At 36.4% G+C, this 72,089-nt stretch overlaps 2 protein-coding genes, 1 long non-coding RNA gene and 1 pseudogene across 3 annotated transcripts; 2 read left to right on the top strand and 2 right to left on the bottom strand.

The window, feature by feature from the left end:
• Nucleotides 1–10,371: 10,371 nt before the first annotated feature.
• Nucleotides 10,372–11,756, top strand: LOC108999412 (annotated as a pseudogene).
• An 11,657-nt stretch (nucleotides 11,757–23,413) lies between these two features.
• Nucleotides 23,414–25,355, top strand: LOC108999421 (leucine-rich repeat extensin-like protein 4). The gene has a single exon (XM_018976316.2). It carries the CDS (start codon nucleotides 23,923–23,925, stop codon nucleotides 25,192–25,194), a length of 1,272 nt encoding a protein of 423 aa, XP_018831861.1. The 5' UTR covers nucleotides 23,414–23,922; the 3' UTR covers nucleotides 25,195–25,355.
• Nucleotides 25,356–27,011: 1,656 nt separating this feature from the next.
• On the bottom strand, nucleotides 27,012–50,565 carry LOC108999432 (transmembrane E3 ubiquitin-protein ligase FLY1-like). Its single transcript, XM_018976324.2, has 16 exons — nucleotides 50,258–50,565; nucleotides 49,699–50,025; nucleotides 48,676–48,748; nucleotides 44,582–44,709; nucleotides 44,072–44,187; nucleotides 35,338–35,398; nucleotides 33,714–33,780; nucleotides 33,530–33,607; nucleotides 33,219–33,376; nucleotides 33,075–33,134; nucleotides 32,874–32,967; nucleotides 30,174–30,341; nucleotides 28,895–29,223; nucleotides 28,166–28,282; nucleotides 27,905–28,073; nucleotides 27,012–27,293 (listed from the first exon to the last, which is right to left on the bottom strand). The coding sequence occupies exons 2-15, from the start codon at nucleotides 49,855–49,857 to the stop codon at nucleotides 27,972–27,974; spliced, it is 1,710 nt and encodes a 569-aa protein (XP_018831869.1). The 5' UTR covers nucleotides 49,858–50,025; nucleotides 50,258–50,565; the 3' UTR covers nucleotides 27,012–27,293; nucleotides 27,905–27,971.
• Nucleotides 50,566–56,711: 6,146 nt separating this feature from the next.
• On the bottom strand, nucleotides 56,712–70,974 carry LOC118344495. Its single transcript, XR_004798304.1, has 4 exons — nucleotides 70,963–70,974; nucleotides 70,477–70,481; nucleotides 58,829–58,834; nucleotides 56,712–56,784 (listed from the first exon to the last, which is right to left on the bottom strand). It is a non-coding gene; the product is annotated as an uncharacterized LOC118344495 (long non-coding RNA).
• Nucleotides 70,975–72,089: the final 1,115 nt, after the last annotated feature.

Genomic DNA, 72,089 nt, shown 5'->3' with positions numbered 1-72,089 from the left:
TTTGCGATAATTCTCTACCGACTGAATCCATATTTCACAATTCTTAAAACAGATTTAGGCATAAAAAATGTTGTCCACCTACCAAGCTCTTATGTTTATTGTGTCGTAGGTTGATTGAGTCCGTTGGCAATGGTGCGAAACAAGTCCTTAATATGTACTTCCCACAACAAGTGAAGCTTAGTCTGAATTTTATATATATATATATATATATATTATATTATATTGGCACAAGAGATGAGAGTACAAAGTCTCGACTAACCTCGAATAATTTAAGAAAAAATTCCATCAATCCAATGGATTTTAAAATTTGTATGTATCTAAGAAGATTTGAATCTTAAACATTGAGAAAACATACTATCAAAACCAATTCCCATTCACTTGAGGCAATCCCTAAAGGTTAAGTTAAGGCGAACTTTAATAGGTAATATTTGTGCTAAGAGGAATTTTGACAAATGCACATTTGCAGAAGCTTTGGAATGCATCTTGCATCAATGGGGAGATCATCCAATTAATGATAGTAGTTGGGTGGAAGAATGCCTGTATTACAATTGAATGGTATTGAAATCAGCATGGGTTACAGTTGTTAGAGCCAGACTAGTAGTATGTAGCTTGCTCCATGGCATTGATGGTTCAGCACTAGGAGTTGAGAAAGAATCTTGCACAATATCAACATTACACATTCTGTCCTTCTATTCAAATTTAATTATCTAATTAATTCAAATAATTACATAGGATATCAATTTGTTTTTATTGGAATTCTATAATTTAATTCATGAGAAATAGAAAACATAAAATGCGAGATTAAGACCTCATTTGTTAGAATATATTTTTTTAATATTATTTTTATTTTAAAATTTAAAAAAATTAAATTATTTATTTTATTTTATATAAGAATTTAAAAAAATTATAATAATTAGATGAGATGAGATAAAATGAGTTGAGAAAACAAACGAGGCTCCCGATTGATTTCACATGATCTCATCTCAAAATTCAAATACCATTTAAACACACTTTTCAATTTAAAATTTTAAAATTTTTAATTTCTTCATCTAATCATTTGAACTTTTTCAAACTTTTAAACAAAACACAAAAAATAATTCAATTTTTTTAAATCATAACATAAAAATTATATTAAAAATTTATATTTTAACAATATTTTTATTTAATTTTTTCTCTATTCTTTTTCAAAACTTTTAAAAATATTTTAACTCAAACTATTTTTAACTCATCTTATCTTAACTCAAATATTTTAATACTATTCACAAATTATCTTAACTTATTATCAAAACCAGGAATTAGTTTTCATTATCGTGACAACTTTTTAATATATTTATCTCATACACCGTGCTATTCTTTTTTATTTCACAAAAAAAAAAAAACTATTTTTATTAAATAATTTATAAAAATAAGTTCACTTCACAGTTCACACGTACTAGAGTTTGAGAGCAGTTGAAGTGCAGCTTGTAAGACCGAGGAGCTGACATTAACCAGAGCTTTCTCACATCTTTTTAGTTTCAGGTGGTGCTCCTCCCATTGAGGGAGGTGACCGAAACAGCCACCGAATAGGTAATTTTATTTTATTTTTTCAAATATTTCTTTAAATTTATTAAAAATTTAAAAAATAAAAAATAGAAATTCATTTTAAAATCTTTACTTAACAATTAATTAAAAAAAATAAAAATAAAAAAACTCAATCGGTGGCCACCATCGACCACCTTCTGTGGGAAAAGCATTTCCCTTTAGTTTTTGGTTTCACTTCCATGCAGAGTTTTCACTCGGATTCTGTGGCATAAGTGTGCTTTCAATCATTCATGAAGGCCAAAACCATCATTCCATGACAAGCCCTCAGGGGGGGTAGTGTGTCCGTTAGAGACCTCTGTCAAGTGTCAACCTTTCTCTTTGCACCGGCTGCCTCTTCAGGTTAGGGTTTCTTCAATATTTCTTCGCTTCCATTTCATTTACTTCTTTTATTTTCTAAATTCTGTTTGGTTGCTGAGGAAATTGATCAAGTAAAGGTGTTAGATGGAGGGGCGCCCACGTGGGGCTGACCCCCTCCAGCAGCTGCTTGTGTTACTGGTTTTTAATATCTGAATTGAAGGCTGGCCTTAAAGGTCAGCCGTGCATAGGAGGACTATATATAGTCCTCTTCAATTGTATTTTTGGCACTATTTGAAATACAAAAAAGGCTCTCTTTCTTATTGTTCTCTATTGATAAAATATTCAGGTTGTGGATTTGATAAGTGTTATTCTAGTTTCATACTATGTAGTACACTTTTGCCACTAAGAGGAAACGCTTGAAATTTATCAATTTGGAGAAACTTGTGGAGGAATTTATAAGCTGAGCTTGAGGTACTTTTCCGTTATGCATTCTAACAATGGTATCAGAGCTATTTTTTGAATTGCTTCCAGTTTATAATTTTTTCTTGCATATGTTTGAGATTTGTATGGTGTCTTTTTTATCATCTTTTTTTTATCTGTTCAAAAAAAAAAAAAAGGAAAAAGAAAAATGGCTGCGCACTAGGTGGTGCTACACGCACCACGGAGGTGCTGCGCGCACCTGGTGCAGCGCGCACCAGTGAGGTGCGTGGTGCAGTGCGCACCACCGAGGTGTAGCGCGCACCAGTGGGGTGGTGCGGCAGCACCCAGCTGCTGGGATTGATCTTTTTCGGTGCCTGCGGTGCTGCGTGGGAGGCTCCAGCGGCGTCTCCGCTGCTGCTGTGGAACGGCTACTGTTCACGTGAACAGTAGCCGAATGGAGGAAGAAGATGACCCCAATAAGAACTGTAAATGCACTGATGGAACAAGAAAAATGGACTATAATGGTCTTTATATGAACCATCTTTGTAGACTGGCCCAACAGGTTACTGTGGTTGGAGTAGCTGTCCTTGTAGACTAGCCCAAAAGGTTATTGCGATTTTAATAGGTTATGTCTTTACATGTGACTAGGACTAGATGACTACTTAAGATAGTGGGAGTATGCTTGAGATTTATGATTAATTCTCCCATATTTTTTTTGAATTTGCGCGGAAATTAGGTTAGAAATTTAATAATTGAATATTGTGGCGCAAGAGATGATTATGAAACCTAGCGATTTTTCGATCTTGCGACATGTCTAAATTATTTTTTTTCCTAACTTGGATGGACGCGGCAAATTTTTTAGGTGTGTGTGTAATATCCCTTCTTTGCGTATTGTAGTGAAATGACATTCAAGAGTATAGTTGTCGATTTAAACAAATGGGAGAAATTGGATGGGGAGAACTACGACATTTGGCATCGCAAGATCTAATATGTCTTAGATGAGCAAGAGATCTTGGAGGCCTTATCTCACTCCCTTACTAAGCCCGGGGAAGGGACCTCAGAACAACACAAGATAGATCAATTAGCCTATACTCAATGGACTAAGAAAAGTTGGTGCGCGCGTATAATAATGTTAAGCAGCATGCACAATGATCTAATGTGTAAGTTCGAGATCTATGACACTGCCCAAAGCATGTGGGAGGCTTTGAAGTTGAAGTTTGGTGGAACTTCAGCCACTAGGTTGCGTGGGTTAACCATGAGATTTGACTCCTATAAGATGCGCTCTGACCACACGATAAAGCAGCATCTTAGGCTATGTTAACCATGATCCGCGAACCTAAGTCGGCAGGAAACAACCTGACTGATGAACAACAAGTCCAGGCAGTGATAAGATCACTGCCGAATTCTTGGGAGAATATGAGCCAAAACCTGACGCATAACGAGACTATCAAAGACTTTGATGATGTCTCGCGTCACTTGGAATTAGAGGCTGAGCGCCTAGAGGCTGCCAAGCCCAATCACACGGCCTATGTGGCTGATTTTGGTTCGCTTAAGGCATCAAGGCCTAAGTGCAAGAAGTCCAAGAATGGGGTAGCTGCTGAACAAATTAAGAAGGTATCAGGAACTTCTTAGCGCAGTAAGAGGGGCAAGTGCAGGAAGAACAAGTCAAAATTAAAGTGCTTCAACTGTGGAAAGAATGGCCACTTCGCTCGTGACTGCACTGAGCCGAAGAAGGTACACTCTGACTTTTCTCGCATTATTTTTGTAACTAGCCATGTGATGGTTGCTCACTCCTATCCTGTGTGGACTGTTGATTCAAGAGCGACCGAACACATAGCGCGAGACAGAGTAATGCTTTTCTTCAAGACGGTTTTATGATTTTGAATTTGGAATATTCAAATATAAATGAGTCTATTGTTTTTCTTTCTACATCTGATAATTTGGATTCATATAAATGGCATGCTAGGCTTGGCCATATAGGGCAAGATAGAATGGCTAGGTTAGCTAGAGAAAGCCTAATAGGCAATCTCGCTAAGGTCATCTTGCCTACATATGAACATTATCTAATGGGAAAAGCTAAGAGAAAATTGTTTGGAAAAGCCACAAGGGTATCTTTTCTACTGCAATTAGTCCACTCAGACATTTGTGGTCCAATGAGTGTGAGGGCAAGACACGGAGGTGTCTACTTCATCACATTTATAGATGATTTTTCATGTTACGGTCATATCTACTTAATCTCTCATAAGTCTGAAGCATTAGAATGCTTTAGGCGATATCTAAAAATGGTTGAGAGTCAGTTAGACAAGAGTTTAAAAGCTCTAAGAACTGACTGAGGACAAGAATATCTCTTTGAGTAATTTAAAACGCTCTGTGATGAAAAATGAATCAAAAGACAGTTGACGATGCCGAGTACGCCACAACAAAATGGCGTGGCGGAAAGGAGAAATCAAACACTGCTTGAGATGGTTAGGTCAATGATGACGCAAGCAAACCTACCAATTTCTTTTTGGGGGGATGCACTTTTGACTGCTGCCTACATTCTTAACTGAGTGCCTTCCATATCAGTAACTTCCACCCCATATGAACTATGGACCTGCGAGAAACTCAATTTAAGTAACTTGCGGCCATGAGGTTCAACGGGTTTTGTCACGATCTTTCTCATAAGTATAGGAAGTTAGGCCCTAGAGGGAAGAAGTGTATCTTTATAAGGTACTCAGAATACTCTAAAAGGTATGTATTAATAGGTGAACAATCTGATGGAAGTGTGACTGAGATTGAGTCACGAGATGTGGATTTCATTGAAGATGAGTTTCCAAGTAGAGGTGAGATTGATAGGAGTTTAGAATTTCATGAGATTGTGGAACAAGAGGAAAGTGTTCTAAAGAATTTAGTTGAGAATAAGGAAGAAATTCTTCAAACTCCTACAAATTATTTGAATCCGAGTGGGAGCACATCACTTGTCAATCAATCACAACAACCTCAGCTGCGTAGAAGCACACATGAAAATATTCTCCGTCGTCATTTTGAAATTGAAGGGGAAGCTTTTATAGTAGCTCTGCATGATGATGACGAGCCTAGGACAATTTATGAGGCTCTCTCATCTTCTACTAAAAATGAGTGGATGAAAGCTCTTAATGATGAGATTGAGTCTATGAAGACTAACCAGGTCTGGGATCTGGTTGATCTACCAATAGGGCATAAGACTATTGGGAACAAATGGGTTCTTAAGGTCAAATACAAGTCGGATGGATCAATAGATAAGTACAAAGCTCGCTTAGTGGCGAAAGGATATACCCAACATGAAGGTATAGACTATGAGGAGACTTTTTCACCAGTGGTGAGGTTTGCCTCAATTCGCCTGATTCTAGCTATAGTAGCAAACATGGATTTGGAACTCTACCAGATGGACTTTAAGACAGCATTTCTCAATGGAGAACTAGATGAAGAGATCTATATGGATCAACCAACGAGTTTTGTGGTCAAAGGTCAAGAGCGCAAAGTGTGCAAGCTCAAACAATCTATATATGGCCTAAAGCAATCATCTAGACAATGGTACCTCAGATTCCATCGAGCCATTCTCTCGAATGGGTTTACGATGATCACAGAGGATCATTGTGTTTATGTCAAAAGATCTAAGAAGATTTTCATTATGTTGTCATTATACGTTGACGACATACTACTAGCTGTAAATAATAAAGGGTTGATAGTCGCCACAAAAGAGTGGTTATCCTTCAATTTTGAGATGAAGGATATGGGTGAGGCAAAATACATTCTGGGAGTTAAAATCTACAGAGATCTCTCAAAGAGACTTTTGTATTTGTCTCAACAGACTTACATAAAGAAAGTCCTCGAACGCTTCCTAATGAATGGATGTAAACCCATTAACACCCCTGTTGCAAGAAGCGAGAACTTGTCTAAAGTGATGTGTCCTAAGACTCAAAAAGAAAAAGAAAAGATTGTTCGTGTTCCTTATGCTAATGCTGTGGATAGTCTGATGTACGCAATGATGTGTACTCGGCCTAACATATGCTATGCAGTTGGCTTAGTGAGTAGATTCCAATCTTATCCCGGACTAGCTCACTGAAAAGCGGTCAAAAGGATTATGCGATATCTCAAGGGAACTGCGGACTATGTGCTATGCTATCAGGGTTCAGATTTGCAGCTAAGAGGTTACAGTGATGCTGATTGGGGCAGCGACCTAGATGAGGGCAAATCAACCACTGTGTATGTTTTTCTGCTCAACCAAGGCGCCATTACATGGAGCAGTAAGAAACAACCCTGTATAGCTTTATCCACTATGAAGGCAGAATACATAACTTGTTCTGTAGCAGTTCAAGAAGTTGTTTGGTTATGGAGGTTCCTCAAGCATTTAGACATTGGCACGGATACATTAGATCCGGTGACGATATTTTGCGATAGCATGACAGCTCTCGCATATGCTAAGGACTCAAAGTATCATGGAAAAACCAAACACATAGATATCAGATATCACTACATCAGAGACATGATAGCGCAAAAGGAAGTGGTTTTGAAACATCTTTCTACGAGTCGCATGGTTGTTGATCCCTTAACGAAGCCTATAGCAAGAGATGTCTTCGAGACTCATGTTAGGAATCTAGGACTGCGTAGACTATAAATGTAATTTGTGTTTCAAATGACATAAAGATATAACATTTTCTTTGGGATATTAATACAATATGATTCAGTTCTTGTCTTTATCGTATTGTTTTTAATACACACATACAAGATATGTCAACAGGCTTAGATCGGCTCACTCACACGAGCAATCGCCTCTAGCGCTTAAGTAGAGAGTAGAGATGAGACATTGTGTCCTTAGGTACTTGTCCAAAGGGATAAGTTGGTTGACACAAAGTTATGTCGCCTTAGTGGGAGCTAAGATGAGGTCTATTGATAGGACTATGCATGGGTTACCCCACCATCTATGTAGCCTGTAGTAAGCCAGCTGCAAGTTCCTCTTTGACGCCTTGGAGACGTGCAAATAGAGGAATTCGGGTTAGACGCTTAAAGAGCGGCTAGACTAAGATATGTACGGTGTTGATATAGACATATACTCTTTAAGAAAGAGAAATCCACCGTAGCATGTGTTTCATACTATATGTGCTTATACGACCATATGAGTGAGTAAAATGTTTCCCTATTTCTCATTTTTTAAAAATCTCCTTTACTTTTGACTATGTCACGAGATGGAGGTTGTAATATTTGCTACTTTGGCATGCTATCTATGGCCATGATTGATACGGTCTAAAGAGGCATTGTTGGGAAAGCAGTTCGACCAAAATTGAGTGATATGAGTGTAAAGGGAAGACTATTCGATATCGTATCTTCGATAGTGTTTGCTGACGTCATACAAATGACGCTACATCTTGGTAGCGGCTAAAGGTTGTGAACACATTGAAATATTTGGAGGTAGTCAAGCATTGTTTTGAGTTTTTTAAACTCAAGAGGGTTCGAAAATGCTTGATCTTGATGCGATCGAATAAGTCTAGGACATGACCAGACACTTTAGGGATGTTACTATACTGGTCTTCTCTGGGAGAGATTTAGTGTATGTACTCCCTCCTTTCTACAGATGTGCTTGGTGGTCGCACGGCCTATTTATTTGTATAAACAAGATTGAGAACATTAGAGAGATGCTGACCTGGGGTCATGCCCACTGTGTGCGAGTGGGAGATGTTAGATGGAGGGGCGCTCACATGGGGCTAACCCCCTCCAGCAGCTGCTTGTAACGCATGGCTTTAAGCCATGCGTTACTGGTTTTTAATATCTGAATTGAAGGCTGGCCTTTAAGGCCAGCCGTGCAGAGGAGGACTATATAAATTATGTTTTTGGCACCATCTGAAATACAAAAAAGGCTCTCTCTCTTTTTGTTCTCTCTTGATAAAATATTTAGGCTGTGGATTTGATAAGTGTTACTCTAATTTCATATTACGTAGTACACTTTTGCCACTAAGAGAAAACGCTTGGAATTTATCAATTTGGAGAAACTTGTGGAGCAATTTTATAAGCTAAGCTTGAGGTACTTTTCTGCTGTGCATTCTAACAAAAGGAAATCAAACTTCCACTCTGTGTAGTTATCAATTTTTATTGATTTATATAGTTTTTTCGGAGGTGGCATGGTAGTACAGTTCTCTCCAGTATGAGATAGGTTGTAGCTATAGTCAGAATAGAACTAGGCTAATTGCCTAATTATGAGTCATGACCAGAGGTAGTGAACAAGACATCAAATGGATGTAAATTTTCTACCGAATGGTTGCCGCCTCTAGCTGTAGCACTCGTTATCTAGCTCAGTGAAGACTTCCCAGGTATCCTCCAGCCAGATCATAGAAACTAGAAAGATGCAGAACAAAAGTTTTCACTCGGACCAACCCGCCCTAATCCATGTCGATAATCAACCAATGCTAGCACCTAACATCCCACCACAACTTAGGCCAACATCTATTCCATCCGGTCTGGGCAATGAAGAGGAAGACACTTTTATAGGCAGAAGGCCACGGAGAGATACCTTTTGTGATCCGTGGATGTCAGGAAATCAGATACTAGTGCATATGTTTTCTTGTTCATTGGCATCCCTTATTGGAAGTCTCATTAAAAGTCTTTTTATATATGTATTCTTTTCATGCTCATAGGGTTTACAGAAAGCCGCTAAACAAGAATCAATCTGTAGATTAAAAATCTCATTCTGTTTTTCATATTTGCTCTCTCTATCTTCCCCCATGAACTAGTTGTTCAGTTGTCTTCCGGGGCTTATAATGTTCTATTTGTTTGGCCCTAGTTGTGGGAACCAAGAATTCGTTGGAGTTGTTGGCAGTGCACAGCATAAGTCTCTAGTCCACTGTATAGCCTGCCATCTGCAAAGCTGGGCTTTTTGGTTCACTGCCCTATGTGGTCCACCTTCTTACCAGTCTGCCTTCTTTACCTTAATGGAATATACCAGCATACCTCCTCTCTTGACAACCTGTTGGTTGTTCACTCTCAGCTTTTGGGAGTGGAGTACCTTTTTATTTTTGGTGGCTGGTTTGGAACCAGATCACAGAGCTTTTCTTTTCAAATGACCACTGCCTCTTCCGGTTGTGAGAGATTTGCATGAACTTGCTGAATCTTTTCTATTTTTATTTTGAATACTTCAAATACTTATTTCTTGTGCTGAGTTTGTTAGTAGCATTGCTATCATACTCATAAAAAAAATAAAAATAAAAATAATCTTCAATTTTTTCCTATTATATAATGATTTTTTACTGATGGATATCTTCGTATAGATGCTAACAATCATAATCTTCAATTTTTTTGAGGTCAAGGATGTGTCTATTTTCTATCAATGCTTTATTTGCTCTGATGCTGTGAATTGCACAATAATTTTGTCATAAATTTTGAAGTTGTTTAAAAAATAATCTCAGAAGAAATATAATAGGAATAATAACGTATTGCAGGAAACAATAAAATGGGGAAATTTTGGTCTTTTACTGTTCTAGGGCAAAGTTCTTTTTGTTTTATTCTGTTCTTTTGCTGCATGAGTATTGCTTTCACTTGTGGTTGAAAGTGGCGAATCCTATGTTTTTATTTTATCCATTTGTCTGTGTACGGTTATGCTTAACTAAAGGCCCATTAGTCATTAAAAACAGTGTTAACTAATGTAGCCCAACTAAAGGACGCTAAGGTCCCTAAATCCATAGTTGTTCAATCCATGACCCCCTTTTTACCGATAAACAAAAGAGTTTTGCTACACAACCTCCACCACACTCCACACTCCACACTTTTTTAAATTTTTTAAATTTTTAATATTTTTTTTAATTTTTTTTTTGAGTTTATTCTTTTTAAATTTTTTTAAATTTTTTATTCATTATTTATATAATAAATATTTAATAAAAGAAAAAAATAATAAAAATTAAAAATAATGTGGAGTGTGGAGGTTGTATGAATAGTAGGAGGTTGAGTAGATTTTTTGTAAACAAAAACTGTGTTAACCATGATAAATTAAAAGAGCTGCTTATTTTTACATTTTTCAGTGATGATAATATTTAATTGCTTTGCAGGTCACTGTCTTGAGTCAGTAACATGGCGGAGGGATCTGGGTATCCAACAATATATCAGAAGATACATGGGCAGTCTTACCTCATTTCCAGGCTTTCCCCCAACATGCACTGCGGGAATTATGGTGTGAGTGATGTACATATATATGGGGCTTTGCAGAGTTCTCTGCATCTGGCATGCCAAGGCACTGGCCTGGCACATTTCCCGTCCTTGTCTCCTGTATCTGTACAAGCTCCTAAAGAGCAGGGTGCAAAAGGTTTTCTTATAGATTTTCTCATGGGAGGAGTTTCTGCTACTGTTTCCAAGACAGCAGCTGCTCCAATAGAACGTGTTAAACTACTAATTCAAAATCAGGACGAGATGATCAAGACCGGTCGATTACGTGAACCATACAAGGGAATTGCTGACTGCTTTGCGTGAACTATTAAGGAAGAAGGTATCCTTTCTCTTCGGAGAGGAAATACAGCTAATGTTATTAGATACTTCCCTACTCAGGTCAATTTCCTTTCTCTCTTGATCTTTTGGTCTGTTAGGCTTCTTTGCTTTTGTTTGCTATCTGATTGCTGGAAACATTTTGTTGTATAATTTTTATGATAGTGTAGATTATAGGTGTCACTATTTCTCTTTTGTTTTGCTTTCATTCTCTTTGCCTGTAATGTTTATATCCTTCAAAGGGTGGTGAGAGGCAGTTTAGCGGTTTGATCGATGTTTACAATAAATCCCTTGAATCAGATGGTATTTGTGGGCTTTACCGTGGATTCAACATCTCATGCATTGGAATTATAGTTTATCGCGGGCTCTATTTTGGACTATATGATTCTCTGAAGCCTGTGGTGCTTGTTGGTGATTTGCAGGTATGTGAAATTCTTGAAGTTGTACCCTTGTTCTTCGGTTTGTTTGGTTCATGATACCCTCTCTTATTATCTTCTCTTTCTATTACTGGGAAAGGGAGGCGCACACATCTGTTTTTTGTGTTTTTGTCCGGTCTTGTAAATTATTTTTATTCCTTGAATGGAATGTTGAGCACTGTTTCCAATGCCTTAAAATAACATTCTTTAGTATTTGTACTCATGTTTTATGTGTACTGCTATGCTTGGTATTTACAGGACAGTTTCCTTGCTAGTTTCTTGCTGGGATGGGGAATCACCATAGCTGCTGGATTGGCTTCTTACCCCATTGACACAGTACGAAGAAGGATGATGATGACCTCTAGAGAAGTTGTCAAATATAGGAGCTCTTTGGATGCATTTAGGCAAATCGTCAAGAATGAAGGTCCTAAATCACTCTTCAAGGGTGCTGGTGCAAACATTTTGCGCGCTGTTGCAGGTGCTGGTGTTCTTGCTGGTTATGACAAGTTGCAGGTCATTGTATTTGGCAAGAAATATGGGTCTGGTGGTGGTGGTGGTTAGTGGGGGACATTTTGTGGTGATGAAGGTAATGATGATGATGATAATTATGCTTGTTTCTCTTCCAGAGTTGAATAATTTTGGAAGTTAAACATTTTATATTACTCATCAAAAAAAATTTGGAAGATACGAAGACATTACTTGAAATTTTGAATGTTTGGTTTCTGTGCATGAGCTCTTAGGTGTAGTTTTCTGTTACTCTTTTGGTGAGAATAATGGAAACCGTCATGGCCATAAGGCCCATGACCACGTTATACAGGATCTTTTAGGCATTTTACCTGGATGTTTTGTATATATTGTAACAATCGTTCTTGCTGGGGCTCACTGTACAGTAGACACTATCACTGTCAGGGCTGCTAAAATTGTAAATCCGTCTGTTTGCTCGAGTCCATATTTTCCAGCAGTTCTCTGTTATACTGTGTTACTAAGCAATTCTCTGCTGAAAACAATATTGGGTCCAATGTCTTCTTCACCTTGTAGTTATTTGTGTTTTTGGCAGTCAACAGGTTTTGTTTGTATATTTGTACTGTACTGTTCTGTTCTGTTCATCAAAGCGCTTAACTGGGCTCCTCTTGGTCTATGATATATCGTTTGCTCTTTATCATATGCAGTCCATCCAATATTCCTATGTCCTTGATTTTGCTTCATATTACTGGTCTTGCTCATCATGGCAAGTCGACTCTGAAAATTCCACACTATGCGCAGGAGAAGTCCTTGAATTCATTACTGGAAAAGAAAAAGAACAGAGTCCTGATATTTATGTGGTAAATACAATTGACGTGGAAGTGGAACTGGAAGGGTCTTTTGGAAAGTGAAATCGAAGAGTCGTAACTGGTTCGGTTTAGTTTTGTACATTTTTTAGAACTTAATCGGTATATACTGATTTTGAAAATTTAAGAATCGAAACCGGACCAATTCACTACCGAAATCGAAACTTTCGGTTTTTTTGGTTTTACGGATTATTTATATTAGTAATAATATGATGTTTATATATACTAAACTATTAGTCTATTTATATTATAGTATAAGTACATTATTTTATAATAATTAATACATATTAATATAATATTGAATTTAACTATAGTTTATATAAGGTTTAGACTTTTTGTATGAGTCTATGTCAAATGTGTAAAAATATATTTACAAAAGAATATATATATATATATATATTATAATTTATTATGCCAAAATCGTATTTATCATTGATATATATATATCAAACGTAAGTTTATATTAATATCTTAATATTAATGTTTATGTTTAATATTAAAATTTTATGTTATATTAATTTTATAGTATAAGATTAAAATTTATATGTTATATAAAATTTTATAAGATTAATTTTATGTTATATTAATTTTATGTTATAGAATTAATAGACTTGAATAATAAGATTATAATTTTATGTTATATTAATTAACAATTTAACATATAATATGATATAAAAAATTATAAATATATACCGATCTAGTTTGGTTTAAACCGGTTTTCAAAATATGAAAATGGGCACCACACTAGTTTTGATTTTTAAGAATTGGTATTGCACCAGACTGCTTATGGACCGGATCAAACCCGGTATGACCAGTTTGTCAAATTTTTTTTTTTTTGTGTGTTTTTTTACACCCTAGTCTTGTGGGAATTGGAATGGAAGGGTGTCAAGCGACGGATATGTGAATACTCACAATGGGTTAAGTGGAAAGGTTGGTAACTTGGTGTTGTAAATATTAAGAGAGAAACAGAATTAAAGATTTGGTAAAAAAAGTAAAAAGAATTAAGAAAATTAAAAAAATATTGAGTTGGCTCAATGAGAGCAAAAGAAATGATTCAGAAATAATATAGGTAATAGATAGAATTCACGAGTGTACTTTACGGGTGCCATCTATACTTTCGCATGCATTGGCAAAGTGATTTTGGAGGGTTGCTCTGAGTGTTCTGGGCTGGTGCATATGCTTGTAATCCGTCCCATGCATGACGTCAAGCAGCCCTATATGATATAGAAATTTCATAGCGTTTTTCAACAGTATTGTTGTTGAAGCCTCCTAATTATGTTTTAATGGTGATGATATCATTGATATGGACATCATGATAGGTAGATCATTTTCTCTTTGCATTGATACTTCGCATTTTAATCCATTTTTCTTCAGCCTTGTCATGACCTGCTTAATTATTAGCAAGAGCAGTTCTTATTAACTTAAGAAATCTGAAATTTAGTTTCATGTAATGTTCATCAGGTGAAGCGATAGTTTGACTATAAAGATCCAAATGGAGCAGTGAAAGAGATCTGGCATCAAGTATTGCAGAAGTTCTTACTGATTAAACTGATGATGTTCAATCATGACAATGGCTTGTAATTTTGTGTTTTGTAATGTAATGTATAAATACTAAATAATGTAATATGTAGTGAATTGCATTGTGTGTTGCATGCATTTTACATGATAAATATTGAATTTCTTGTAGAAGCATTTAGTTAAAAAGATAATTAGTTGGTTTATATATAAAAAATATGTTTTTCAAAAGTTTTTCTTGAAAAAATTGTGATAGAATATATTAAAAAAAAATGCTTTTCAGTATTATCTTTTTCTTGAAAAAAATCTAATAATATTATAGTCTTTGTAATAATAATAATAATAACGGGTGTCCTGGAACCCAGATTTTCGGGTTGTAAAAACCTGGGTTTTATCCCAGCTCTGGACCGGGTTATAACTCGGGTACCCAGGTTCCAGCCCGGGTATACCTAGGTACCCAGTCCGAAACATGGATGAACAGTCTAGGCTATATCACCAGTGCCTTACGACCTAATGGTGGTAACCAATGTGTTTTCTGGCCCTATGGTGTTTGTTTACCAGGAAAAAAAAAAATCTACCTACAAACCAAGCCTTGGCCCTTGGGTCGCAGCCTCAGTTACATGGCTAAAAAGGAACACTATAAGACCAAATGAAGGGCTCTCTGGGCATATGGTTCCTTGTTTTGTAATCAATCTTCAACATATTTACTTTCTCTACATGCATGGATTGGAAAATGGAAACAATGGCTACCATTCTAAATAACATCTGGTGCCCTCAATCTCGTTAAAAAAACTTGATTCAAATGTCTAAAAGTATGTCACTTACCTACCATTTGGCTTTTCTACTAAGTTACCTTCTATTTCCCGGATTTGTTTTCTTTCCTATACCCTTATGTTTTATTTGCTCTCTCTGCATAATTGGTCATGCTCCAAGCAAGATTCTCAACTAGTTTTGAAGGTCGTGTTGATGTGTAAAAAATCGCACAACAAGCCAAAATGGGAGAAAGAGTCATTCTCGGCCCGCTACGACAATTCGGGCCTCAATCAATGTGGTTTGGAACCCCCCAACAGTGGTCCGGTGCTGCCGTATAGTGTCGGTGCTTACATCCATGTGATGTATAGAAAACAAATGTAGGGAAAGTAAGAGATTGAGACAAAGAGACTTATGTAATGTCTACGTCCATGAACGTTTGGGGAGGAGAAATCCATTATAATATGCTTATTTACAATATCTTGTAGCCTCTCATTTCCCACTATACAATAGAGATCTTGAATATATTTGCTGGAGAAGACCCCTCACTAAAGCTCCCCTCCGAGAGGTTGAAGAAAAAGTCCCCGTCCCCAAGTCGCCTGACCACTTGCTTTTTATTTGACCCTCTTCTCACGAACACCTTGGTAGTGGTGAGGGACATCCGCTTTGCGTGTCTGACCTCTTTTCCATTTCTCACTTTCTCCTAACACTGCCCCCTTGCCTCTTGACATTGCCCTCATTGCCTCTTGGCACACTCTTCTTCCTTACATTTTTACTTTTCCTTTTGTCTCCTAGTGGTGGCATAGTGGGCTGGGCCTGGATATTTTGTCCCTTACAGGTCGTATCTTCCAACAGGCCAAGTTTTCAAAAAACAGTGACAATGATGATTGAAAAAAGGTTAACCAAACTTAAGGGTTTGTTTGAAAAGCGAGATTATCTCATATCATCTCAAAACTTTTCATATATAATTCCAAATATCACTCAAACACAAATATTTTTCAATTTCAAATTTTAGTTTTTTTATCTAATCATTACCTAATCATTATAACTTTAACAAACTTTCAAACAAAACACAAAAAAATACTACTTTTTCAAATTTCAAAATAAAAAATAATATTATAAAATAATATTATAACAATATTATAACTTTATAATATTTTTATTCAATTTTTTCTTTCTTCTTTCCCAAAACCCAATAAAACATCTTAACTAAAACTATTTCACTACTATTTGTACCACCTCGAAATAAAATTAGACTAAAAGAACTTGTTTAATTTAGACAATTGGTTATACCATGAGAACTCAAGAAAAGTCTGGATTAAAACTAATTAGGATATTAGTTTGAAATCAAAGTTGATTTCTGATTCGTAAAGAGAACGTGTACCTACTTGGATTTTTTTTAGATACTTAGAATCATAATTAGAAAAACAGAATTTCACCATTAAATTCATTAGAATTTTTTGGTGCAATAAAATGTTTTGTGATTTTTGGATACTAAGTGGGCCTAGGGGTGCTACTCGCACCATACGATGCGGGGTAGCCCCTCCCTGTCCCCCGCCTACTTTAATAATGGACTACATTCCACTAGGCCCAAAAATTATTTTTAGGTCCAAAAGTGATCAAAAACACATTTGGGGACTCAAATTGTAAATTTAAATTTGTAAATATGACTATAATTTAAAAATTATTTAGTTTTTAAATTTGCTAGTACATATCTTGTGTAAGTTGTAGTATAATACAAGAGTCTCACATTGCTTAAGTGTGAGACTTGTATTATTAAGACAATCTATAAAAGGGTCATCCTACTACACTACAACTTACATAAAGTATTAAGTAAAACTTCTACTTAATACATATTACTATATTTATATATATAAATAATAAATATTTATATATTTATATTAAAAAAAAAAGAGGTGCGGGGCAAGGTTGGGCCCTACCCACCCCTTTTCCCTGCTAGGGGGCTAGATGTGGGGTGGAGCGAATGGGGGCGGGGAAGCGGGATGTGAGGCCCTGCTGCCCACCCCTAAGTGGGTCAATGGGAGAGTGCCACGTATCACCTAGTGTGCTACATCATTAACCAGCTGTCACAGCCACATAGGACATCTATGTTAACAGAAAAATACTTGAAAATCTCACTTTACACATGGCACCATCATCACTCTCCATTTAGTCTTCAATTACACATGTCAAGCATAGTACACTTGTGTAAGAAGATTGTGTGCAAGATAAGGCAAGGTCATGCCCCTTTCTTACAAACCTCCACTTGAGAATCAATCCGCGCATCAACTTGCATTCGGTTTGCTTTATTTATTTATTTTTTTTCTTAGGCACAAGTTCAACTCCACAAGCAACCAGCTGCCAAGGCCATGCTTGGCATGCCCTGCACAGCCCCTACCCTACACAACCAGCCTGCACCAAGGGACTGTTCCCCTGTTATGGTCATTCTCCCACATCCACAATACTAGACAATTTCAGCACACAATCTCAACACTTGGATATGTTTGGCAAGTAGGATGAGACACAAAATTTTCATTCTCATCTCATTTCATCTTATCTTACAAGGCAATATCCTGTCCACATTTCTGCCCTTATACCGAAACACACTCACTCTCCTTCTAGTCCTCTTTTCCAAGTCCACACTTTAGCAAAAATCCATTTCCACACAAAGAGGAACCCATCTTTTGAGCAATAGCTGAGAAAGAGTGAGTGTTAAATAAGGTAGTGAATATCCTCATCTTGCAGTCAGCTTTAACCTCTTGGTAAGTCCACCTCTTTGCTATTTTCCTCTTCTATAATTTCAGTACCTCAGTGTTAGATATGTTAGTGTAAATTTTCTCGAAGTATTATAGTGTTGAAGATGATTATTGGTTGATCTATGAAGAGCTTAGTTCATAAGGGTCTCAGCTAGCATGGTAATTAGTTGTTAAGGATTTGAAGTTTTGATATGAAGTTGTCGAGTAAATATAAGATTTGCATATGAAGTTGTCAGCTAGCATGGTAATTGTGGTGCTGAGATTTATGATCATTACTTAAGTTATGTCATAATAGAAGTTACATGAATCAAAAGGTTAGTAAAAAGCATATCGGTTATCACCTTTGATGTAAGTGTTGCTAACTTGAGTTTGTGGGTTGCAAATAATGAGATTATGTTAGAAAAAGTAAGAATAGCAAACATAGATTGCAGATGATATACAGTGAGGTGATTGTTAATCTGTCTCTTAGACAAATATTACCTCCCACTTGAATAGAATTCTCCAAAAGAGAATCTGGACACTCTAAACCATAGAACGAATAGATACAATAGCAACAGTTGTAATGTTTTAATTTGAATTTAAATGAAACAATTACTATCTGAAAATGTGTAGAAATAACTATAATTGACAGTTAACAATATCTGTCAAAAAAGAATAAAGTTAATTGTCAAAAAAGAAGAAAGAACACATCATTTCGTTTAAGTGCTAAATGTGTCTATGCATCGTGCGTGTGATGCGTGCACGCACGTGTGCGCGTGTGTGTGGTTAATGCTTCGCATTGGGTGACACTATTATTGTGTGTCTACCCTTGTGTTCCATTTTATATATGGTGAAACTCATTGACTTATAAACCACTAAAAGTTTCCTTGTCTTTTCAATGTGGGATATTTGAAATAATCTATAAGATTATATGATTAGTATGGTGAATTTAGTCTCTATTTAGACTTATAAAATGACTATGTGTTCCGTTGGGTAATAAACCTAGATCTAAGATAATAGAAGTTGACATGTAACATAGGGCAAGGTGCACATGTCGGTTAAAATTTTGGGACTTGTATGGCATGAACTTTTGTACATCTCTCGATTTTATGTGCTTTTATGGTTTTAGGACTTTCAAGAATGTAAAGTGACAAGAACATGCTTATAATCTTTGATCACCAAGAATATCTAAGCACTAGAGTGCACACTAGACATCAAGAACACAAGAAAAGGGCTCGGTTTGATGTAATTTGAGGTACAAGCATGTATTGGATGTTGTATTTGTTCCAATTTGAAACTTTTATGGCATGAGCTGCAGTGTGTGAAAATGATTTCAAATGCTGCTGTAGAATGGAAATAAGGATTAATTCTAAGATAAGTGATTATAAGTACAAAGATAGGCTTGGAATTGCTGCACTAAGTGACATGCTTATATGCATGAAATTTTGAATTAGTGATTTCTTGATTTTTTGTGTAATAAACCACATTCTAAGGTCATGAATGGATTTAGAACAGAAAATATATGTGGTTTATGGAGTTTCGGTCATTTTTTGGTTCAAAATGAAATTTTCAAAAGTTTAGGGGTCAAATTACAATTTTTGAAAATTGAAGGGGCTGTTTGGCAAATTTTTGTTTTTGGACTTAAAAGTGGATGATGAATTTTTATGGTGTATTAAATGGTCCCTAACCTTAATGTGTCTTTATTACAGCAGTGAAGATTTTCTATGTTAGGAGAAGTTTATAAGTTAATTTATAACTTACTCACAGTTTATGTTAGTATGTTTAATGATAAGTGTCATGCTAGTGATCATTGTTATTATTATGAATTTTCATTAATATCTGAAATTTTTATGTTATGTTATATTGCCATTTGTCTTTTTTTTTTTTTAAATAGATGAAGGTCCCCTATCCATGAGAGACCCCGTCCCAAATTTATTCAAAAATATTTCACTTATGGCGAAGGAATACTGTGGTAACAATTTCAAGGCCACCAAAGATAAAAAAATCAGGTGCCAAAACTCGCAAGCAAAACAATAAACCATTAGAAATCACTTTCTAATATAGGGCATGCCAAGTTTATCTAATCGAATTAATCCCCGAATACGCCCTTGAATGGAAGACGCGTCACAAAAATCTGACATCAAACCTTGAGCTCTCTGCTTTGCCAAAAAATATGCCACCATATTAGCTTCTATATATATATATATATATATATATATATGACGAAATCGAACATTGAGCTCAGATACCATGCTTTTCACTTCCTCCCAGAAATCCCAAAGGAACCAATACTTGCATATCTCAGATGCTAACCAACCAATAATAACTACAGAATCCGATTCTACCAACACATCCTGTAAATTTAATTGCCAACATAACCGAAGTCCATCATACAAAACTCTACATTCAGCAATGGTATTAGTGGCATAACCATATGCATGTGCAAACCCCCCAATGACGTCACTATTAGCATCTCGAAGAATATCCCCTCCCCAGCCTCACCCGGATTACCGCAAGATCCTCCATCTACATTCAGCTTTATTCTTCCTCTTTCTGGTGGACTCCACGCAATTAGCTTAAGAGGCTTGGAAGAGGAATAATCGGACAAGCTAGCCGCTCCATGACCTCCCTATCCTCACCACCCATATGCTGGAATTGTTTTACTTTGCAAGCAATATCCCTAATCCATACTTTAACTGATCTAATAATATTTTCAGGCATAAATTTAGTACATTCCATTCTTGTCTCACATCTTACCCTCCATATTGCCTAAGAAATGACTATAGGAAGAGACCCCCGAAGCCATCCAACCTGAGAACCCATAGAAGCTCTATGCCACCAACTCCACATCATCCCTTCCCAACTCTTGATCTGCGTTAGTCGAACTCGGCATGCATCTGCAAAAAATCTCCAAACCATTTTAGCCCCTTCCCCTTCACATAATAAATGATTGAATGTTTCTACCTTGGGCTGAGCACAACATTCACATTTAGAAACTAAAGGAATTCCTAAATTCCGAATAACATCATCAACCAGAATAGCTCTCCTCTTAGCTCTCCAGACCAAAAAAGACATTTTCTTTGGTATCCAATCAGTCCAAAGCCATTTCTTCCATGTACATATTTCACCCCAATGCCAAATTAATTGCCATGCGGATTTAATGGGGAATTTCCCATTGACCGAACACTTCCAAACACATATGTCTCGGCCCTGTCGAAGTTGAATTCCAGCAGCAGAAATTTTAGTGAGAGTCTCTTCATTAACTAGATCACGCAGCCGACTCAATATGGGTCTCATTTCATCAACAACCTCCTGCACTTTCAAATTAACACTCCCAGTAACAAGAACATACTCAATTAATGGGCCATCTCCTAACCAATTATCCAACCAAAAATTCACATTACCTTCCCGAATTAACCACTTCGAGTTGTTCAGTACTCTCGGCATTAGGGCCATAACCCCCTCCAGAATCTCGATCCTTTGTTCCCCTGCATAGCTGAATAAAAATGGTCATTACCAACATATTTCGAAGCAAAAAAATATAACCACATCGTACCTCCTTTAATTAATGTCCAAGCAAACTTCATAAGCAAGGATTCTTGAATCTCATGAAATGCCCGAATCCTGAGTCCCCCCTCCTCCACCGATAAACATATTTGCTTCCAAGAAATCCATTTTCTTTTCTTATTTTCTACCGAGTACCCCCACAGAAAATTCGAAAAAATCTTCTTAAGCCCCGAGATCACTCCTTTTGGAATGTTCAAAAACGATAACGTATGAATCGGCATACTATTTAGAACATGTTTGATTAACACAATTTTCCCCCCAAAAGATAAAAGTTTACTCTTCCATCCCGCCACTTTCTTCTGGACTCTAGCCAAAAATGAATCAAATATGTTATTTCTCATGCAACCCATATATAATGGCACCCCAAGTAAGTGCACGGCCAGCTGCCCTCCACGAACCCAGAAATTTCTCTCAAACCCATCTTTCTCTCAGCCGAAATAGAAGAGGAAAAGAATATTGACGACTTACTCGAATTAATCAATTGGCACGACATTGATTCATATCTCTTCAGAACCGCCATCAGATTACACATAGATGACCTCCCTCCATTAGCAAAAACCAGTACATCATCCGCATATAACAAATGGGAAATCAATGATCCTCCACTAGAATGAAAAGGTTTAATCCGGCCCATGCTAAATTCTTTGTTGATCATCCCGCAAGAGAATCTTTTCAGTTAAAATAAATAAGTAGGGTGAATATTGTCATTTGTCATGAAACATGAATATATGTCATGAAACATGAGTCAAGTATGTAAATTATTTTTGTCACGAGCCCAATGCTAGGATGAGGGATTATCCTAGTGGAACTCTCCTGTCTACTCTGAAGTGTGTAATAATGGAGTGGAATTCTTTGGGTCGACGAAGAACAGTCAATGCGTTTCGAATGAGACCAAAAGGTTTCCAGAGCAAAGTCCTAGCACCTAATGCTGCTGGGTGCGAAATAAGATGCTTACGGTGAAGGCATTACGATCTATCAAAACAATTTAGAGTTTTTGACGGCGATTCGATTTGCCAAAAGCTAAAAGGTACCTATGGTGAAGGCTTTATGGTTTGCCTGAGTATCCCTTCTTTGAGATGTATTCACAGTTGGTCAAAGGACCTGTGATGTGATGCGATAACCAGCAGGAGCACACGGTTTCTAGGAAACCATGAGGCGTCCACCCTCTGTAAGACAAGAATGATGATGTTTTATGAAAGCAAGCATGTCATGAAAATATGAAATTCTGATGATGATTATATTTTATGAAAGCAAAGCAAGCATGTCATGAAGTATAATGTTTTGATGACAATGATGTTTATTTAAAAAAGCATGTTCATGTCACTCACGCATTCACGTCATGTTTATTGTTGTACATGGTTTGCAAACTGTTGGTACAATAGTAATCTAACTTACTGAGATTTGTAAAAATCTCACCGTGGTAGTCTCAATTACCATTCCCACCAAAAAAGGTAGACTCTGTGATAGGAAGTTATGAAGAGGAACAATCTCACCTGGATGAGGTCAGTTAGCAGGGAGTTAGACCGGGAAGAAATTATGGAGATCATATTCCAATTCCTGAATGTGATTGTGTTGTTTGTAGCTGAGATGCGAGAGCGGCTTAATCTCTAAGTTTGAGACTATATTAACGTGGGTAATTAAAGAGTTCATACTCCAATCTGACATTTTTGTCCAAGGCTGTGCCTTTTGTTGGATGATGAACAAATATGTATGTTGATATTATGAAGAATATTTTGAGATTCTAGTTTATTCTAGTAAATGATATAAGTTGAAAGAATTTTTTCATTGTGATTATTGCATATTGCTATATGCATGCTAGGTGCATTACATATTATCTATCATGTACGGAGGTATGTAACCTTATGCTGTATGTCTCTACGCTTCTGTCTTTGTTAATTTCAAGCGAAGGTTGGAGGCGTCACACTATTTGCAAACCATTCCACAACTATTATCAAAATTCTTATCTCGTCTCACTTTCCAAACGAGAGGAGACCATATAAGAAAATAAAATGTTTTGTTAATTATATAAAATAAAAAAAATGCTCCTTTTGATGTTTTTGGAAATGTGAGGATGTGGGTTCTAATATTCACATCTCAAGAATATGAGGGTGTGGGTTCCAAAAGTCCATAAAAATTACTTTAGAATGCAGGACCCTGACAGGTGACACAGAGAAATACTTCCACCAATTTATCATTTCATATAAAAAACTAATTTTAGGCGGTGGTGGCTGTGACTTCCAATATGAACTGTAGAAGCAAATCTCATGTAATTTGAGGATCACCATTAATAGACCTTTAGCAAACACACTTGCCTATCAGTCAATCCCTTCAACCTCAAGAGACGCCTTCCTTTCTCTCGGGGTACGAAAGCGGTCTTTCTCCAGCTCCACTTCTAACAACTAAGAAAACTACATGGAAGGAGGTAAGTCCTTATCATGCGCATCGTCCTCCTCTTCAAGCCTCCGGGCCAACCTCCACATAAGCTTTTGTCTGCAAGAAATCTCTTGAGAATCATCTTTCCATGGATACTGTTACCTCATTTTTCGTTCTTATTAATCACAAAGGTTTCGTTTCCTTCAAGGGCCAACGTAAACTACAAGGGTGGCTGGCTCATAGGAAAGAAGAGATTTTTTCAGGGCCTTCGATAGCAGTTAACTGTCGCTGTAAAGGGTCGTTGTAACAATTTGTCTGGGTGTCTTCATAGTTGAAAGAATTAAGTGTTTCAATTTGAAATGGACAACTGGTACATGATTATGAAGAAGAATTGAGCATTTCAATTGAAAGGGAAAGAGCTCCTACTTAAACAGACAAGCTCATTACCATATACCCACAATGCCAATGGCTTCATCTCTGGTTTCTTCCTTACCCACTCGTGCCTTACTTCTCTTGCTCCTGCACATATCTTTCTCATTCAACAAGCTGGCAGCAAAACATGGCAACTTTGCCGCTCATAACCACCACCACCACGAACACCGCAGCCACTCCTCATCAAATCAGAGACTCCACCAAGCCTATATTGCCCTCCAGGCATGGAAACGTGTAATCTACTCTGACCCAAACAACTTCACCACCAACTGGGTTGGCCCTTCTGTATGCAGCTACACAGGTGTGTTCTGTGCACCAGCTCTTGATGATCCCAAAATCCGGGTTGTTGCTGGCATTGACTTCAACTCTGCAGACATAGCCGGTTTCCTCCCTAATGAAATAGGCCTTCTCTCTGACCTTGCACTTATCCATCTGAACAGCAACCGCTTCTGTGGCATCATTCCTGAAACTTTGGCCAACTTAACGCTTCTCTATGAGCTTGATATTAGTAACAACAGATTTGTAGGGCCTTTTCCTATGGTTGTGCTCTCTCTTCCCACACTAAAATACCTCGACATCCGCTACAACGACTTTGAAGGATCATTGCCTGCTCAACTTTTCAGCAAAAAACTTGACGCGATACTTGTTAATAACAACCGCTTCAGTAACACCATTCCACAAAATTTAGGTTTTAGCACGGCCTCTGTTGTGGTATTTGCTAACAACAATTTCGGCGGCTGCATTCCATCAAATATATACAAGTTTGCAGATACTTTGGAGGAGCTACTATTGATCAACAACAATTTGACAGGGTGCTTACCACAAGATCTGGGATTTCTCTACAAATTGAGGGTGCTGGATGTGAGCTTCAACAATATAACTGGTCCTATACCTTACAGCATGGCAGGTTTATCCCACTTGGAGCAACTAAATCTTGGCCATAACATGTTGACTGGGATTGTATCAGACGGAGTGTGTCTTTTGCCAAGCTTGACAAATTTCACATTTTCTTACAACTATTTCTGTGAGGAGACGGGAGTGTGCCAGAATTCGACATCAAGACCGGGCTTCAAGTTTGATGATCGTCGTAATTGTTTGCCGGAAAAACCGTTTCAGAGGAGCAAAAAGGAATGCAATGCTGTGCTTGAGCGCCCTGTCGACTGCTCTTGCTGTGTAAGTGGTGGCGGTGCTGCTGCTGCTGGACCTACTTTTGCTCCTGCTAGAGCTGCTTTTGCTCCTGCTGCAATGCCAGCTGCAGTGCCTGTGTCTCCCCCCTCTATCGCTCCAAGTTACTCATAAGCAGCCATAAAAAGTTAGCTACTTTCAGAAGCAAAATAAAACCCAGATTTGAGTTTGTAAATGACATTGTAATTACTGTGTGAAGCTTGTAATAACATCTTCCATAATTAGAAAAGTCATGTACATGTAAATTTCAATGAATTTGTAAGTGTCAAGATTCGAACGGCTACTTAAAAAAAAAAAAAAAGATAATGGAACCCCTTAATTTTATTAATTGCTTTGTCTTTCACTTGTGGCAGAAGAACACTGTGATTACAATAGATTTCTCAGTAATGTTTGGAAAAAAAGTGGCTTGTCATGCCATCTTCTCTCTTATTTATTGGCAAGTCTTTTAGGTGTAATCAATATAGCCTATTTCCATCGGCATGATCCAAAAATACTCATATTAGTACGCTCTTATTCCCCTGAGACCGCCCCTGCTCTAGACTCTATATATTCCACACAAAAAGTAGATCGTCTCGGGGATTTTGGAGCAGTGTTTCCAATGTTTTCTTTCAATCATCAACTCGAGGAAATTTGAAGCAAAAGAGTAATATCCACCTCTGCTTCTATTAAAGAAAAGACAAAATAAAAAACTCTCTCTCTCTCTTCTCTCTAAGGTGAAGAAAAACATGGCAGGAGGGAAGTTGACTCTATTTAAGCATGTGCTCTCCAACCTAACTATTCATCAGCTCTCTGCTATAAATGTCCCTGCCCAGACTACCAAAATGCTTAATTAGAGTCAACTTCCCTCCTGAGGATAGCAAGCTGGACTTCCATGCTGCCATTTTTTTCTTCAACTTAGAGAGAAAAGAGAGTTTTTTTATTGTTCCTGCCCAGACTACCAAAATGCTTACAAGTCTATTTGCTGATTTCTTATGGGGAAGTAGTGAAGGGAGAAGGAAGAAAAAATGGGTGACATGGTCCAAGGCTTGCAAACCTACAGCAGAAGGGGGACTAGGTGTGAGAGACATAGAAATAGGTGAAGAAAGGCATTACACGTAGTTTGCGTAGAAGTTTGTCTATGATAACTCTCTTTGGACAAGGTTTTTCCGTGGGAAATATTTGTTGAGTGGGCATGATGGTTTCGAAAGGCCAAGTTGACATCTCAAATTACCTTGCTCATTGGGCCTCCTTCCGTCAGTCATTAGTTGATTTATTTGGATCAGAAGATGTAGTGCACGCATGGATTCAAGTAAAGTGGTTTGCATGAAAATTAAGTGTTTCTTGGTTGATGGCTGAACCAAACCTGAAATTCCTAAAACCTTCTAACACCTTGATCTTAAACAAACTGAGTATTGTACACAGCCCAGTCACGAGACCAAGGTGTCTAGTGCTGAGATGGTGCCCCCCAAGAGAGGGCCATGTGAAGCTGAATATCGACCGGAGCAACTTGGGCAATCCAAGAGAAAGTGGAGCGGGAGGGATCCTTAGAAACTTAGAAGAGTCAGATGATCTAGGGCTGGTGGCAGCATGGAAATGAGGTGAGCTGGATGGTCAAGAAATCATCTACAGGTAAGTGAATGAAGCCGCGGACTACCTGGCTAAAGATAGGGGCTCAAAGATTTAGCATAGAGATACTACAAAAACAAGACCTGCCCCAAGAGGTGAGAGGAGCATTTAGGCTAGACAAGACGGTACTGTCTTGTTTACGTTGTAAATGAATTTTGCCGACATAGTCTAGTATGGGTATACGCACCTTGTCCTTTTCAAGGTGGTTTTTCTTTCGGTGTAACCACGACTTTCCTCCGCTAAAAATCAGTTTTTACTATATACTTTCTTTTTCTCCAAAAAATAAAAAATAAAAAGACATTCACTTTGATTGACATCATCAAATGTTATGCCGCTCGGTTTCTATCATTAAAAAAAAGGGGTGCTCTCTCGCAACCCACTCATCGGAGAAACAAAATAAACAGTGGGAGCCACATATTGGATTGAAGAGGATTTACACCTGCTATAAAATTTCTTACTAAAAATATTCTAAGTACATAAAAAACAATACAAGAATCATAAGCTACAGACTGTTACAGCATCAGTGACAGTTTGGGATTGATTGTGTGTTGTATCTAACCCTTCTTCTGAAGGCGATCTCAAGGTGAAAAAGCAATTGTATTCCCAACCTGAAAAGGAGAAACATGTGACTACAACCAATAGATTGAACAAACACAATTAACAAGTTCATATCAACAAAATAATTCTGGAATGATGGGCCTATATCATGAAAATACAGGAAAAGAACGTGTATATAACTTCCAAGAAATGGGAATTAGTGGACAAAGAAGAAGAATTTAACAGGAAGCAAGTTTAAAATAAGAAAAACACTACTATGCCCACTCTATTTGACACCTCTATTTGACCGCTTGTCTTTTTTTATTTTTTTATTATTATTTTTTTTTACTTAATAATTAAGGAAGTGATTTTAAATGTATTGATGTATTTTTTTTTATTTTTTAAATGTATTTAAATATATTAAAAAAATATGAAAAGAAAAAAGAAAAAAAAAAAAAAACTACTACCGCCCAGCGGTCAAAATGGGGCGGCAGAGTAGCCGCACCCTTAAAATAATTAAGATGTGTCTATGGGGGAAAAAGGCTTTGAGTGCACAGAACTATATCCCAAAAAAAAACTCACTGTTACCAAAAGCATGTGGGAAATAAAATTAGAATGTGAAAGATAAAATCCTTAGAAATTCAAACATTCCAATTTTTTGCATGAAATCATGTCATATTACCAGAATTAGAGAGTTGGGCAATGTCAGTTGGTCCTATATGATATAGACATGAAGTGGAAAGATGCTCTTATGCTGGCGGTAGTGCACGCCGGCAAGTCGGGCATTCCATCTTTATATCCATCCACCTTTGTAAACAACCGGAATGGAAAAAATGATCACATGGTGTCACCTACAGAAGAAATCAATATTGATTTGAGTCAATATACAGAAAAATAACCTAACTGTACCAACTAATTGCAAGAAAGAAACCCATCAGAATACCATGCAATCATTAGATCGCTGTGTAGGATCGATGGCAGTCATGCAAATCACACAGTCTGTAGAACGACTTGTGTCCTGATCAAACCTTCTATAGTAGCTATATTTCTCAGGCAGAATCTACAAAGCCATCATATGCCAAAAGTGAGATTTCCAAATATGCAGTCATGCCAAGTGTTGCTCTAAATAACATGGCAAGTTTAAAGATACATCTGCTGAGAAATCTAGTTGCAATTTGCACACGGAAAAAACAAAAACATAAACAAAATCGCTACATAAATATCAAAGGTTTCAAAAACCGAGATCTTTCTCCATATGAGCTGAAGCCCATTAAACTGAGTGCCAACCAATTCATCATTCTTGTTGAGTTGAACTAATAACCAGGCAAGGAAAGCCCAAGAACATGGGAAGTCCATACAGTTTTTAAACTTCAAATGAAAGAGGGAGAATTACCCATGCACATATCCCAATAATAAGATTCTGATGGAAACCAAGTAACAGCTTATAGTTAGTACTCAGGACTAGAGGTACTATAAACACAACTCGTTGCTTAGCTAAGTTCTACAAGAGTCTTCTACCTTGAGAATCGTATCTTTGTAATAAAGTAAATGGACGATGTGTGGTTTAGAGGATATGGGTGTGCAGTATCTCTGTGCCATCAATTACCAAAAGAGCAAAGAAAACAATGAAAGATTTTGAGAGAAGAAAGACAGGAAGAGAGTGCCATCCAACCTGACGAGGAATGAACCAACGAGACCCAAAGTAGTGCTGAAGAAGAAGAATGGATGCTTGGAGTCCAATAAATAAAGCCAAACAAATGCACCAACTCTTGTCAGGCTCGATGCGCATGAAGTTGTTAGGGCATCCAAATATATATAGGGGGATTGCTAGCCGAGTAACAGTCATGCCTAAGATGTAATGAGGATGCAAAGGTTTTCTTGAATCACGAACAACATTGGTGATTATTTGAGGTACCCAAAACGAATACAAAAGGAGAAGAATAGATCTCAGAAAATTATGAAACTCATACATGACCAGAATGCCTCCCAAAAGGATCCCATCTGCAGATAAATATGACAGTAGATCAAATTAGCCTCACAATTGGATACAAACAATTCTATAAACCAAGTAAAATAATGAAAATACATGGTTCCAAATGGAAATAAGCAATCATGTACCAAACAATAGAGCACACTGGAAATGATGATGATATGGAGACTTCTAAGATTTAATGATCCAGCAATGGAACTAAATACTAAAATAGAAATAAATTATATCCTAGCATTACATAAGCAGCATGGGGAACTCGACAGGTTATGTAAAATGAAGGCCTAAAGGTTTATTTAGCCCACAAGTACTGATACTAACATTATCCTATTGTAATTTCAGTCATAGCTGATGCCACCCACTTCATTTTGCTAAGGGTACTAGGGAACCTAGGATTTAAAAAAAGAATTGAACTTGCTTGCCTGCCAAAGAAAAAAGGCTTCTGATGTGTTAGGAACAAGTTTTCAAACTAACAATTTATGATGGTGGTAAATCATCATGGGCCACTGCGACAGTTAACTACTCGACTCAGTCTGTCACCTGTTTCAAGCATTGTTCAATGTCTGGCAATAAGCTGGCCTACAAGTGAATTCGATTCAAAGATTACAGAATATTTATTAGAGAAACTTCTTCCATCGTTATCGACAAGCAAACTGGTCCATGGAAAGAGCTCTGTTTCTGAAATTTGAAGGTTGAAACTCGAGGCTTAAGTGACACGAGTAGAGGATGTTTAAGTTTCATTACAATATTTTGCAATATATCCTCAGACATAAGTATAAATAAATATATGCTAAAAATACTAACATATACATAAAAAGAAGTGAGATACTCATGAGTATACATAGGGTGTTTCTGCATGTCTGGGTGTGTAAACATCTCCAATAGATCTTAAAAAAGGGAAATTTTATTGACAATGAGTGGAACTGAAAAGAGAGAAACTAAGTTTGCATCGCACAATACTTACAAAAACGACTATATAGAACTGAAAGCTCACGCCTCATAGTCTCCCAACCTTCTCCATTATTCATAGGCCTACTTGCCTTCCATATAGCAAGAAGATATCTCATCTCAAAAATTGAGAAGACAACAAACTTGAAAAAGGCGGCAGTTGCAAAAGCATTAAATAAGGATTCTGTACACAAGTAAAGCAAATACATCAGGTCAATGATGATAAAATCAAGTGATGAACAAGCTTGAAACACAAAAAGTCATCACACAGGATGCAGGAATAAACTATAGAAGCAGCATCACAATTTAGGTATATGCGAGGTAAACCAAACAAATTACACACTCCCATATGCAAGTTATAACAACACAAGCACAGGTTTGTGCATTCTACATGGAAATGCAGATATTTGACCCAGATTTTTAACTGAGATTTTAGCATCATAATGTCAGACAAATTGAATTGCCCACACCCAGATATGGAAAAATTATTTTCCTTCAAATTCAATTTGATCTCCAGTCTGATCGGACCGATCAGATTGAATGACTTCCAAGCAGCTGATTCACAGAGATAATTGAATTATATCTATAAATATGGTAAAAATTAAAGCATTTTTGTACAAAGCCTTTTTTCAAAAAATTTTCATAGAGATGATCTAGTAAAGAAAATTCATTGACCAGACACTAACAGCTCTTTTCTTATGCCGCAAGCATATTGTTGAGCAGAGTACTAAAAGATGCTATATGCATTGGTGTACAAATGCTAGTGTGCCATGACCAGCATTTGTGAAACACATGCAATATTTAAGCGTATGAGACACGTCAATGCCACATCTTTCAAGTTCTTAGAAAACAATATGCTCATTTTTAAAGAATATCATTCTAGTTTAGCATTGGATAGTGTTGGATACTATCAGAATTACAGACACAAATCTCCTACGTTTTGAATTAGAGTACCAATGGGTCTAAAGGTGCCAGCTAGCTCAGTTGGCAAAGTCTCCATGTATTGTACCAAATAACTAGGATTGAATGTTACTGGGATGGGACTGTTAATATAGGGAGGGTCTACTCCACTGTGTAGGCCGGACATTGGACCCAAAATAACTGTTTATAAGTATTGGGCACAAAAAAATAAATAAAACAAACAAATAAATACTAAGGGGATGCTTGGGAAATAAGATGAGATGAAAATTTTGTAAATAATAGTAAGATGATTTGCGAATAATAATGAGATAATTTGAGTTAATGTTTTATGTAGTTTTGGGAAAGGAAAGAGAAAAAATTGAATAAAAAATATTATAAAGTTGAAATTTTGTTAGAATATAATTTTTTAATATTATTTTTATTTTGGGATTTAAAAAAGTTGAATTATTTTTTGTTTGAAAGTTTGGGAAAGTTGTAATTATTAGTTTGAAAGCCTTTTTGTTTGAATGGTATTTAGAAAGGAAATGAGATGGAGGATGATATGGGATGAAATTGATTTCCAAACATCCCCTAAAAGAGCACCTGAGTGGTCATGGTGTCCGTTAGGGTCATTGTTGAGATATTTTTTGTTTTCAAAGTCTTTAGCTCAACTTGTGTACAACAAAACTGATAAAAAAAATTGTCAAAAGGCCTTTATATTATCCAGCTAAATGGAATCCCTTAGGAATTTGTCACTGAAATTGGGTCAATTAATAAAATGGGATATGTTAGTTTTCCAACCACAATTGTATAATCGTAAAAGAAATTGTTATCATTTGCATCTGCAGTTTGTCAAAAGTGAAATTGTACAACAAGCATAGTAGTGAGCCGTAAAAGTCAACATTCAGCCCTATTTTGTTTCCTCAAAATACATCATATACCAAACTCGACATTGCTGCAGTATTTTTAGCTCATGCTAATTGTGCATTGCCAAATATAGCCACTGGGATCAAGGTAGAGCCATTCTTCATTACTAACTTTTTTTATTCCAGAACAAAATATATTTTGGCTCCCCCCCCACCTTCTTTCATTCTATTTTGGTGTTCTAGCTGCTTTGGTTAAACTACCCTTACGTTTTTACAATCTGGGATTTGAGAAGAGCAAAAATCTATTCTCAATGAAGACAAATGCATGTGCTCAGGCTCTAATGCCTGCCATCCCTAAATCTGAGTTCCTCTACCCTCTTTCTTTTATTTTTACCCTTAAGAGTAAGTGTAGTCTTTTTATTCACTAAAATTTATGCCTTTTGGTTTGGTCTTGCGTTCCCTTCAAATTCTGGATGAAGAAACAGAGGTTTATTTTCTATATTTGGAAAACAAAAATTTGTTTCCTTTTGGGTAATTTCCTTTATCTACTGTATTCCGAATAGTGAACAAGCTTTATTTTATGGGTTGTTTCAGGTTTTTTATTCATCTTTTAATTTGGGTTCTACTCTATCTAATTTGTTTAACTTTATTTTTAATTTTATTTTAAATAAATTAACACCCAATTTATGTAAATTTTATTTTTAATGTTGTTGGGAATATCTGTGATCTTCATTTACCCAAAAATAGAGAACTGAGAAAATAAATAATAATGAAAGAATAAAAAAAGAATAATTTAATGAAGTAAAAAAAAAAAGATTTAGAAGTTTGATCTTCGATCCTTATGGAAGATGACTACCTAAACTGGAAAAAGTGAATTTAGCTAGCCAAATTTACCAAAGAATGGCTCACAACTAATGCTCTAAGCTGGCACTAGTTATTATCATGCTTACCAACTAGTATTCCAGCTGTCAGATGTAGAAGGCAAAGATAAGCATCCATGATAGCTTGTTGGCCAATCATTAAAATTGAAACTTTGGCAGCACCCTAACAGAGACAGATCAACCATGATTACTTTTGAGAATTCACAAAGCTGAAGGAACATTGACTAACAGTCTATACATTAAAAAGCTATGTTTTAAAAGATTACTTACAGATTGAGTGTTTCCATGCTCCATTTGCCGAATTAAGAGAAGAACTTGAAGGAAAGAGACCTGATGAAAACTGTTAAGGAGTACAACCATAACAGGCTAATAATATTATGATGAAGCTGGAAGGGTTGTGAAAATAAAGGATACAAAGGTGACCATCAAAGTATAATTCACTGCCTTGTTATAGTAGACCTCAATGTTGACAGAACTAGCATTTATTAGTAAGGGTGAGAAGCAATCCCCATCATCATCCACTGCAGGACTTTCCATTAATCCTTCTACATGATAATGATCACGATCACCATCTGCAAGAATGTATGGTATAAATTAGTAAATCCAATCGGAGTTTTTTTCTTTCCTAAAGAATGTTCTCCAAAAATTTCTAGGCATAAATCAGGTCACAAAAGAAGAGGAAGTACAAAAGAAAAACAATTCATATGTCAAGTGACTTCAAGTACCATTTTGGGTAGATGAAACACGTGAGACTTGGGCCGCAATTTCGATATTACAATGCTTATCCATTTCATAAATTGGAGCTGCAGTAAGTGAAAAGGAAATTACTACAATACAAAGGCAACATGGACCTAAGGTACAGCATAGGAACAACATGGGCAGAAGTTCAAAGTGAAAGAAGACGAGTACAATGTTTTCTTCTCCATATCTTGTCTCGTGGAGACTCTTGGAACACCTGGGATGAGAAAACTCCAAGCTACACAAAGAAGTTGAAGAAGTATTCTAAACTCATCAACAAATATATTCCAAAAGATGAAAAATACTAGTTTTCTGAGCAATGTCACCATCCATAATGCATCTATTTATCAATGAAAAGGCTGCTGATTTCTTTGAGAACATGAAATGAGACCAAGTAAAGATATAGCATAAAAAACCTTGGCCCACTAAGTTTCTCTACATGAAGCCCAATCCTGAAGTCATAAATAACCTTGGCCCATTATGCTGATATCCATATTGCATAGAAATAACGAATGGCAGCTATTTTCTGGAATCTGTATTTTCTAGTCCTGAGTCCATCCCATACCAATGAAAAAGGCAGGGCAAATAACTTAATAAACCAGATAAAAATGTTGATAAATATTTCATGTGAATAAATGAAATATTATATAACATAAAACTCTTTCTATAGGCAGTATACAATAACACATCTGGAATTGAACTTGTGGAGCATGACCTAACCTTCACACCATAGTTAAGATTAAACTTAAAACGTAAAAACTGATCAAGCTTATACCACCCTTTTTTTTTTTACCAAAATAAGTACATTTCTAAATTCACAAACTTTGGGTGGAGTAACACCTGTATACATCAATCCAACAAACAAGGCAAACAAAAACTGTACAAAAGAATTATTTACACCTCACATATGCAAAACACACTCTGTCCAAGGTCAGAAGCCCTTTAACTACCACTGGTAAACTTCTCTTATCGTGATATGCTTTAGAAATTCTCCTTGCACCATCTTTAGCAAATAAATCAGCAACAGCATTGACTTCCCTATAAACATGCTCAGTTGTGATATCAAACAACCCAAACAAATTTGCTATCAGCTGCCAGGTGGGAAGGAGATCCCAATATTACAAGTACCAGTTAGCCGGGCCATAATCACTTTTGTGTCAGTTTCAACATCCAACTGAACAACATTCAGACTTCTACAAAGATTCAATCCTTCTTACAGTGCCCAAAACTCAGCTGCATCATTAACATCATGGCCATAAGACTGAAAAACCTGCCACAAACTACCATCCCAGCTACAAATATTCGCCCCACCCACTATTACCTGGATTTCCAAGCTACCATTGACATTCAGCTTATACCTTCCAAATGATGGTTTAAGCCACCTGAGAACCACAGTTCCCAACCTTATATTTCACAGAAGGTAGCCTAAACTGGTGTATCAATTCTGTATCAGCATTTTTCCTTCCTAAAACTTGACAAATTTCACAAGGCCCCTGTTAGCATGAGTCTAATCTTCCAAATAATCTGAGATGCAGAAATCTTCTGATGTTCAGATTATTTGGAAGATAATACTGTCCAATCAAACTCTTCTCAAAAATAAAATTAGATGAATTTAAAACCTTGTGATTAACTGACTCTACTACCACCCTCTAATAAAAATTTTAGGCCATGCCAGTTACAGTGGGATATGATTCACCACCACCAAGTGCATAATAAATACAATAAAAAAGTCAACTTTAAATCTAGAATCATTATTCACTTCAAAACCATACCAGAGTTTGGTGAGAAGCCTTACCAAATGATATGGATTGGATAAAAGATAATCATCTTCCTGACTCAGCTCTCCCTCTTTTCCACTGCAATATTGTAGCATATGAAAGTAAGAAACAATTCAAATTTAAATTAAGAAACAATTCAAATTTATGAATAACATTGAAAATAGAAACTAAACACAATCCACCAAGGGAAAAATAAATTATGAATAACATGCAAATTGATGCTGTTAACAAAGGAGTTAAATATTTTAAATAAAGTTAATCCTACAAACTGCTTATAATTTCATTATGTTCCAAAATCTTCCCAAAAAAGAATATAAACAAATACATTTTTTTTTATCAAAAAGGATATAATCCAGGTATACTGGGAGCATGCAAGATATGCACCCAAGAAAAAAAGATACTAGTGACTAGAATTAGAAAAACAAGATTGGACAATGGATGCAATTTCTTAATTTTTCAGTCAGCTATATTCTATGAGTTTTGGTAATGTTGCTGCGGATAAGATGATTTGGATTCAGTCCGGGAATGGAAAATTCTCTGTTCGATTTTTGTACTAGGCTATGATGGGTCAGAATTTCAACCCTTTCCCTGGGAAGGGTATCTGAAGGAGTTAGGAGCTTCTCAAGGTTGCTTTCTTTGTTTGGACAGCTTCTCTTACCTAAACCACACCTCATCAAATGAGAAAAGAAACCCCAATTGACATGATCATATGCCCGATCGAATTCCGGAGTCAAGGCATCCATCCACCGGGAATACCAAATCCAATATTTGCCTCCCCCTGACAAGTGTTCCGAGACTTGGGAACATATCTTCTCCAACCATCTTCAACCTATTTGCCAAAACTTTAGCGAGGATTTTTAAAACCCCACTAACAAGACTAATAGGCCGAAATTCCTTAACATTAATAGGCTTCTAATAAATTTACCCTACCATAGAAATCATGAAACACCTTCATAACATCTTCTTTCACCACCTCCCAACACATTTAAAATAATGCCACAGAGAGACCGTCATAGTCAGAGGATAGAGAGACCGTCAAGGTCAAAGGCTTTATCAGCATTTAAGTATTTCACTTCTTCATAAACCTCACAACCCTCAAATCTTTTCTCCATCCAAGTCTTGCCATTCTCATCAAGAGAATCGGATGAAAGTTCATCTAACCTCTTCCACTTATACTGTTCAGCGTATAAAATCTTGTAAAAATGCACAATGAGATCACTAATCTGAGATTGGTCAAAAGAAATTACACCATTTACAATACAGAATCGACAGAATTATTCTTCCAGTTAGAATTTGCCACACGGTGAAAGAACTGTCTACACTTGTCACCCTCTCTTAACCACAGCACCCTTGACTTTTGTCTCCAACTCGCCTCCTCCAAAAGGTTGATCCTTTCCAACTCCTTACCAGCAATAATCTTTGTATGTTTTTCCACTCTGCTTACCACTCGTCCTTCTTCTAAATTATCATTCCTCCATTTAGAAGGATTTTTTCCAAACAATTACAATAAAAATTCAAACGACTGATATGATGGGTAAGTCTCTATATATATTCTGAATCTGAATAACATCAATTTTCTATTCCTTCTGACTTCCATTCCCTTTCTTATCACTTTTTATGCACACATAATTTTGCATGAAATAATTTTACTTACAAGACCTGCCCTGGGAACACCGCTAAGGTGGCAGGTGCGTCAAGTTTTGCCACATCAACAAAAAAGTTAAAAAAAATGAAATTGAAATACAAAAATAAAAATAAAAATAAAAGTTTGTTTCCCCTTGTCTATGGCCCCCCAAATTCGGTACACCTCCTCCGCCCCACCACGGATCTCTCCCGTTGAACACCACATCATCACCATCCAGCCAATCAACACAGCCATCTCCACCATAGGTCTCTCTCTCTCTCTCTCTAGATGAATTTGGGCTGTTTGGTTATGGAGCAAGATGGAAAATGAAACAAGAAGTTTGCATTTTGTATCTTATCCCTTTGTTTGGTTGCTGAGACAGCAAAAAAAATTAAGCGACACCATCTGCATTTGGTTTCATTTTAGGTTCATTTTGCATTCTGTATCTTATCCCTTTAAAGAATCAGTTAAAAACATGTTTGTTTTCAAGTGTAGTGGTCTTTTACGTTCAGTTACTAGGTTTTCTTGATATCTTGGGTCCTTACGAAAGGAAAAGGATTTGGAACTTCCTTTTTTTACCAGTAAATAGGAACTTTATTGATGAGAAGTAGGCATAGTCCAAGAACTTTATTGAATTTCAATTATTTTCTTGGCTATCAAATGGAAGATAAAAAGTTTGGAATTGATGTAGTTTGAGATGAGTAAAATTTCTTGCTACTTGATGTTTTTAGTCGTCGGGCTGCCTAGAGTACTTCCTCGTGGTCTTTGCAGACTCAAAAGCCTCTTCAAGATCAGATTTTTTTTCTCGAGTTTTCTCAGCATTGAGGATAGTTGGGTCAGATTTTTCAACAAGGGTTTCGGTAAAATGTGAGTTGAGTTTGTTTTAAATTGTTAGGAGCAAGTCTAAGATGAGTAGGTAAGACTTGTGGTGATGGTGGTGGTGGAGGATGGCGATGGATCAGAAATGTAATTTGAAAATTTGTGGTAAAGGGGAGTAATCTAAAAATTAAAGCTTTTAAAAGGACCAGGCAAAATAAAAGTTGTTGGGAGCAGTCTGTCATTTTTCTCCGTACAACCAAACTCAGACGATGAAAAATTAAAGTTTTTTTCCTCCGATGATGCTTGGTGGTCTGTGACGGAGGAATTTCGTTTTATTTGGTGTGTTAAGGATGGGATTTACAAAGGATTTAGTGATTGAGTCAAAAGTTTTTTCTTAGAGATGGATGGCAACTTCTTGCTCATTACAGAGAGAAGTTGGAAGGTGATGAATAGGCTGACTTTGGGGTCTTCTTCGGTGCAGTGGTTGGCTAAAGCTTTGGAGGATTGTTTGAAGGGAGAAAAGAAGGATTTTTACACTATAGTTAGGGAGAGCAATCACAACTTCATAGCACAGAGGTGCTCGAATGCTCAAGGCCGATACATGGCGTTGGTGGAATATGGGGGTGGTAGCAAACGCAGTTTTATTTTCATACCTGAAAAGAAGAATTGCAATGGATGGAGGAGGATGGGGGAAGCACTGTGGGAATTTGTTGAAGATGGGAGAAGCAATGCTAGAGGAGCACCGTTTAGACCATCGGCAGTGGTGTTGCAGTCACAAAAACGCTCCTACAGGGAGGCATTGGTGCCTATGCATGAAACTAGAAAACGGGAAGGTGGCAGCATGGGTGCTCAAAGGGTGTTTACACTAGAAAGGGCAATGGGTACGTTTATGGCAGAGCTCCGCGTAATGCACAGTGGAAGGGTGGCGGTGACAGGCCTGTTGTCGGCTTGGCAAAGGGTGATGTCCTTGGTTCGTTGCTGGACATGAAGACTGAATTGGGGAAGCTTCAGGATAAAGTGGAGAGGATGATACGGTACGTTCAACTTAAAGGAAATTTGGTTGATGGATTTAATTCGGGTGATGGGCTTGAGGTGGGCCTAGGAGGGCAAGTAACTGAAATTAAGAAGGGCGTGGGCCCAGAAGAAGCAAGACCCAGTGGCCTTGTTGTGAATCAAGGCCTCCTGCGTGGACCCAGCATGGTGGGCCTTACTGTTGGGCCTCAGCCCGTGGGAAACAAGCCTTCTGAGAGGCACAGGACCCAGCCAGTTTGGAGAATCCGGAAGGGGTGAGCCTCAACCCCCGATCGGCAGGAGCCGTGCAGACTCGCCAGGGAGATGTCTGACAGCACATCAACCAATCAAGGAACTGCCATCGAGGCCCCAGAGGGCGCCGATGATGATAGTGGAGCCGTCGGCAGCTGCAATAGATGGGGATCTGGTCCTTTCTCCACCACAATGTGTCGTATCTGTGGTGGATCTTGGCCAAACAGTGTCGACAAACAGTAAGGAGGTCATATCTCCTTCGACAGTGGCTCTACAACAACCTGAGGTCGTTCCTTCTCCAGCGGAGGCCCTGCTACAATTGGAACCGCATACCAAGACATGGGAATAAGGGGAATTTTGTGGGTATGCTCAGTCTGATGCTCTCTCCCTCTCTGGCAGTGATGAGGATGTGGATGAGAGCCTATCTCAGAAGCTCATTCCTTTCGACAAAGGGAGGTTCGATGGGGAGGGCAAAAACCTATTTGGCAAGGAGGAGAGGGGGATGCCAACATTTTTGCAGAGGGTGTCTGGTGATGGGAGCCCACTCCTTTGAATCGTTAAGTTATCAGATGCATCCAGTGCGTCGGATTGGGTGCTCCACAAGGTAAAGGAAATTCAATTTTGTGGGAATGGAGTGTGTGGGTTTTAAAGAACAATTTATGGCCCTTCTTATTGCCATTGAAATGGGCAAATCACAGTCCAAGAAATTTAGGTCTAAGAAACAGCGGGAGCTTAAACGACTCAAATGGTCACTGAATTATGAGGGCAGCTCCAACCGCGTTAGATCCAAAGGGAATGGGCTAGTCTCTCCTTTATGAAGCCGAAAATTGTGTCTTGGAATGTCCGCGGGTTGAATGAGGCAAATAAGCAATTTCGTATAAAAAAATTTGCTTCGGGAATGGAGGGCGGACATAGTATGTTTACAAGAAACCAAGCTGAAATTGTTTCTAGGAGAATAGTGCGAAGTGTTTAGAGTTGTACTTGTGCAGCTTGGGTTTTCCTTGCATCAAATGGGATTTCAGGTGGCATTTTAGTGATGTGGGATAAAAGAGTTGTGGAGAAAATGGAGGATTTTATGGGGGAGTATTCAGTAGCTTGCTCCTTTAAGAGTGTGGAAGATAACTTTTTGTGGCCTTTTGCAGGTTTATACGGGCCGAATGTAGACAATGATTGAAGACTATTATGGGAGGAACTTGCTGGGTTACATAGCTGGTGGAATCTTCCCTAGTGCATAGGTGGGGACTTCAAAATCATTAGATTCCCTAGTGAAAGATCTGGAGATAGCAAGATGCGCCCAACAATGATAGATTTTTCAGATTGTATTTTTGACTTGAACTTGTTGGATATTCCTCTCATGTGAGGCTCTTTTACTTGGTCAAATAATCAGACATGGTCCCAGCTAGATAAATTTTTAATCTCACCAAAGTGGGAAGTGCATTACCCGGAAGTGTGTCAAAAGAGGTTGCCTCGTCTTTGCTCAAGTAATTTTCACATCTTGTTGGATTGTGGTGGTATCCAATGTGGTCGCTGCTATTTTAAGTTTGAGAACATGTGGCTTAAAAGTGAAGGCTTTGTGGAAAAGGTTAGGCAATGGTGGTCATCGTATCAATTTCAAGGTAACCCTTCCTACATTCTAGCCAGCAAAATGAAAGCTTTGAAGAATGATCTTAAACTTTGGAATTCTCTATCCTTTGAAGACATATGGGAGCAAAAGAAAACCTTGGTGGAGGTGCTTCAACATTTTGATAGAGTACTTGAGGATAGAGCCCTCACTGTATTGCGGAAGACAGAGGTGGCCTTAGAGTTGGAGCAAGTATTATCTCTTGAGGAGATTTCATGGCGTCAGAAGTTAAGAGCATTGCGGTTGAAAGAAGAGGACCGAAGCACAAAGTTTTTCCATAGAGTAGCTAACTCTCATAGAAGACATAATACCATTGAGATGTTGAACATCAATGGTACAAAGCGCAGGAAGGCCCTAGTGATTCGGGATCATGTGGTGAATTTCTTTGAACAACTGCTTACAGAACGAGAGGGGTGGAGGCCAAAGCTTGATGGTCTTGATTTTGACTCTATTGAGCCACATATTGCGTCTTGGTTGGAGCATCCGTTTGAGGAAACGGAGGTATATGGTGTAGTAAGACACATAGTTAAAGACAATGCACTAAGTCCATATGGCTTCTCTTTGGGCTTTTTCCAGACATGCTAGGAGGTAGTAAAAGTGGACATCATGAATGTGTTCCAGGAATTATTCTTGGCTGGGAAGTTCAAGAAAATCTTAAATGCTACATTTATTGCGTTGATCCCGAAGAAGATTCGAGCATCGGAGGTTAAGGATTTTAGGCCCAACTTATATAAAAAAAAAAAGGATTTTAGGCCCATTAGCCTCATTAATGAGGTATACAAAATTATCTCCAAGGTGCTCGTGAACAGATTAGGGGAGCTACTGGGTAAGATAATTATGAAGCCACAAAATGCGTTTGTTCGGGGTCGCAATCCTTATAGCGAATGAAGGCCTGGATAGCAGATTAAAGTCTGGCTCCACAGGGATTATTTGCAAATTAGACAGGGAGAAGACATACGATCATGTAAACTGGAAATTCCTTCATTATTTGCTGGAGAGATGTGGTTTTGGAGAGAGATGGAGAACGTGAATAAATTGGTGCATCGTAACGGCAAAGTTCTCAATCTTGATTAATGGCAACCCCATTGGTTTTTTCAGTAGTTCTCCTGGCTTAAGGCAAGGAGATCCGTTGTCCCCACTTCTATTTGTGATTATCATGGAGGTCTTTGGTAGGATGATTTCAGCGGTGGTTACAAATGGGTTTGTGGCTAGTTTCTCAGTTGGTGATCCCAATCAGGGCATTATTACTTTGTCTCATTTACTTTTTGCTGATGAAACATTGTTATTCTGTGAGGCAGATCAAAACCAATTAAAGGCAGTGAAGGCACTTTTACTATGCTTCGAAACAACGTTAGGCTTGAAAGTGAACTTCAATAAATCAGAGTTAGTGCCAGTGGAGAACGTCAGCAATACTCGACAGTTAGCTAGCATACTTGGGTGTAAGGTAGCCTCTCTCCTCATGACTTATTTGGGAGCTGCCTCACGGGCTTCATCCATTTGGGATACAGTCATCAAGAAGATAGGAAGAAAATTGGCAGGGTGGAAAAGATTGTATTTGTCAAAGGGTGGACGGTTAACTCTTATTAAGAGTACCCTTTCTAATTTACCTACATATTTCTTGTCTTTGTTCCCTATTCCAACTAGTGTGGTGGCTTGGATTATAAAACTTTACCGTGATTTCTTATGGAACGAGTTGGGGTATGAATTCAAATTCTACCTAGTCAGTTGGGATAAGGTGTGCAGGCCAATCTCGTCAGGTGGGTTGGGTATAAAAAATTTGAGAACATTCAATCGAGCCCTACTCGGGAAGTGGCTATGGAGATAAAACATGGAACCAGAAGCCCTATGGAAGTTGGTGGTTGATTGTAAATATGGAAGCTTGTGGGGTGGTTGGTGTACCGGAGAGGTAAATGGGGCTTATGGAGTGGGGGTTTGGAAGCACATAAGGCGTGAGTGGAGGGTGTTGGATTGTCATTCTAAATTAGCGTTAGGCGAGGGTTCTCGGATAAAGTTTTGGAGGGACATATGGTGCAGGGATGAGGCCTTAAAGGATTCTTTCCCAGCTATATTCCGAGTGGCACGTGATCAAGAAGCTTCAATAGCGGACCTCATGCTTCAATCAAGGGACTAAGTTCAGTGGAATGTCACGTTTAGTAGAGCGGCGCAAGATTGGGAAGTAAACAGCTTTGAGGCTTTCTTTAGCCTATTATATTCTGTGGTGCCAAATGTACAACAAGTTGATAGGCTATGGTGGACATTGGCGGGTAAGAGTGCCTTCTCAGTTCACTCCTTCTACAAGTCCCTTACACTTTTACCAAACAGCCAGTTCCCATGGAGGAAAATTTGGAGGAATAACACACCCCCTAAAGCGGTCTTCTTTACTTGGACAGCAGCCCTGGGGAAGATTTTGACAATCGATAACTTGAGGAAGCGCAAGGTCGTCATCCTAGACTGGTGTTGTATGTGTAAGCAATCCAAAGAGACATTAGAGCATCTCTTGTTACATTGTGAGCATCTAGAGCCTTATGGACTGAAGTGTTTAGCCGGGTGGAGTTATCGTACGTAATGCCTACAACAGTGGTTGAGCTACTGGCTAGCTAGACTCTCCCAAGAGGTGTCCCACAAATTAAGGAGGTGTGGAAGATGATCCTAATCTGCATCATGTGGTGCATATGGCAAGAACGTAATGATCAGACTTTTGAAAACAAGGAGCGGTCACCAGAGGAACTTCGAGCTTTATTTTTCAGTACTTTATTTCTATGAGCCATAGCTTTAGATTTTAATGGCCTGAATTTTCATGATTTTCTTGTTTCCTCTACTTCGACCTAGATAGATCTTATCTCTTGTATATCATCTTGTGTACTTGGGCTATGCCTATCTCTATTAATAATATCATTTACTCATAAAAAAAAAAAAAAAAAAGTTTTAAAAGGACCTGTTTTAAATATAACTCTCCAATTTCAATTTTTTATGGCTGACGTGGCTAGCAAGCCTGCCACATCAGAGATGTGTCACGGGGATTGCAAGTAAGCAAAGTCTTCAGACTTCAAATTGTGCATTTATATGGAGAAAATCAATTTTTCATTCTCCAGATTTTTACAAAGTGGTTGTGCTTTTCCATTTAACTATTATTATCAGATTATGCTCATCAACCCACACCTCAAACTGATTGTTAGACATAACTATACGCAATTTTCAAACCAATGGTAAATGTGAGCAAGTGCAGTCACATAAACTTGTGTGAAAACTAAGTTGGTGGGAGAATATAAAAGAATAGTATTTTAGTACATATTTAGAACCAACAGGAAAATATTTAAATATTGAAATACTAAAAGGCGAAGAATAAATGTATAATATAAAATAAGAAAAAGTGCACACATGAAACAAAGAAGTATGGACAACATTGTAAAACTAATGAGATTACCTGTTAGCTACCATTCGAAGTTGTCTAAAAGGCCATATATATACACCTTCCACCCTGATTTGAGCACCACCAACATTGTGTTTGTTGTCAAAGACATCATGGAAAATAATAACCCCCTATACCAGCACCATGAATGGAATAGAAGTAAACAATTTATCACAATACAAAAAGTAAACAGCAATGCATTTATAATTAAACCCAAGAAATATGGCAGTGAAAGAGTGCTAAAAATATATGTTCTATAATCTATGATGAGGAGAGAACAACTTTGAGGTTTTCGGTTGTTGAGCATCATGACACGTAGCAAAAATGACTATCAGAAATCATTGTCCTCTTTTTTTCTTTTTTGATAAGTAAAGAGCAGATTAAAAGCATCAAAACTGATCAAGCAAGCATAAAACACCCAAAATGTTTATAACATCTATTGCCAATGCATTTTGTAAGAAAAAGCATGCTATTCAAGAATGAAATTCTTGGATGTGACTAGTTTTACCTTTCTAACTCACTTACCTGAACATAATGTACACCAGTTATTTTTGTTGGTGTACTCACTAATTCAATGATTGAACTGCCAGTTGATTTCCTGAAATCTGGAAACCTGGAAGAGCTGTTTGTGGAATCTAGAAACTTCCAAGTCCCTGCAAATCAGATGCCAAGATTGTTGGTAAACAGATCAAGATATAAGTACCAACCGTTTGGATATACTCAAAAAAGATGGATACTTAGCCTCACACTATACTCAACAGATGATATGGTCCTTTGTTAATATTTCACGCTTAGAAAGTGACAAGGGAATTTAGTCGGTGGTAGATTTTTTTTATTTTACTTTGATAAGTAATAGTAGAAGTAATTTCTTTCTAGTATAGTAGTGGGAAACTCCACCAGAAAGAATCTGCACATGCAGACTACATGCCAATCAATCACAAGCATCACCATACTTCCTGATATCAGGAGTCCTCAAATATTTCTTTTTCAAGGTAAAGATTATAATAGCATAGTGTCTCATGTGGACCACATAGCAGGAGATAAACAGGTGAAATATTAAAGGGGTTAGCATTCCTATTGATATGGTCAAGTTTTTGCATTTGAGATTGCTCTTGGATGACAATTGATGACTATAGATCATGTTCTTTGTTTGATCTTTTTGATTCTTTACTCTTTTCAACTGCATATTAAAGGTTTCTTGCAGTACAAGCCTGTGTACTCCACTTATCCCTCTCTTTTTATTTCCATCAACTAATATGGAAATTTGGAAAAAAACTATTTATCAATTTTACCAAAAACTTCAAGTGGCTCAACCCAAACTAATATGGATATTAATGAATTTGCATTCTCCTTTCGTTTTCTCACAGGAGATTGAATTTATTTCTTGAAGCTAATCATAAATTTATTGGTAATATCAATAGGCATAGCCCAAGTACATGGGCCATATACAAGAGAAACTCCTAATTAGAATTTGGAGCTGATACAAGGAAGTCATGTAGACTTAGTCCATTAAAATCTATAGCAATTTATAACAAACAAGTGGGAAAGAAATGAACATTGGTTACACAACTATCAAGATTTATATCTATGATACTGAGCAAACCAATAGGTTGTCGATAAGATTATAAAATAATTAATGATAAATCCTAAAGAATGCATGTGATCAACTGCAACCATGCCTCCAAAGTTTTCTTTTTGCTCCATGCTTGCTGTCAATCATACTAAATATGACTACCTCCATTTGGACCGGGGTTGCACCATAAAGCATAGGCATATTTTCTTTTTTTCTTTTTATTTTTGTTAGTCAGGGGCAGGAAGGGTTTGATAGGCATAGTTAGTTATGCATTGGAGAAAACAGATCATTAAAGCATATTTCCTCTCAATGATTTAAGCAGTGAGCATAATTTTTTCTATAAGTAACAAGACTTCATTGAAAGGACAATCCAAGCATGAGGTATACAAGATATACACCTATCTAGAAGGAGAAAAAAAACAAGAAAATTATGAAAATTAAGGACCATTAAAGTCTATTGAAGATGTCCAAAGGAAGAGAGTGTTGAAAATGAGAGTTTTGAGCTCCTCTAGCATCTGCTCACTGTCCAAAGAAAGCAGTGAGCACAAATTTTACATGTCCAATGATCCTAATTTTTTAATTAAATCATGATAAAAAGATAGAAAGTAGACATTTTGACAAATAAGATAATTGTGAGCTCAAGTTAATGTCTAAACAGGAGATTATTTGGCAAAATCAGGAGAATGTGCTCTTGAATACAAGCAGACAAACAACATAACCACTGAAAAGTAAAGGAATAAAACCTCACTAAGATAGGACAGATTGGGAAATCTATGTGCAGTTAGGGTGGACTTCAGGATAGGAAAAGCTATGGTCTTGGAGTTAGTTATGGTAAGGGGAAGGCATTACAGCTTTTATATTGATTTAGGGTTTGAAAATGCAAGACATTCTTGCAAAGAAGGCTTTGAAAAGTGAACAACCTGAATGCAGGAATTTACCAGAAACAACTTGGTTGAGTGGTTTAGGGTTGAATCTGAAGGCCCCATGTGACAGCTAGAGGATATGAAAAGTTTCAAAATCAAAGAGTATAGGAAAAGCCGAAAAGGAATCTGAATTTGTGTTGTAAGGTAAAAGGGGAGAGAGAGAGAGAGAAGGAAAAACCCAGACAAATGTGCCTCAATGCTCAAAACACTCAATATTGCACAGGTCAAAGTCCAAATTTATTGAATACAATGAAATTCATAAAGACTCCTCGGCTCAACTTACCTTCCGAGGACTAGATTCGTAAGTTGATTAATAAACTAAAGGCCTAAGAAAACCCAGTAAAAGAATTCTAGTACTATTATCAATTCTAGAGCAATCTCCACGATACATTAAAGAAGAAAATAAACCTGAAATAAAATTATGTGGACGAATATTACGAATTTTCATACCCCCCCCCCCCCAAAGACATTAAATTCAAATAATTCATAAAATAATGAGTCATTTAAAAACTGTCTTAACCCTAAGACACATTACAAGCATTGAAAGCAGACAGGTCTTTCTTTATTTGGATGTAACACGATGGTGTAACATCTGAAAAGCTATTGAGCTGCCAAAACAGCAAAACCAATCTAAAAGAGCAATTTGACCTTTCTTCCATGGTTGCATCACTCATACCTAATGAAGCCCAATGACTATTGTCCATAGCTCTGAGTTGCCACCAATCATTCTGATATAAATTAATTCACTCTGAATTAATGTCCTTAAAACTTAGTGTGGTGTATTTAGAGGAAAAGGAATAATAAAAATTTTGAAGACCATGAGCAGACAATGGAAGAGCTTAAAACCTTCTTCAATACTTTGTTTCTTTGGGCATCTATATAGATTCTCAAGGGCTGATGCTTCATGATTTCCTTGTATATTTTTCTGTTTCTAATTAGGTGTTTCTCTTGTATACATCCTATGGACTTGGGCTAAGCCATTGCGCTATTCAAGAAGTCCATTACCTATCAAAAAGTCCTCCAATCCCAATGAGCAAACGCTTATTAGTTTTAGCCAAAAACAATCCCTTCACAATGCACTCATCAATCACCAAGCATCTCATCTCACTCTAAGCATCAGTCTCGTCTCAAAGCCTAAGCATATAGTTGCATTTGTCACATTCCAAGTATACCACTAGGCTAATAAAAAATATTAAAGTCCAAGCAAATAGGCAATCAGCAAATAAGTAAAAACATTGATACTCATAATCAGGTTTTCAGAGATCATATTCTACACTTGCCGATTCCAAAATACATAGATGTGCACTCCATTCCCAACTTCTCTATTACTTTTCTTCACCATCATTGTATGTTTCACTCCAAAACTCTCAGTCTAATGGCAGTCAAGTAAGAAACACCAAGCAAAGAAGTGAGAGATGGAAGTCAAAATGTTCTTGCTGAAGCCAGGTTTTGAGTCATTGAATGCTTCAAAGTGTGGACATATCGGTTTTTCATTTCACATTCATCATTCTTTGTGAAAAATTCCTTTTGTTGCTTGGGTGCATCAGCTGTATACTCCCAATGTACTTGGATTTTTTTTATAAGTAAGAATATATTTTATTAATATTGAATAGACAAAGCCCAAGTATACAAGAGAATACGCCAGTGTACTTGGTTAGCACCCTCATAGCTTTTCATTAATAATTTTGTTAACTTACCTATAAAAAAAATTAACTTACCTATATAAAAATAATTCTTTGTGAAAACTTTGTTTAAGTAATGTCACTGAATTTTTTTTATGAAGTGCAATGGGCAGTACCTAAGTACATTGGGAGTATGAAAAGGAATAAACCTAGTTAAGAGGGGGAATTTGAATTCATTGTGAAAACTAGACCAAGTTGTTAAAATCATCCTCAGGGAACATCATGTCATCATGATGATGAGCTTGCAAGTATTTGAACAGTGCAGCTAAAAAATATCACAGACCAAAGATATCCAAGGCAACTCGTATACAAACGATACAATGAAGAATGCATAATCATTAATGGTATCAGAGGGAAAGAAATTGAATTGGTGACCCAAAAAATTTACAAAGAGAACGACTACAATGAAGAGATGATCGATAAAGAACTTAAATTACAAACCTTTATAAGTTCCTGTTATGTTCCATTCAGAAAATGAACCCAACTCGCTCTCATCTTTTCTGATAAATAGCCACTGCAAAAGAGCAATACCAATCACAAGCAAAAGCTATTACATCCATTCAGAATTTGATGCAACATTTTAGCAACGGAATAGAAAGCGGGGGCCCACCTCCTTTGAAATAAGATTGGATATGTCCAAAACAGCATCTAATGAGCTAATATCTTAAAACACTTTTAGGTTGATTAACAACTGAATAAGTATTCAGTTATTCTTTGCTAACACAGGCGCTGCATATTGGACAACAGGTAAATTGGAGATTGTTGTATTTTGATGTATTTTTGCCAATCTCCCACACCAACGGTCACTAACAATAGACTCCAACTGTGGGTTCTCCCTCACGTCCAAACTTTCACATCTCTGGCTACTAACTGTAGAAGGAGGCTAATCAAAAACAAAAACTGTAGAAGGAGGCTCTATTTTTACTTCCCATGACGGTTCTTATTGCACACTAACAACTTCTTTGGGTTTTAGGCTATTCATGTCGCAGAAAATGTTGTTCTTTGTATCTTGTGCTCCATTTGCTCGCTCAAAAGAAGATAAACCTCCAACACAACGATCATAAAATGACAAATGGAATAAGAAAAGCTTTTGGAACACATCAACATCAGTGGAAGATTGCACCCCTATGTGCTTTAAACAAAATTTACCTTACTATATCTATAATATTCCCATCCCTTAAATGGCCCTATCGATCTAGCTCTTAAAATATCACTCAACTCTAAGTTCGTGCAGAACACAGTATATTCCTCCCTAATGTACAATATAGCAGATGTAACATTGTCAAACCATTACTTAACCAATCAAAGTTACACCTTTCACATTCGAATTTACAATCTTTTCCTACACTTCTAGCGCAGGCACCATTAAAAACATCGTACGGTACCACAATTAAAGCATAAGAGAAAACGATCAAACAGCGACACAGCTAACGCATAAATGAAAATGAAATTTCCAATACCAACCTCATCGCCCCAAGACCGAGCTCTCTCCCTCAATGGTCTCAGACCCGTCACCGGCCGAGAAAGCACAAAGCCAATCCACAATCCAAATACAATCCGAAACACAAACCCTAATCCCCTCCTCTCAAACAACCAAAAGCTTGAATTATGGCCAATACCCATATCCAGACTTAAGCCCAATAACCAAAATTCAACTCCAATTCCTTAGCAGCACAGCTTTTTGTTGAGACGGATGATAAAAAATCCGAGAAAACGATCCGAAACCCATTACAGCATAGAGCTTAAGAAAGACTCGGGCTTGCTTCAAACGAGGTCAAACACAAGAACTACCTGCCCAATATATCAGATACAGAAAACGAAAGCTTAACAACTAATAGACCACAACCAAAACCCACAATTTTCTTAAGCAAGAAAGGCTTCCTTCACCACCAAAACACTGCAAAAATAAATATATTCCCAGTATTTATACAAGATACAAAGTAACAGAGACAGATACACCGCTAATAAATATGCGCTGGATTTGGGAGTTAAACGAAAAGGGTTTTGTTAGTTATGGGATTACTGTTTGTGAAGCTGATCAGTGTGCAGGGTGTAGACGTGCGGTCGTTGACATGTCTCTTGCTGATCTTGGGGTGGGTGGGTGGGTGGGTGGGTGTGTAGGTATGCGAGTGTTCTGGGTTTGGTAAATGCAGCTCAGAGAAGAGAGGCCGAGTGTTTTGGGGGACGGGAGTTCCGATTCTACGCGCTGGAGAGGGAGGTAGTGCCACGAGCCAATGGGGGGTTGGGGGGTTTTGGAGAGTTTTCGTCGTCAACGAAAGTTGGGACCTGTGGGTGGTGGCGACCGGGGACGCTACATTGGTACGTATGTTTCTAAATTCTAAGAAAACATTTTCTGTTTTCTAATGTCGAAAACGATTTTTCTTTGGAATTGGTATAACATGCAATCATTTCTACGCTAATTCTTACTTCTTTATTGCCTGACAACTGCCAGATCGGTTGGCAGAGAAATACCAAAACTGCCAGATGGATTGGAAAATGGATAATATTGTTTAAGAAAATGCATCTCCAGAAGTTACCGATTTTCTATTTCGATTCTGTATTTAATACTTAAACAAGTCTTTTTTTTTAATGTGTTTGCTAATTTTTTTTAAATGTTTAAAGAGATTTAGAAAATATTTAAAATAAAATAAAAGTAAATAAAAATATAATTTATACTATTGTTTATGATAATTAGATACAAATATTTTTCATATAATTTATAGAAATTAATTCAAGTGATTGACCTAGCTTGTTTTCATAACTCATATCAATCTTATCTTATTTTATTTTATTTAATTATTATAATTTTTTTAAATTTGTACAAAATAAAATAAATAATTTAATTTTTTTAAATTTTAAAATAAAAATAATATTAAAAAATATATTCTAATAATATTTTATTTAACTTTTAACTTTAATTCCAACTCATCTCATCTCATCTTATCTATAAAATCAAACCAGGCTTAAGTCCAGATTCAGTGATTTCCCGATTTGTAAGAGTAGATTTTGATCTACAATGAAATACATTTTTTATTTTCATTTCAAATATACAAAAAGTCCAAATTTTAGTATATTTTTTTTCTTTCCTTTTTTTTTTTTTTATTAAGGGAACAATGTGTAAGTGAGTTGAGTTCAACGAGCTGTAGATGGTAAAAATCTTATTGGTTTAACATTTATTCGAATACAAAGCTGGCTTTGAGCTTTTGCATTTTATGTTCGTGAGCAACTTATTTAATATTCGAGCGAATACAGACTTGTTCGCGAGTCACTTTATTTAAATAAATTAGTTTTTTTACATTGTATTATATAACTTTATTAATAATTTTCGACTTTTTTATTAATATCCTTATAAAGTTATATATGCATATATCGATGATTATATTTAGTATTAGAAACTCTAATCTCTATAAATATTTAAAGTATTTTTATTAGAATTATATATATATATTACTATAAAAAATAATAAATATGGAATTAGTCAAGTTTATACGAGTTAAGAGGAGTTTTACACAAATTGTATCATTTAATAATCAATCATAATTTTGTATCCACAAATGACTCATTTAGTAAACGAATAGAACAGAACTCGAGTTTGACCAAATTGATCTAACGTAGGGGTGCTACCCACCATATACGAATGGGTGGCCACCCATCCTCCACCCCATCCCTGCTTGGGCAAGGTGACCTACATCGGCTTGTCGGGCAAGCAGATTGGTGCCTCCATCGTTTGGTCACCCTGTCACCCTATCCAACAACACATTTTTCACATAAAAAAGTCCAACAAAATCGCATTTAATTATGAAAATCTCACAAATACAACAAAAAACCAAAACAAAGATACAAAGTTACAAATCAAACCAAACCAAGTAGTAATCGCACAAATCTTCAAATATGTTCATAGACTTACGGGCCATGGCCACGATCATAGGTCATAAAGATTTGTCCATCTTAGCTAAAACATTTAATGCGATGTAGCGGCTTGGGTCAGGGCTTTTAATGTTGTGTGGCTTCTAATATGACGCTTTTAATGTGACATGGCTCCCTAGGCGAGTCCCAGCAGTGAGTAAACAGCGTTGTCACTTTTGGTGCCCCATAAGAGAATGAAGGGTCATCCGCATATTTCGTTCATTCTACTATCGTAAGTCTTTAATGCCTAATGTAATATGGAACGTCAAAATCAACAGGTCCCACCTGTCCTTTACGGATGATTTCCCACGCTTCATACTTTCCTTTCTCTGGTGCGACTCCAAAAGACTTGGGCCTTTTGGAAGGATCTAGAGCCCCAAGATGATGAGACCAATGCTAAATGCTCAGCATTAGGTCTAGGCCCACTCGTGATGAGGCTGGGTGGGAAATACCCCTCCCAATGGTCTTATCATCATAAATTATGGCTTGGTCGTGACCCACGACAACATAGAGAAGTCGGCTTAGAGGAGCAGGAGAAGAAAAATAGAAGAGGGAGAAGAAGAGAAAGGAGAGGATGGTGAACGCACTGAATGGCCATTGAAGCATGAAAGGAAATGAGAGAAGAGAAGAGGAAGTGAGGACGGCGAGGAAGTTGAGAATGAGATAAATGAGAGAGAGAAAGAAATGTAATATTTATAGTTAGGATTTCTTTTTTTTAAATAGATATGATATTATACATATATATATATATATATATATATATATATATTGGGCGGGGCGGTCTGTGAAATGTGGACAAGCCTAAGGCCCAGCCCGACACCGACCCCGAACAATTCAAATGGGAGTTAATTCTCCCGTCTGTACGTTGTATGCTGGCGAATGCTGCCGCCCACCCCATGAAGGGGTCGAACAGGTGGCCCGGATGCTAGGGCCCAGCCAACAGGCCTAATCTAAAGTAGATTGTGGCCTAATCTTGTTTATCTATAACTCTAATTACTTTAAGGTAAGACCCACGTGTACACAAAAATCTATAAAACTTTCATCTTTATCTCTATTTCTTAACTACTTATTCAAAACTTTCAAACTTTTTATTTTCAAACATACCCAAGAATACCATTTTTGTAGGAAAAAAAAAAGATGTGAAAAATCATCCTGCTGCATAGGGGTGAAAAAAAAAACCGAATCAAATCAGATCGGACAAAAAAAAGAAGGATGTGAAAAAACTCATCCTACTAGATTTGGTTCGGTAATGATTTTATTTTTCTCAAAACCAGTCAAAATTGATTTGATTCCAGTTTTCCTTTTTCTAACACTGAACCGGACTGGTTCATATATATATATATATATTAATTTTTTATATTGTATAAAATATTTTTATATTATATATAATATATATAATTATATATAAAATAATTTTGTATTATATTATAAATTACTAATTAATATAATATGAAATTTTAAATCATAGATAAATAACTATATATTATCACTTAGTCTATTATATTAATAGTTATACTATACTATATCACTATATTATATATTATAATATATCACTATAGTTTATAATACAATTAGAATATACTACAATATATTATCACTATATTATTATATATTATAATATATATTATATAATATATCTGAAACATCAGATCGAATTGGACCGGAACTAGTAAAACCAGAAATACTGGTTTAAGGGTGTAATCGGTACTGTGTCGATTCTTCAAATCTCAAAACCGACATACCAATTCGGTTATAAAATATATCCAAAACTATATCAAACTGGACTGATTATACCCATACTGCTGCAGCCTGCAAAACGAGTTCTTTCTATACCACTCAATATATGTGAAACAACAAACACTAATGTATAGCTCTTATATCTCCTATGAAAACTAAAGTCAACTCACATTCGAGATTGTTTTAAAAAAAAGTTTTGTTCCCCTTAAAATGGTTAATTGTGAATTAAGTTTCAAATAGTTAGTGATGGATGACGAAATTTTGAAATCACTATATGTTAAACACTGTTTAACATTTTCAATTTCTTTGTTCATGATTTTCTCAAATGGGTGTTTGGTAATCTTAGTTTGTAGTTTTTATTCTCAAAAGCCATATTGTATGTTTCTGTCAAAATAAAATATAGGACTCACATAATGAAGAAACAGGGAACCATTCATTCACTTTCATATCAAGTCGCAAGAGCACATGTAGTATGAAATACATGCTATAGTAGACTCTCCTTTTCAAAGAGTGTATGTCCATATCAAATACCGTACAAACCTTAGTCTAAGACACAATTTGTGCGTTTAACCCGAGTTTCCCTATTTGCTCGCTTCCAAGGCGCCAAAGAGAATCTCATATCTGGCATTACTACAGGCTACATAGATTGTGGGGTGTCCATGCACGGTTCTTTTAAATATAATGAACCTCATCTTAGTTTTCACTAAGGCAACATATCTTTTTGTGTCATACTTGTCTCTCTCTATACAAGTATCAAGTGACACAATGTCTCATCTTTATTCGCTACCTCTTTGCAGTGCCAAAGGCGATCACTCATGTGAGTGAGCCGATCTAAGCCTGTTAACATACATTGTGTGTGTATACAATTCATACAATATGATAAAAAAAAATTTGAAAGAAAATATCACACTACATTAATATCTTCAAAAAAAGTTTACATTACTGTGTCAACGGAATATGATATTGATAGGTTTACTTGTGCCATCATCGATATAACCATCTCAAGCAATGTCTGATTTCTCCTTTCCACCATGCCATTTTGTTGTGGTGTATATGGTATCATCAACTGCAGTTTAATTCCTTTTTCATCACATGGCCTTTTGAATTGTTCAGACAAATATTCACGTTCATGGTCAGTTCTTCGAGCCTTCATACTCTTATCTAATTGATTCTCTACCAACCTCATATATTGTTTAAAGCAATTTAATGCTTCAGACTTATGGGAAATCAAATAAACATGATCATATCGTGAAAATCGTCTATGAATATGATGAAATATACAGCCCCGTGTCTCGCCCTCACACTCATTGGGCCATAAATATCTGAGTGGATTAATTGCAATAGAGAAGATGCTCTTGCTGCTTTTCCAAATAGTTTTCTTTTTTATTTTCCCATCAAACAATGTTCACATGTGAACAACGTGACTTTAGTAAGATTGTCTATTAGGCATTCTCTTGCCGAATATGGTTAAGCCTAACATGCCATTTACTTGAATCCAAATTATCAGATTCAGTGAAAAAAAAAAAAGTAGATTAATTCACATTTGAATGATCCAAATCCATTATAATAAAACCGTCTAAAAGAAAAGCAGAACCATAAAAGACATTGTCCAAGAATATGGAAACACCATTGTTTTCAAATAAAATGCGGAAACCAAGTCTTATTAAAGTAACCACAGAAAGTAAATTCCGTCGTATTCTGGGAGCGTATAACACATGATGGAGTAATAGAATGCAACTGCCTCACAAGACTAGTTTGTAGGTACCAACTCCCAGTACCTTCTCACTAAGTTCATTCTCCACTTTGATATCACGACTCCCAACAGGAATTCGAAGATACTCCACAAATCCAACTATGTCACTTGCTATGTGCTCGATCGCTCCTGAATCAACAGTCCACATAGGATAGAAGTGAGTAACCATCACATGACTAGTTTAAGGGGTAGCAAATCGTGTTAATGAGTCGTGTTCGTATTGTGTCAAAGCATGTACATTATACTTAATGGGTCAACACGAACACAACATGTTAAGGATTTCGTGTCAAAATCTCAAACCATAAGACGACCTATTAATATAACGGATTGACACAATACGACCCGGTATGACCCGTTAGTGAATACAAAATAAATTGATACGATACGATACGACACGATATAACTCGTTTCAACTCGTTTACGTTAATGGTGAACAGACCCGTTAGTGACCCATTTGACCTGATTGATTTTATATAAATATTTAAATATAAATAATATCTATAAAAAAAAAAAAAACTAACTACAAGTCTAAAATTACAATCTAAACAATAAAAATATCAACATTAAAATTCTAACAATACCAAATATGATAAGCACACAAATATGATCCAGATACATTGTAATAGTATTAAAATTACATCTCAAGTATAATAAATAAAACACACATTGTAAATATATTAATATTACAATCTCAAATATGATAAAAACACAGATATAAACAAATTTAGAACTTGAAGAAGGAAGTGAAGCATCCTCATTGCCCTTATTGTTCTCCAACTCCATTACATCTTCGATTAACTCGTCTAATTTAACTTCTTCTTGTGTTTCTATTAAAAAAAAAGGCGCAATAAACTCACTGTATGTCAATTCCACAACAAAATTAGACACTTCTGGGCCAAACCCAAGAAAAGCATTAGAGTATTTCTCTTCGGGAATGTCTCTTTCCCTTAGTAGCTTCATTCCAAAACATTTAGTATAAAACCTAACCACCCCAAAAATACATGTAGAGGAAATTAATAAAATCCAAGCATAAAACTCATCAAAAGTTGGGTAGCAATGTCTTGAGATGCATACTTGATGATACGGTCAAGATCACCCACACGATACACTGCATGGAGTAACCGACGCTTATCCTTCTTAGGCCATTCCAACCGCTCGGCGTTGGGAGCAGCAATAGGTGTAGTCTCAGCCATTACAAAACCGAATCAATGTGATTTTTTCTGTTTTAATTAGTCAAGAAATGAATCCAAGAGAAGTATTTAGTCGCCCAGGCTTTCAAATGATATATTTATATATATATATATATATATATATATATACTAGTATAATTATAAAAGAATTCCTTAAAGCCAGTCCGTCCAACGTTCCAAATATAATAGCCTACCAATTGCGTATTAACACCTAGAATTTCTGCCACAGTTAGTGTAAATCAACACTACATGGAATTAGACACTACTGCAAAAGAGACTTTACCCATATGTAGCCCTTTCCCCCTTCGCAAGAGACATAGACCCCTCCAAAAAACCACCCCTTCGAAAGACTTTCTTCTGTAAACAATTGGCGCCTCCTCTTAAATTTTAAAATGTGTCTTCATTATCGCCCGTGTAGATTTTGTCCGCACATCCTTCTCTTTCTCTTTAAAGTAATGTGCATCTAGCTTTCTCATACTGATGCACAAAGTCACTAACTATAATGCTTGAAGTACTAGTTTCCCAAATCAATAACTCAATCATACAAAGCATGCATGCAACATATATATTCCCATTGTTTTATTTCTGTCTCATGGATATGTCTAAGAGTAAAGCATATTGCTGAGTTATAGACTCTTCACCTATAATTTATCATATCATAGGAATTACACTTACAAATTGGAAGACTGATCAAAATGAAGTTATTGATTTGGCCTTGTTAAAGGTAAAATGTCAAGTCAAGAATTTCTAACATATTTCATTCATTTTCTTTTCCTTTTCTCTTTACATCAGTTCACCAAATGCGTGAATCAGACATGCCTGTCCACAGCCATTGCTTTAAGCGATGGCGTACACAAAAGGGTACTCATATCTCTAATCAGTCCAAACTGAAATTCAATGATATCAAGAATGACATATATTAATGGACTCCAGCTATCAAAGTAAGAGATGGGCAGATGCTATGATTTTTCTTTTTTCTATTATAAGAATGCAGATAGAGAAACCTTGAGCAAAAAACATCACCGTAAAATAAAATCAGAGTAAAGCCTAAAAAGCTAGACAAACTAATATAAGTGATTTTCTTTGATAGAGGATTGTGTAAAAAAAAAAATAAAACTTTTCAAACATTTTGTCAAACACCAGTAGTGTCTTGGCATATAGTGTAAAAGATGATAAATACCTGAGCAACACCAAGGCCACTGAAGTCAGCCATGAATAACCGTTAGTTGGTGACAAACTATGGTGGCCAACGGACGGACTAGTGGAGATGGATTGTGCTTGTGTAGTGGGCGATGAAAATATTTGAGGAAATCAGCACTTAATTGGCCTGGGCAAAATCTGGAGTAATCAATCTGGGCGAAATCGGCCCAGGAGGACAACGACGGACTGGTGGTTGTGGACTAGTGGCGGTGGAGGTCTGCTCGGCTTTGGTTCTGGACGCACACGAGAAGGGCTAAGCTGAAGTCGAAAGCAATTCTCTCAACTTAAGTGTTTTGCAATTCCTATCCCATGCACATGAGTCTAGCGTGATTTCTGAGGTGATAGCTTCTAAGTGGAGGGCTGTTATTCCTTGAAAATTAGACCGATCGCTTAGAAGCAGCTCTGTAATTATAAACCAAAGCTAAAAGATGAGCCACGTAACAAAGATTTTGCTCGTTCTTCCCCACAACACTTTACATGGACAAAGACCTAAAAAATGACTAAATTACTGAGAAATGACCTCGAATAATAGTTGAATATGAATTAGGATCCTCAGTGACTTTGCATTAGAGTTCTTAAAATCCTAACTTAATTATCCTAGTTCAAAATTTTGTTATCCTTTGGTGATATACAATGAATTAAATCCTATGAAATTTGAACTACGTAATCAACAATACTAGTTTAGAACTCCACCATAATCCTACCCCCAGATAACTACCTTTTTCATACAAACCACAAAGAAAGTTGCAAGACAGCTAAAAGATATATGATCAAGCAAATGCCAAACCTAGTACTACTACATCCCAACCTCAGTCTCAGATTCAAAAACTGAGGTTACAGAGAGTGAAGATGAGTGTGGAAGGCCCTAGAAGGATTAGTGTAAGCAGCAGATCATCTTTATAGCATCCACTTTAGTGAATTCAGTATAGTATGACGCCACATAGAAATTGGAGAGGAGGGTGCCGCAAATCTGTGCCTGTATGAGGAAGACGCCGACAGTTTGAGAGACTCGTGAGCCGTGGGAGACGGGGCATGGGGCCGTGGGCGATGAGTTACTGGGTTGAAGAGACCAAGAGGGGTGGCATCACCGTGAAGAGAACTGGGGGGAGGGGGGTGGGTTAGGACTTAGGAAAGGAAGTGTTTTGAGTTTTAGGATTTTAGAAAAAAAAACTTGGGGGGGGGGGCGTGGGTTAGGAAAGGAAGTGTTAGAGTTTTTTGAGTTTTAGATCTAAGGGTATAACAGTAAATATCATTTTCTTAACGGGTCATAACGGGTTGACCCGTTAAGCAATTCGTGCCTTAATGGGTCAACTCGTTTTTACCGGAACCTGTTAAGACTAAATCCTAACACGCTTTTATCATGTCATGTTCGTGTTGAGTTAACAGGTCGTGTCACATATTGCCACCCCTAAAATCTAGTTACAAAAACAGAAAGAGAATAATCAGATTGTACATTATTTGGCTCATTACAGTCACGAGCGAATTCTTTCTTTCCATAGTTAAAGCAGTCATGTTTGGACTTATTCTTCTCGCACTTGCTTCCCTTGGTGCACTTGAAAGTTTCTGACTCTTTTTGCAAACATCCAATAATTACCCCAAGCTTGTTATTCTTGCGCTTAGCTCTAACTACCTTACGCGAGCCAGATTCAGCCACATAGGATGAATGTTTAGGCTTAATAGCCTCTAGGCGCTCGGCCTCAAGTTCCAAATAACGTGACACATCATCAAAGGTTTTGATGTTCTCATTGTGCGTCAAATTATGGCTCATTGTTTCCTAAGACTTGGGTAGTGAGCGTATCACCGCTTGAACTTGTTAATCATTAGTCAGATTGTTTCCAACCACTTTTAGTTCACGGATCATTGATGACATCATTCTCAGATGCTGCTTTGTCATGTGTTCAAAGCACATTTTGTAAGAATCAAACCTCATAGTCAGTCCATGCAACCTTGTGGCAGAAGTTCAGAGGAACTTCACTTTCAGCGCTTACCACATACTCTGAGCAGTGTTGTACTCCTCAAACTTCACTTTCAGTGGTTGCCACATTGATCTTTCTTGAGTCAATTCTCAAAGGTCTCATAATCCTTTCAATTTCGTTCTAATGTCTCATTCTCAGGCTCAGTTAGGGAGTGAGTTAAGGTCTCCAAGACCTCTTGTCATTCAAGATATATTGGATCTTACAATGTTAAATGTCATAATTCTCCCCCATTCAGTTTTCTCATTTGTTCAAATCAGCAACATTACCTTTTGATACCAATTCACTACAAAAAATGGACAAATTAGATATTACATGCACACCTAAAAAAATTCCGCGTTAATCTAAGTTAAAGAGAAAAATAATTTAGACATGTCCCAAGATTGAAAATTCGCTAGGCTTCTTAATCATTTCTTACGTTACAATGCTTAATTATTAACTTTCAACTTAATTTTTGCGCAATTTTTAATTATATGGGACTAAAAAACTCAATTTAATTTTAACCATAATCCCACTAATTCTCACTTAAAAATAATATTTGTAAGCCAAAATAAAAATAAATAGCCTTACTAATCCGGTGATAATTTCATAAATCAATCATATATATGAAGAAATAATTATGACAAAATAAATAAAAATAAAGCAGAAATTATTTTTTTTCGGCACAATTAATTTATAAATAAAATAAGAGCCCCACCTATCACCAAAGGAAGCAGCAGTCTAATGGTGCGCCTACCCCTTGGATCCCTATAGGTCATGCATTGAAATCACATGAAAATACTAGTTTTTCCATTTTAACACAATAAACCTTACAGGTTGGGCCAGAAAATGGGTCATAAGCCTAAAAAACCTTCAAGCTTCTGCAAAAGTTAAAAGGCATTCGCGGGCTGGGTTGAAAAATAATAAGCCCAGATTCATTTTTTTTTTTAAATAATTGAATAAAACTGACCCAAGAGATAAAGCAGAAGGCAAATTTATAAATGAGAATTAAAGACGTGAGCAAAGGAGTTAAGGACATAAATTAAAGTTGGGGGCACAAGGAAGGAAACTAAGTTTAGCAACATAAAGATGGAAACTTAGGTTGTGTTTGGATGTTGAGCTGAACTGAGTTGAATTGAGTTCTTTATAAATAGTAGTGAGTTGAGTAGTGGAGGGAGTTATGTGAGCCCATCTAAACTGAATTTAAAGTGTGTTTGGATGTTAAGATGAGTTTAGTACTTTTTATGAAAATTTGAAAAAGGTTATAGTTCCCACGTATAAAGATGTTTTAAATTAAAAAAGGCTGTGAGTCCCACGTGTAAGAAAATTTTGAGTTGGGATGAATTTAGTAATTTGAGAGTTGAGTGTTTAGATGTTAGACTCAAATTAAAATTAGACTAAGCTCAACTGAATTTGGGAACCAAACACAGCCTTAGTCAAGGGCACTAGGACAGAAACTAAGGGGGGATATAATGATAGAAACTACAGTGGAGAACTAAGTTTGGAAGCATATGGGTAGACAAGGTAGAAACACAAAGGCATATATACATAGATGCATAAAAACAAAGAGTAATAAAAAGGTTATTGACTAACCTTCTTCTAAATGGCTTCCCCACAAGCTCTATATTTGCTACACTCTAACTAAGGGATCCAACTCCTGAAGGTGGTATTTTAAACCTAGACCCGTTGAGTAAAGAGCTCGGTTCTCCATTTCTTAAAACTTGACCAACGACTTGGGATGAAAACCAGCATCTTCCTAGGCCGGCCTTAAAAACTTTAAAGGCCATTTGGATGTGGAGTAGGTCGATATAAATAGGGGTGCAACAGGTCCAATTTTGGACAAATTTTAGAACCGAACCCATATACACCGGTTTTGCATTTTCAAGAACCGATACCGCACGGTTATCCTCCTAAACAGGTATTTCCGATTTTACCATTTTCAGTCCGGTTCGGTCCAATTTTTCAATTTTAATCAAGTGCCAATGAGTCATAAAAAAATATGTTGTAAAAAATACAGCTATAAAAAAATGATTTAAAAAATCCGTTGTATTAAAAAAAAAAAACTGCTATAAAAAACTGAAAATGAAAATCTGTTGTAAAAAATAATCTGCTATAAATAAAACTATAAAAACAGAAAATGAAAATTTGCAATAAAAAAATCTGCTATAAAATAAAACAAGTCCGGAAGTCCATATTACAACAAGACCATATTAGAAGCTACAACGCAAGTCTAGATTACAAGCTACCACACAAAGTCTAGATTACAAAATAAAACTAAAAATAAAATACTAATAGTCTCCTCAAGTGTCCACATTACAAAATAAAAAGACAGTGCCAATATTAATTGTTTACGCAATAAGAAAAATACAACCAGAACAAAGAGCTATGCACCAAGCCACCAACTCCAACCGTCCATCCAAACAAACCTTGCAATTGTATTAAAATAAACCGAACATTTAATTCCAATTAAAAGTTATTAATTACATTAAATGAAAAAAAAACCTGGAGGAAAGAAGTGTAAAAAGATGCCCTACCTTAACCATCTCCAATAACAAAAACAGGTTTTAAAGAACTTTCAACTTCTTCCTTAAGCTCTAAACAAAAGGGAAAAAAAGCAAGATAACTAAAACAATTTCAAAATATGATATATAATATAGAGACACTAAAAAAAAGGTGAATGAGGCAACATACATGTATCAAAGTTATAAAATTCATCAACATCATCTATTAAACTTCGAATGCTAATCGAGGCAGAAGAAGAATAGAGCCAATTTTATGCACAAATAAGGGCGTCTACCATAAGTAGAGATAAGCTACTGCGAAAATGATCAAGTACTCGACCTGCTATGCTAAAAGCCGACTCAGAGGCCACTGTAAATACCATAATTGCAAGAATATTCCGCACAACTTTTGAAAGTATGCGGTATCTAATGAAGTTAACATTCCACCAAGTCAACAAGTCGAATTTAACATCATCTTCTTTACATTTTTCAGACAAATACCTCTCCACTTCGAATTTACTCTCCAAAGAGTTGTTTTGACTTTGAACGCTTCTTAAATCGAGCTAATTTAAATGACCTCATATGTTCTACCTGCCTAGTTGAACTTGTAGTACTAGTTCCTTCCTCCCTTGCTTGATTGGCTAATGGTTTGAACTTGTACTCCAACATCACCTCCATCATTTTTGCAATAACTATTGTACAAACAAGCCAAGGCATCTTTAACCCAATCCACCAACATAACAACATACATTTCTTCGAAACAAAATTGAAGATATTGCAATTTATATTGAGGATCAAGAACCAACCTAACATACAACGAGAGAATCATTTTTTCGAAACTTCCCCACTACTTCTCAAATTTAGATTTCATATTATATGATATTGACCTTAAATTATGCGACCATTCCATACACTTCAAATTAATTGCATCTTGAATTTTCGTTAGCTCCAGAAAAAAAAAAAATTATAAGTGATATAATTGGCCCCCGAGAAACACAAGGTTGCATCATAAAAAAGCTTAAGAAACTTTACAAACAACCTACTATTAGTCTTAGCCCAATCATCCTTGGTTGGAGGCCCTAACTTGGGATGCCACTCCCTTAGTCAACTCACTAATATCATATCATCATCCTCACTATCACCGTCTCCAACACTCTTAACATACCCCGAATCTTCATCTTCTAACCGTTGAAATTCTTATTGAAATTTTTCAGCCCTATCCAACATCATAGAAAGAGTTTCAACGAGTTGCTACGTCTAAGCATATGTGACTTTTACAAGTAATATCCACACTATTACAACATTACTTAAATGTACTCCATCTTTGTGGAGAAGATTTCACATACTTCACAGCCCCTCTAATTCTTGCAATTAATTGATCTAATTCCTTCAATCCATCTCGAACAATCAAGTTCAAGATATGAACATAACATCTCATATGCAAGAACTCATGTTCCAAAATTGTATCATTTATATTCCTTGTCTTTCTTTTGATATATGAAATTTCTCCATTATTTGAACTTGCATTATCGAGTGTAATTGTATGTATTTTGGACCTCCCACATTCAATCAAACACATTTCAATTTTATTACCAAGTGTCTTACCCTTATGGTTTTCCACCTTACAAAAATTGATAAGTCTTTTGTGTATTTTCTAATCTTCATCAATAAAATGTACGATGAGACACATGTAGTTAAAATTTTACACGGATGTCCATGTATCCGTGATTTGACAAATTTGCTACTCCTTAAGAGCACTTTTCAACTTGTCTTTCTCTCTCAAATAAAGTTTAAAAACATCTTTTGCAACCGTTATACGTTATGCAATCCCAGCCCATCTAGGTTGCACAACAAACATAAATCTCTTAAATCTCTCCCCTTCCACAAATCTAAAAGGCATCTTATCAATAATCAACATTTATACTAAGGCTTCTTTACAAACTTCAACACTAAAAGCAATAGGTACAAGCCCCTCACTGGTTTCTTCAGGATTGAAACCTAATACAGATTGGCTTTTATCCAATTTCCTAATTGGAGACTTCTTACATTGTTTTTCTAACTGCTGCAACATTGATCTTGTGCCATTTACATTAGGATCATAAGCATAAGTAGCCCCACAAAAGTTATGTGCAGCCCTAGGTCTTGACTTATCGTCAGTTTTAATCTTTGTAAAATACTCCCAAATTACAGATCTTTTCCTACCAATACCAATAGATATAACAGCTCGCTAGAAATTTAATGGTGTAATTTCTATAGACTTTAAGAACCTCATGGAAATTATGTAAGTTTTCTTGAATCGGCCAATCGGGTATGTTTTAGTCTGTCAGCATCGTCACTGTTACCACTCACCATGATGCCAGAAGCGTGATTTTATTTATTTGAGGTAGTTAGAAGTTTTAAATGCGATATGATTTGCACCATTAGACTCAATTGAGTATTTAGGATCTTATAGCGCAACAAACTCATTTTTAGTTTTCAAATGAAATGCTTAGTCAAAAACGCATTTTGTTTATTTCGAGGTACTTCGGGGTTGAATTTCGATAAACGAATTGCATAGTTAGGTTAGTGTATATGTTTAGGATTTTACAGTGTAAATTTTATTTTCACTTTTCCCGAAATGAATAGTAATCTCAATAGTAGCACCAAGTGCAATGTTTTCAAAATCACAATGTGGAATATCCAATAGGATAGGAAAGTTTTGTTTGGACACTTGGCAAGACCTTAGCCACACTTGGTGAATAGTATTGGACACTTGGCATCAAAATGAACCATGAGATAGAATTGTGAAAGAAATCAATATATGAGATCATGCCACTTAAGCAAAACCATATTTCATCCAACCATCCAGATTATGTCAAACCAAAGAGGGTTTCAACCTTAGTAAAATCCCAAATGGTTGGAATCCAATTGAAACTCCAAAAATTTGGTTGAAACCGAAAATGGTTTCCCCAAACCCTAAAGTTGGCCTCTAAACCCTATTTAATCTGATTTCTAGCATTGTATTTAATCACTTGATTAAATCACTTTCACATGATATTATTTCCTCAAATTCATGTTATAACATCATTATTCAATCTTATAAATCTTGAAAACATGATTGGGCCAAGAAAAATTTAATTTGAACTTGATAACATCTCAAACCCTAACAAAACCCTCTTTAAATCCCAATTGAAGCCCACTTATTTAAGGCTCATTAAGGTACCGTTTGGATGTTAAGTTGAGTTGAGTTCTTTATTAATAGTAGTGAGTTGAGATGGTAGAGTAAATTTTGTGGGACCAGCCTAAGATGAGTTTAGATGTGTTTAGATGTTAAGAAGAGTTTAAATGTATTTATGAAAAATTGAAAAATGTTGTGGGTCCTGAGTTTAAAGATGTGTTGAGTTGAAAAAGGTTGTGATTTCATGTGTAAAGAGGTTTTGAGTTGAGATAAATTTAGTGATTTGAGAATTAGGTGTTTGGATATTAGACTCAGCTTAAAATTAGACTGAACTGAATTGATCTCAAATCAATCCAAGTTCCAAACAGGGCATGCCCACGAATTTTGGCCACCTTGGCAAAGTTTCTTAAGAAAGTTTCCACCCACTCAAGGCTAATCATCCACTGCTCATGATAGTCCCAAAGTCGTGCATCATGTGGAGGCCAAAGTTCACTTCACCACCACTCTTCTCTTGGAAGTTTCCTTGGCTGAAAACCACTAACTATTTGCACCTTTTTGTGACCTAATCACCATCCATCAAGGTGTCACTCAAGCCCATACTTCACTTTTCAGAAGTGTATTAGGTGTGCATGTAACATCCCGATCCCGAAAGTTCGGAGAGTTAGCCCTTAATATCTAAAATCAACTTAAATAACACAACTATAAAATCCAGAAAATCTCATAAAATATTAATCTATTTAATCAATCCAAAAATCTAAGTTTCTCCATGGGGACAATAAAGAAATTCTCAACAACATATATTAGAAATCCTCCAAAAACTTGAAATTATCCTTAACTCATCAAATCAAAATACCCGAAAAATAAAATCAGCTTACTAACTACGACTCTCAAATAAGTACTTGTACTCTCAGGTACTTATTCCACTTCGAACATCACACCTTGCTAAAACTTCCTACTCTTATTCTCCAGCTGAACCATCAAAATTATCTGAAAAATATATGGAGATAAGGGGTGAGTTATCAACAACTCAGTAAACAAACGACATATACTAGTGTGTAAACATGAGCACTTCCAGAGTTTGGAATGCAGAACAAAAATATTTTCTTTCAGGATGCAGAATCAGAATAATGTTTTCAAAATGTAGTGTCAGAACATGTTATAAAAAATATTAGAGCAAAAGTTCAAAAATATTCATAATCAAAATCCCTTGGGTATAGCATAAACTGATACATCACATCTTATCTTATCATATCAGAACATATACCATGTTTAACCCCTGTGGTAGGGTTGTGCAAACCCCGGTAGCTAACCGAGCAGAAACAGAATGTCAATCTTCCCTTATCTCCAATTATTTTTCAGATGATTTTTTAATAGTCCAGCTAAGGATCAGGATTATGGAGCATCAGTGAGATGATTATTTAAGTATAGTGGATTACTCATAGAAGATTTATGAGAAGTGACTGATTTTATTAAGAGATTTTGTAGTATTCTGATGACGTTATATTTTGCAGTCTATAAATATATGGATGAATTGTGAGTTTTAAGTTATAGGGAGTAACTCTTCGATCCCTGCGGGAACAGGGCGTTACAGTGCAAGTCATCCTTTCACTTACTCCACCCATTTTCATTTCTATTCTTGGAGAGAACGGCTGGTTTGGCTTCAGAGATGAGATGAGATAGTTTTAAATGAAAGTTGAAAAAAAATATTGTTAGAATATTATTTTTTTTAATTTATTATTGTTTTGGGATTTGTAAAAGTTGAATTGAGATTTGAAAAAATTGAATTGTTAATTATATTTTATGTGAGAATTTGGAAAAGTTGTAATGATGAGATGAGATGAGATGAGATGAAATACTTTCTAAATTCAAACGGGGCCTTAGAAACTCTATTTGGCAGTTTTCTAAGCCTTTTTACGGGCCATTTTTTAAACCCTTATAAGTATTTTATCACAATGGTTCCGTCATGATAGAGTTTCTTCTTTGACTCTAGTTTTCGTGGATACCTTATTTATTTCATTTTATGGTCATTTGATTGGTCAAAAGTTATTTTAACCATAAAAAGGTTAATTTGGGCGATAATTTGGATAATATTGTATTTTGGAGTTTTTGACCAAACTAATGGACAAATCTTGGTCCAAACTCTTTATGGAGTGTTTTTAACATGTTTATATGCATGTTTGGTGGAGATTAGTTGTATCATTAAATCTTCGGTGAAATATTTTCCTAAATCTAAAAAGTTAGAAACTGGAAAAGGAAAAATAATTTCTGTTTTAAGGAAGTTTAGACTTTTGTGATCTTTTATTACTCCAATGGATTTGATTAGTTTATTGGATTATATCAAGCCTTTTATATGCATGTTAAGATGTTATTTTGAAGATTTTTTGTGTTAGTTTCAAAAATATGATTTTTTTATGCAAGAGAACACTTAGTTAGGTTAAAAGGTTGATGATTTCAGCTAGATCCATGTTTTGGTTTATTTTTAGCCTTTTGATTTTAATTTTAATGCTTGGATATACTTTATGACACATTTTTAAACCATATTATGTTTTGGTTTGAAGATCTCATCATGGTTGTCTTAGATCAAGTGTTTGATCAAAGCAAATTGAGAAAAAAATTTTGTTTTTGACTTGAGTGTTGGAGCCGAGTACTTCAAGCGAGATTTTGTGATTTTTGGTGACTTTTATGTGTTGATTCAAAGCATGTTAGTTTTTAGGAATGAGTTATGAAGCATTTTAGAAGAAATTTTTGGATTCTTTTAGTTCATGGAAATGTTTTGAAATAGGTCAAACCTTGATATTCAAGAGTTTGTATTTTAGTTAAAAAGATTAGATCTTTTTGCTAAAATGTTTTGTGTTTATGTGAAGTATATTTTTATTGGATGTTTTAAGCATGTTTTTAAACTTAGGATATGAGGATCTTTGTTGCAATATTTCAATTTGATCATGAGTTTTGGAGTTCGAAGGAATTGCAACAAAAATAAAGAGATATGGCCTTTGGAAGTTTCGGCCCTATGATGTTTTTCATAGTTGTGTTTGATTTTAATTTTGTCTAAGTTTATATTTGATTTTAGGAAAATTTACATTACAAATGTAAATTTTGATATTTTTGGAATTAGGAAGTGAAATCCTTAAATTAGGGATAAAATTGTCATTTTTCCACATATAGATGGTAAAATGGTAATTTTATTCTAAGTTAGCATTTTTCATGTTTCTAATTCTAAGTGATAAAGTTTCAAACTTTTAGAATCCTGACTTACAGTTTCTCGTATTTTGTGTTTAATCCTTGTAACACGATGATCACTGTAAGTTAGCTTCTAACTTACCGTCAAATTATTGTGTATGTACTCTGGTAAGGGAACTATGGTTTATGTACTTATGTTATCATATATTCCATGCAATACCATGTCACTACATGTTTATCTATTATACAATATGTAACGTCCGTCCTTGTGGTAGAACTTTAGAAAATAGCTTTTAAGAAAAGAAAACGGGAATTACTAATCCTTTTAAAACTTTTTCCATTCATTCACAGGATATAAAAGATTCTAAGTTTAAAACTAAAATCCACTCTATGAATATAAAAGAGAGTTTTGCAACGGAAATTATTAAATTAATTTAAAAGTTTTCTACAAAAAATTGATTTTCATACATTACATAAAAACATGCTTAGGCTTCAGTCACACTTCCCTTGGGCAGTGTCTATCTTGACGCTTCGTCCTCATGTTGTCCTTGAGAGAGAAATGGACATACATTAAAACTAACATGAGTCAAATATTCAGTAAACATTACTTCATACTATAAAAATATACTAATATAGTTTTTCATTCATGCATTCATCATTCATCATACATACTTTACGTAAAACATTCATTTCATTTGAAAACATTACAAGGGAGATTTTTCTTTAAAAAGGTTTTCCTTTCATAGAACATTTCTCACACCCTGTACTTTTATTCATAAAGAAATTAAAGCATACATTCATTCATTCATTCATTCTTTTCACTTTTCATCTAGTCGGTGCACATTATTACGCCCCGTGTATTGGGGTTAACTGTCTTTTAGATCTGGATTCCTCTCGTGGCCACAGGTTAGGAATTTCTTTCAGTCAGGGGGTAGCACTAGGTGCACCGCCAGTACTACTTACTCGGCATTACAATCTGCCCAATCTTTTGGTACTCATTTATTCAGTCATGGTCGTTACATATTTTCATACATTAAAACATTCAATACATTTCATTCATTCCTTTTAGTCCTTTCCTTTTGAAGTCTTTTCATTCATCAGTCCATTCATTTCATAAACATTATTTAAAAGCATAAGCATAAACATCATCTGTAAATATCATTTCAAATTAGAAGCTTAAACATCATCATAAACATCATTTCATAGTATCATTTCATAGCGTCATTTAAATACACTTTCATCGCATCATTTAAACATCTTTTAAAGCATCAAGCATAAACCTCAACATTTCATTTCATGAAAAATACAGACAATACATGCTACATATATCATCCATTCACATGCATACAACTATTATTTGGAATGCATAAATAGGAGCTACCAAAGAGGGTCTTTACTTACATATATATTTAAACACTTATACTTAACATATTTTCATAAACATCATTTCATTTCATTCAAAAGCATCATAAAGAGAAACATTTCTTTTCATTTCATATCATTTAGAAAACTCCATAAAAATATGAACATAATACTTACCTGGATTCCATGCTATTTATATTTCATGTAGTTCATTCATGTGTATGTCAGATGGGAACCTACATACATATATAACCTTAACGTCATTCCCTTTTCAAGTACATAAATAACTAAACTTAGAAAATACATAAACTCTTCTTCACTAGGACTTCCTTCACTTAGACACACTCTACCATCCAAGTCCATCTTCTATGCTTTCCTTTATCACGTTTTCTCAATCTCAAGGTCGTAATTGTGACCCGCTTGAGGTCACCTTTCAAACACATAGCCTCTATTTCATGTTCTTATTCTTCAAAGTGAACTGTCTTAATTCACCTTAAAGGCTAAGACACACCATCATTTTGATCACACTCTTCCTACCAAATCATTCATCCTGATGCACAACTTGGACCAGCCAAGTTATACATCTCAACCTTAGCCAATACATACACCCTTCTTTCCTTCATGTGCAACCTAACTGACACTCCACCATAATCTTAACCATGCATAATACACAACTTTAAGCCAACCTCGAGACTTAACATCGTGTACTCATGCTTAAGACAGATTATCCATTACGTGTGGTAAACAAGCTCGATACTCCGATACTAACCATCAACTCAACCCAACTAACACTTCATGGTACACAGCACGTCCAAACTACATAACTTATCTCGACACTTCACTTGACCTACATGACGTACAACCATATCATGGTTACGCCACATCCCATCACTTCACATAGCTTATAGCCACTTCCAAACTACACCATGATCCCATCACCTCACATGGTATCCGACCATTACACAAACTGCATAGTGATCACATCAATGCACACAATACGATCACATCACAATTCCACAGCTAGTCCCGTCATTTCACAACATACTGCCATACCACCACTATGTCACAACTGTACAACTCCATCATTTCACGCTACTTATGGCCACAACACTACACAATATTTTTCAACACTTCAACTATATGGTCACATCACAAACTACTCCACAAATATGCAACCATCCCACACTTCAAACTACATAATCCCGAACATGCTCCACAACACTTCACATCATCAACAACTTCGTTCATAGATCACAACACCGCACACTTCACAAAAACAACACAGTCCACAACAACATCCAGCTTCACAATAAATAAACTTTCGAGAGAAAGGTAGAGAGATTATACCATGCGTCGGGGCCGATCCGTTGCATCGCTTGCTGTCTGGCATGGTCCCGTAGTGGCGGCTATGCACATGCAAGGAGGGGTCGGTTGAGGTGCGGTGGTCACTGTTGTGACATTAAAACAGGGGCTAAGCTAGGGTTTGGAGGGTTTTGTGGTGGCGGTAGGAGGTGGGCTTTGGTCTCACGGTGGAGATTGGAGGCTGGCTTAGCTGTGCACAATGGGGGAAAAAGGGTGTGTGCGATGGGCATTGTGGCGCTGAATGGCCATGGAGGGAAGAGAGAAACGAGGGTGTTGATCTATTGTGAGGGGTGTGATGGCCGTGGGTAATGGCGAGCTAGTGGTTGACGACAGCTTAGGAGGAGCTGCGATGACTCTAGAAGAACAAGAGGACGCGGTTGAGAAAACAGAGGGAGAGAGATCCGTGGGCTTTAGGGATTGGGGGTGGAGCAGCGGTGGTCCACAACGTGGAAGAGGCTCGTGGCGGTGGCTGGTGGTGCTGGGTTATGCCGTTGTGACGCTATGCGTAGCAAAAGAGAGCCTGTGGGTGAGAGATCGGGATGAGCCCAAGAGAAA

The sequence above is a fragment of the Juglans regia genome, chromosome 1 (assembly GCF_001411555.2).
Source record: "Juglans regia cultivar Chandler chromosome 1, Walnut 2.0, whole genome shotgun sequence".
NCBI lineage: Eukaryota > Viridiplantae > Streptophyta > Magnoliopsida > Fagales > Juglandaceae > Juglans > Juglans regia.
The sequence above is the reverse complement of the archived record's forward strand: the minus strand, read 5'-3'. Positions and strand labels throughout refer to the sequence as shown.

Bases quoted from the DNA above. Each gene is read 5' to 3' on its own strand.
- LOC108999421 (XM_018976316.2), top strand. From the start codon at position 23,923: ATGCCAATGGCTTCATCTCTGGTTTCTTCCTTACCCACTCGTGCCTTA.
- LOC108999432 (XM_018976324.2), bottom strand. From the start codon at position 49,857: ATGGGTATTGGCCATAATTCAAGCTTTTGGTTGTTTGAGAGGAGGGGA. The intron at 28,283-28,894 runs GTTGGATGGCAC...ATGGCTTTGTAG, and splicing joins GTTGGTTCATTCCTCGTCAG to ATTCTGCCTGAGAAATATAG. The intron at 28,074-28,165 runs GTATTCTGATGG...TTTCTTCTGTAG, and splicing joins AGCGATCTAATGATTGCATG to GTGACACCATGTGATCATTT.